Raw genomic sequence first — 72,089 nt, 5'->3', positions numbered from 1 at the left:
ATTTTTCAAGATATGTATCAGAAGCATTAACTCCTGGAGTCCTGAGCATGTTGTATCATATGGTGTCGACAGGTCGATCGTTCATCGTGCCAGATGGACGGTGTGGGGAAAGATCAGCTTTTCGAGTGCTAGTTGCCCAAGCGATTCTCGGAAACGCTCCTTTCCAGGCCAGATATTTAGGCGAATAGAATTAACTCAAATAAGAAATTACTAAATGGCCATTCATTTCCATAGTACCAACGACCATTTTTATATTCTATCCCTTTTACCGTAAAGTATGGATTATCATTGCAAGCTAAATGTTGGTTCTCGAGAATGAAACAGAATTAGATTATTAATGTTATGTGCTATGGTCAACATAGATGTAACTTATCAATAAATAATATGGTTCCTATGATATGTAAATGAATTAAAACAATTGATTATTTGCATTTGAATTCTTATTGCTAATTTCTATTATTGTTTTAAAAAAAAATTATTACTCCTGTTTTGTAGTGTTACAAGTGGTATCAGAGCCCAGGTTACAACTTTGTGACCTCGGGTTAATCATAACAGAGAAAAAAATACATAAATAACCAAATTAACAAGCAAGCAGGGGTTATTTCAATATATTGCACATCATATCTGTTGAAATGAACTAATCTCTTGATTAGGTGACAGCAGAATGAGGAGAACGATCAGTGCTCCTCATGGAAATATGAATCGACCAGACATAGTTACCTACCGTCAGGGAAATCTTGAGATATGGGTACAGCTGGGAGAGGAAGCCCGCAACTCCAATTTGACTATATTGGAGCCAATCCGGGAACTGAAGAACGAGATGGCCGTTTACGTGAGGACAACGCCAGATTAACCATGGAACAAGAAAGGATCATGAAAAGTTTATCAGATAAGCAAAACCAGCACCATCCGCATCCTAGCCCTGAGAAAACGCGAGTATCAGATGAACAGGGTTATCATACCGAACAGGAAGAAACAGAGGAAAGAGGAGAGGTTCGAGGAGAGAAATCTAATAACGCCTCTGAACATCAAACCCCAAAAAGACAGTGGATAGAACTGAAGGGGAGTTTCGGAAGATCAAGCCACCACATTTTGACGGGGAATCCGAGGAGGCCGCAGAAGCTTCGTTAATCAAGCCTCCACAGTGGGAGACGTGGCTTGGTCCATACCCAGAATAAATGCTGCCCTCGAGGATCGTCAAGATGATTACCAGCCAATGATGGTAGAATTTGAAGGTAACATTTTTTATCAAACTATTTCCATTTTAGTAGACCCAGGAGCTACATTAAGCTATGTTAGTCCCAAAGTTGTGGAAAATAGTAATTTGCAATCCATTAAGTTTAAGAATCCATGGTTAGTATAGCTTGCAACCGGGGCAAAAAGACGAGTGCTGGCTAAGGTTAGCAACTGCCCATTGAGGATAGCTGGTCAAATAGTGATGACAGAATTGAATGTACTCCCTCTCAGTTCATATGATGTGGTGATCGGGATGGATTGACTGGAAAGGCGGTGGTTTATAATAAACTGCAAGAAAAAAACAATTTCTTATCGGGACAAACTGGGAAATGAACAGGAAATTCAGGGTATCTTGAAACCAGTGCAGATCCGGCCAATTACTGCCTCACAGCTAGCTAAAAGAATCAGGAAAAAATGTCAAATATATGTAGTTCAAGTAGGTTATGCCAAATCTGAAGATAAAATTGCTGCTATGGGAAGCATACCAGTAGTGTGAGAATTTACAGATGTATTTCCTGAAGAAGTACCAGGGCTGCCGCCCAAAAGAGATTTAGATTTTACCATAGAATTGATACCCGGTGCAGCCCCAGTGTCCTGAGCACCATACGGGATGAGTGTGCCAGAATTAACAAAATTAAAAATGCAGCTGCAAGAGCTATTGGAAAAGAAGTATATCTGTCCCAGCGTATCCCCTTGGGGAGCCCATGTACTATTTGTTAGGAAAAAGGATGGAACCCTTCGTATGTGCATAGATTATAGATAGCTGAACAAATTGACAGTTAAAAATAAATATCCACTACCCTGCATCAAAGAACGGTTTGATTAGGTGAAAGGGGCGACAATATTTTCAAAGATCGATTTGAGGTCTGGTTATCATCAAATCAGAATTAAGGAGGAGGACATAGCCAAAACAACCTTTCGAACCCATTATGGGCATTATGAGTTTGTGGTACTCCCTTTCGGGTTGACCAATGCACCTGCAACATTTATGTGCCTGACGAATAGTGTATTTCATCAGTACTTGTACAATTTGTATTAATTTTTATTGATGATATACTTATATACTCCCTGAATATTCAAGAGCATGAGGAGCACCTCATACTCGTGTTACGGAAACTAGGGGAACATATCATCACCAAGGAAGGCATTTTTGTGGACGCTAAAAACATTAAAACCATAATGGAATGGCCAACACCAAAGGACGTGGCAGATATCAGATCTTTCATGGGGCTGGCTGGATATTATAGGCAGTTCGTGGAAGGCTTTTCCTGGGTTGCATACCCTATCACATCCTTGCAGAAGAAAGGAAAAATATTTAAGTGGATAGCGAACTGTCAACGGAGCTTTGAACAACTCAAATATCTGCTCACCACTGCACCTGTGCTGAGTATTGCAGACCCAGAAAAAGATTACGTAGTATGCATAGATGCAAGCAAAGAGGGTGTAGGTGGGGTGCTGATGCAAGAAGGGGAAGTGATCGCGTACGAATACAGAAAATTGAAAGAACATGAGAAGAAGTATTCTGCCTATGATCTGGAACTAACTACTGTAGTACATGCACTAAAAATGTGGCGCCATTATTTGGTGGGAAGAAAATTTTTATTGATGACAGATCACCACAGCTTAACTAGCTACTTTAGTCAACCAAATTTAAACACTAAGCAAGCTAGGTGGGTGGACTTTTTGGGCGGGCTTGATTTTGAAATCAAACACCTAAAAGGAAAAGAAAACTAGGTTGCGGATGCTGTAAGCTGAAAGGTGCATTGTCTCTATGAAATTGGCCTTAGTGAAGGATGGTATACCCTTAGCAAAGAAATTAAAAAGGTTGCTGAACAAGATCAAATCTACGAGTAAAAGAAACAACTAGTGCAGAACTTAAACATCCACATAATGCAAAAAAGTTATGAATTGGACGCAACAGGCATTTTATGCTACAAGAAAAGGATATATGTGCCCAATCAGGGCGATATTAAGGAAAAGATTCTGGATGAATATCATAAAAGTCCTTATGCGGGACACCCGGGTTATCAAAAGTTAATCACTTCGCTTCGGAGGGAATATCACTCGCCACGCATGAAAAGAGATGTAATAGAATATCTAGCACGATGCATAGAATGTCAACAGGTTAAGGCTGAACATCAACACCCTACGGGTTTGCTACAACCATTACCTATACCAGAATGGAAGTGGTAGATTATCACCATGGACTTTATTATAGGGTTACCGAAGTCCAAGAGGAATAATGACCCTATTATGGTTGTAGTGGACAAACTCAGTAAATTAGCCCACTTCATACCAGTTCAATCTACGTATCGTGCAACACAAATTGCAAATGTTTTTATGCAGAACACATTTAAGCTCCATGGGCTACTAAAAACTATAATATATGATCGCGATGTTAAATTCACATCAGCCTTTTGGAAGACCTTGTTTGAATGTCTGGGAACTCAATTGAATTTTAGAACCACATATCATCTGCAGACTGACGGACAGACTGAGTGGGTGAATCAAGTGGTGGAGGACATGCTGAGGTCATATGTGATGCAACAACCCACTCGATGGGAAGGGTATTTACATCTTATGGAGTTTGCCTAGAACAATGGATATCATGCATCCTTGTGGATGAGCCCATTCGAAGTACTTTACGACCGAAAATGTTGCACGCCATCCAGCTGGGGTGGACTAGAAGACAGACTCATGCTAGGTCCTGAAATGTTAAAAGATATGGAAGCAATGGTTAAGAGAGTGCGGGCTAATTTAAAAGTATCTCAGGACAAACAAAAATGTTTTGCAGATCGGAAAAGGACCTTCAGTGAGTACCAAGTGGGTGAACATGTATCTGTCAGAATTCGGGCAAGGAGAAGTACTCTAAAATTGAATGGTTGTCCCAAATTGGCACCCCGCTTTTGTGGGCCCTTCCAGATTTTAGCACGAGTGGGGTCGGTAGCTTATCAGCTAGCCCTACCTAGCCACATCCGAGTCCATAATGTCTTCGACGTGTTTGTTTTAAAGAAATATGTTTATGACCCTAGACACATAATAAGTTGGCAGGACATTCGGGTAATAAGATGTTGTAAGACAAACATAAACCAAAGATGGATTTTTAAGAAACTCCTAATCTGAATATTATGTTTTTCAGGTGGAACCGGAAGGAGAATTCATGGTCGAGCCAGTGAACATACTAGATCAGAGAAGGGTCGAGTTGCGGAAAAGAGTCATCACCCAGGTTAAAGTGCAATGGCAACACTTTGAGCCAGATGAGGCCACCTAGGAAGATGAGCAGAGCATGAAAGAAGCCTATCCCGAATTGTTTCTGGGTGAACAACATCGGGACGATGTTGAACTTTAGGAGGGGGAGATGTAATGCCCCTAGTAAATCGATAATGTTTTAAGTAAGGTAGTAAAATTTAACTGTTGACGAAGGATATGTTTGGTGAAATTAAAATAACTATGTTGCTACTACTGTTAATTAATTATGTTGATTAATTATTGCTACTACTGTTTAATTAATTATGTTGATTAATTGTTGTTAGTAGCTATTGAGGTGGTTGGAAAAATAATACCTAACTAACTTCATGTGAAGGTTGAGACCCCATAGGAAAAGGGGAAAAAGTTATGCTAAGTCTGGTAGAGACCAGATAGCGGAGCTAAAAGAAAAGAGAGTTGCTCTTTTGGAAAAAAATGCTATGTCTAGTAAAGATCAGATGGCATGTGTCTGGAAGGCGGAAGCTTCTTGAACCGCTACGTCTGGTAAGGACCAAATAACGTGACTCTGGTATAGCCAGCGAGCTTTTAGACAGTGAAGATCTGCAGAAGTGCTTGGGGGTGGAAGATCAAGGAGGATCTTCCCAAGGTTGGGAGGTTGATAAGCGAAATAGAGAGGTTTGCCTCTGTTCAGGTATGGATTAACTGAGAAACGTAATAGTTATCAAGGATTTATGTATATTGTGAAATTAATTAGGGTCTATGACAGGCCTAGAACTGTGTATGGCATTGGAAGAATTTCTATAATTATGCAGGCAATGGTAGAGATGGAAAATGTAAACACATTGATGACATTTAAGAACTAATTTCTGTGCGACTTACAGAAGAAAGAAAAGATTAAACTAGATTTAATTAAAGATCATAGATTTCCATACTGGAACAATTCCTGTAGCATAAGTGACAGTTAAATGGAAAACAAAATACTGTGTATATTTATTTCAGCCTACGCAGATAAATTGAAACGATATATATATATATATATATATATATATATATATATATATATATATATATATATATATATATATATATATATATATATATATATATATATATATATATATTTGCATACAAAGATTCCAAGAACGCTACTGAAGAAAATAAAGAAAACTGTAACAGGTCAAAAAATGAGTCAATGCGTGAACTCTCTAGACTAAACAACCAATCGAAGATCGCAGGATCTCCATCTTAACAATGTAGTTTAAGAATGAATAATACGGTAACGAAAAGCACTCCAGTACTTGAAAAACAAAGGAAGGTTAGCGCCCACATCATAAACATAATTTAACGATAACAGCCATTCCAAAAATCAAGGAACGAGCCTGTAAAAAAAGAAAACGACCGTAACCTGTGTGAATATGATTGGGTAGCCAGCGAGGGCTTCCCAAGTCGAAACTGGCAACCCATATTCTTCAAACACGAAATAATAACAGTAAACAAAACCATAGAGATATTTTTCTCTTAATTGAAAATTATAGGAAAATCCTCTGAAGAGATAAGCATATCAAGTGTAGACAGCAAATAATGAAAACTTCAAAATCAGGCAAGAATCTGTCCACAGTAAACAAGCAATCTTTAAAAAAAATATTGAACCGTAAAACGATTCTATGGAGAAGAACACAATTCATTATCCAGCCAAAGTTCAATTAACAGTAATAACTAAAACTTTATACAATTATTCGTCATAGGGTGTAACCCTCGGCTCTGAACCAAATTCTATAGTAATGGACATGTATTAAGCACAACCCAACTAGGGTTTCCGCCTAATTTGCTTGGCGCAGAACCCAAATAATTTACAAAGTAACAGAGCCGGGGAAGTCGTTAATTTTCCACATTGAAGGAAAACCCACGAAACAGTGATAGACTCCCATGCTCAAGCATAGCTCAGATATCTTGCCAAGAAGGACAACGGCTCAGTCCGTTACCCAGGGTATTTTCCTAAATTTTTAAACCACGGTAGTAAACGTCTCTTACCCGGAACATGGAGTGAGTAAGGAAGACAAAACAGGTCCTCCATCAAGCGCTGGCCACGGCATCGATACTCCGCAACTGAGACAAAGGGGTCATTCAAAGAAAATGGAATAAGAATCAGATATGTGAAAAAGAAAAAAAAAAAAAAAAAAAAAACAAACTGTAAAAACAGGGTGACATTCTCCAGGGTGAGGGAGCACCAGTTTACCATGACCGAGGACGGGAGGCAGAGTTCATTTTACACCATGGACCGCATGTTGGAGAGGTTTCCTATGCGAAAATGCAAAAGCGCTAGAGACCTGTGGATGACAGAAGTTACACTAACAATGAACTGCTAAGAATTTCCAAACGTATTGAAAAGCTTTCAAGTCATACCACCCACACCTGGATCAACTTCGACTGTCGATCTGGATGGTCTCATCTCCACCATCGGAATGGGCATAGAAACCTGGGAAGTAGCCATCATATGGTATTTTTCGAGATATGTATCAAAAGCATTAACTCCTGGAGTCCTGAGCACGCTGTATCACATGGTGTCGACAGGTCGATCGTTCATTGTGCCAAATGGATGGTGTGGGGAAAGACCAGCTTGTCAAGTGCCAGTGGTCCCAGTGATTCTCGACAACGCTCCTTTCTAGGCCAGATATTTAGGCGAATAGCATTAACTCAAATAAGAAATTACTAAATGGCCATTCATTTCCATAGTACCAACGACCATTTTTATAGTCTATCCATAGTACCGTAAAGTATGTATTATCATTGCAAGCTGAATGTTGGTTCTCGAGAATGAAACAGAATTAGATTATTAATGTTATGTGCTATGGTCAACATAGATGTAACTTATCAATAAATAATACGGTTCCTATGATATGTAAATGAATTAAAACAATTGATTATTTGCATTTGAATTCTTATTGCTAAGTTCTATTATTGTTTTAAAAAAAATTATTACTCCCATTCTGTAGTGTTACAAGTGGTATCAGAGCCCAGGTTACAACTCTGTGACCTCAGGTTAGTCATAACAAAGACAATAATACATAAATAACCAAATTAACAAGCAAGCAGGGGTTATTTCAATATATTGCACATCATATCTGTTGAAATGAACTAACCTCCTGATTAGGTGACAGCAGAATGAGGAGAACAATTAGCGCTCCTCATGGAAATATGAATCGGCCAGACAAAGTTACCCACCCTCAGGGAAATCCTGAGATATGGGTACAGCTAGGAGAGGAAGCCCGGAACACCAATTTGACTATATTGGAGACAGTCCAGGAACTGAAGAACGAGATGGCCTGTTTACGTGAGGACAACACCATATTAACTATGGAACAAGAAAGGATCATGAAAAGTTTATCAGATAAAGAAAACTAGCACCACCCGCATCCTAGCCCTGAGAAAACGTGAGTATCGGATGAATAGGGCTATCATACAGAACAAGAAGAAACAGAGGAAAGAGCAGAGGTTCGAGGAGAGAAATCTGATAACGCCTCTGAACATCAAACCCCAAAAAGACAACGGATAGAACTGCAAGGGGAGTTTCGGAAGATCAAGCCACCACATTTTGACGGGGAATCCGAGGAGGCCGCAGAAGCTTGGTTAATCAACATGAACAAATATTCCCAAGTCTATGAGTATGATCACCATCTTAAGGCACGACTGGCTATTTTCCAGCTACAGGCTAAGGCTACATTATGGTGGGAGGAAGTCAAGATGGTGTGGGGGGTGAGCGAGCAAGATGTAACTTGGGAAAATTTTCAAAGATACTTCAAGGAGAAATACTTGACTTAACGCTTCTACGATGAAAAAGCGTGGGAATTTCATGATCTGCGGCTTGGACAGTAGACCATGGATGAATTCATTACTAAATTTACATCTCTACTTCGCTATGTACCGTATATTTGGGAAGAAAAGGAAAAGGTGCAGCGGTTCGTTAGTAGCCTACCCCAAACAATGCGGGAAAGGATCGAATTTGATAATATGAAGACCATGGACGAAGCGATACAGAAAGCTAGAATATGTTATCAACAGAATAAACAAAAAGGAGAAAATTCTGGGAAGCGTTGGGCAGATAGAAAAGGCAGCAGAATAACTATGGGAGTTAAGGGAGCTCGCAGCAATTTCAATAAGGGATTCTCCAAAGGGGCCAACAATAGAAACCAGTCCAGAAATCAGCTCAGATTAAAGCCACCTAATGAATCTAAATATGGTGAGCAGGTGGGTAGAGTTGATAATGAGGGATCAGCTAGGCCACCAATGCAGTGTTGGGGTTGTGGCGGGCCACACTATATTAAAAATTTCCCTCACCGAAAGGAAAGTGATCAGGTGTCCCAGGTTTATGAAGCCTCCACATTGGGAGACGTGGCTCGGTCCATACCCAGAATAAATGCTGCCCTCGAGGATCGTCAAGATGATTACCAGCCAACGATGGTAGAATTTGAAGGTAAGATTTTTGATCGAACTGTTTCCATTTTAGTAGACCCATGAGCTACATTAAGCTATGTTAGTCCCAAAGTTGTGGAAAATTGTAATTTGCAATCCATTAAGTTTAAGAATCCATGGTTAGTACAGCTTGCAACCGGGGAAAAAAGACGAGTGCTGGCTAAGGTCAGCAAATACCCATTGAGGATAGCCGGTCAGACAGTGATGACAGAATTGAATGTACTCCCTCTCGGTTCGTGTGATGTGGTGATTAGGATGGATTGGCTGGAAAGGCGATGGTCTATAATAAACTGCAAGACAAAAACAATTTCTTATCGGGACGAATTGGGAAATGAACAGGAAATTCAGGGTATCCTGAAACCAGTGCAGATCCGGCCAATTACTGCCTCACAGCTAGCTAAAAGCATCAGGAAAAAATGTCAAATATATGCAGTTCAAGTAGGTTATGCCAAATCTGAAGATAAAATTGCTGCTATGGGAAGCATACTAGTAGTGCGAGAATTTACAGATGTATTTCCCGAAGAAGTACCAGGCTGCCGCCCAAAAGAGATTTAGATTTTACCATAGAATTGATACCCGATGCAGCCCCAGTGTCCCGAGCACCATATCGGATGAGTGTGCCAGAATTAATAGAATTAAAAATGTAGCTGCAAGAGCTGTTGGACAAGAAGTATATACGTCCCAACGTATCCCCTTGGGGAGCCCATGTACTATTTGTTAGGAAAAAGGATGGAACCCTTCATATGTGCATAGATTATAGACAGCTGAACAAATTGACAGTTAAAAATAAATATCCACTACCCCGCATCGATGAATTGTTTGATCAAGTGAAAGGGGCGACAATATTTTCAAAGATTGATTTGAGGTCTGGTTATCATCAAATCAGAATTAAGGAGGAGGACATAGCCAAAACAACCTTTCGAACCTGTTATGGGCATTATGAGTTTGTAGTACTACCTTTCGGGTTGACCAATGCACCTGCGACATTTATGTGCCTGATGAATAGTGTATTTCATCAGTACTTGGACAAATTCGTATTAATTTTTATTGATGATATACTTATATACTCCAAGAATATTAAAGAGCATGAGGAGCACCTCAGACTCGTGTTACAGACACTACAGGAACATCAGCTATATGGTAAATTTAGCAAATGCGAATTTTATAAAGAGTAGATCCAGTATTTGGGGCATATCATCACCAAGGAAGGAATTGTTGTGGACCCTGGAAAGATTAAAACCATAATGGAATGGCCAACACCAAAGGATGTGGCAGATATCAGATCTTTCATGGGGTTGGCTGGATATTATAGGCGGTTCGTGGAAGGCTTTTCCAGGGTTGCATACCCTATCACCTCCTTGCAAAAGAAAGGAAAAATATTTAAGTGGACAATGGCGTGTCAACGGAGCTTTGAACAGCTCAAATATCTGCTCACCACTACACCTGTGCTGAGTATTGCAGACCTGGAAAAAGATTGCATAGTTTACATAGATGCAAGCAAAGAGGGTGTAGGTGGGGTGCTGATGCAAGAAGGGAAACTGATGTCATACGAATCAAGAAAATTGAAAGAACATGAGTAGAAGTATTATGCATATGATCTAGAACTAACAGATGTAGTACATGCACTAAAAATGTGGTGCCATTATTTGGTGGGAAGAAAATTTTTATTGATGACAGATCACCATAGCTTAACTAGCTACTTTAGTCAACCAACTTTAAACGCTAGGCAAGCTAGGTGGGTGGACTTTTTGGGCGGTTTTGATTTTGAAATCAAATAGCTAAAAGGAAAAGAAAACCAGGTGGTGGATGCTCTAAGCCGAATGGTGCATTCTCTCTATGAAATTGGCCTTAGTGAAGGACGGTCTACCCTTAGCAAAGAAATTAAAAAGGCTGCTGAACAATATCAAATCTACGATCAAAAGAAACTGCTAGTGCAGAACTTAAACATCCACATAATGCAACAAGGTTATGAATTGGACCCAGCAGGCATTTTATGCTATAAGAAAAGGATATATGTGCCCAATTAGGGCGATATTAAGGAAAAGATTCTGGATGAATATCATAAAAGTCCTTATGCGGGACACCCGGGTTATCAAAAGTTAATCACTTTGCTTCGGAGGGAATATCACTAGCCAGGCATGAAAAGAGATGTAATAGAATATCTGGCATGATGTGTAGAATGTCAATAGGTTAAGGCTGAACATCAACACCCTACGGGTTTGCTACAACCATTACCTATACCAGAATGGAAGTGGGAGATTATCACCATGGACTTTATTACAGGGTTACCGAAGTCCAAGAGGAATAATGACTCTATTATGGTTGTAGTGGACAAACTCAGTAAGTCAGCCCACTTCATACCAGTTCAATCTACGTATCGTGTAGCACAAGTTGCAAATGTTTTTATGCAGAACATATTTAAGCTCAATGGGCTACCAAAAACTATAATATCTGATCGCAATGTTAAATTCACATCAGCGTTTTGGAAGACCTTGTTTGAAGGTCTGGGAACTCAATGAATTTTAGCACCGCGTATCATCCGCAGACTGACGGACAGACTGAGCAGGTGAATCAAGTGGTGGAGGACATGCTGGGGTCATATGTGATGCAACAAGCCACTCGATGGGAAGAGTATTTACATCTTGTGGAGTTTGCCTATAACAATGGATATCATGCATCCTTCCGGATGAGCCCATTCGAAGTACTTTACGGCTGAAAATGCCGCACGCCATCCAGCTGGGGTGGACCAGAAGACAGACTCATGCTGAGTCCTAAAATGTTAAAAGAGATGGAAGCAATGGTTAAGAGAGTGCGGGTTAATTTAAAAGTAGCTTAGGACAGACAAAAACGTTTTGCAGATTGGAAAAGGACCTTTAGGGAGTACCGAGTGGGTGAACATGTATATGTAAGAATTCGGGCAAGGAGAAGTACTCTACAATGGAATGGTTGTGCCAAATTGGCACCTCGCTTTTGTGCGCCCTTCCAGATTTTAGCACGAGTGGGGCCTGTAGCTTATCAGCTAGCCCTACCTAGCCACATCCGGGTCCATAATGTCTTCCACGTGTCCGTTTTAAAGAAATATGTTTATGACCCTAGACACATAATAAGTTGGCAGGACATTCAGGTAAGAAGATGTTGTAAGACAAACATAAACCAAAGATGGATTGTTAAGAAACTGCTAATCTGAATATTATGTGTTTCAGGTGGAACCAGAAGGAGAATTCCTGGTCGAGCCAGTGAACATACTAGATTGGAGAAGGGTCGAGCTGCGGAAAAGAGTCATCACCTAGGTTAAAGTGAAATGGCAGCACTTTGAGCCAGATGAGGCCACCTGGGAAGATGACCAGAGCATGAAAGAAGCCTATCCCGAATTGTTTCTGGGTGAACAACATCGGGACGATGTTGAACTTCAGGAGGGGGAGATGTAATTCCACTAGTAAATCGATAATGTTTTAAGTAAGGCAGTAAGATTTAACTGTTGACTAAGGTTATGTTTGGTGAAATTAAAATAACTATGTTGCTACTCCTGTTAATTAATTATTGCTAGTACTGTTTAATTAATTATGTTGATTAATTGTTGTTAGTAGCTATTGAGGTGGTTGGAAAAAGAAAACCTAACTACCTTCATGGGAAGGTTGAGACCCCATAGGAAAAGGGGGAAAAGTTATGCTAAGTCTGGTAGAGACCAGATAGCGGAGGAAAAAGAAAAGAGAGTTGCTCTTTTGGGAAAAAATGCTATGTGTGGTAAACATCAGATGGCATGTGTCTGGAAGGCGGAAGCTTCCTGAACTGCTACATCTGATAAGGACTAGATAGCGTGACTCTGGTATAGCCAGAGAGTTTATAGACAGTGAAGATCTGCATAAGTGCTTGGGGGTGGAAGATCGAAGAGGATCTTCCTAAGGTCGGGAGGTTGACAAGTGCAATAGAGAGGTTTGCCTCTGTTCAGGTATGGATTAACTGAGAAACTTAATAGTTATTAAGGGTTTATGTATACTGTGAAACTAATTAGGGTCTATGAGAGGCCTAGAACTGTGTATGGCATTGGAATAATTTCTATAATTATGCAGGCAATGGTAGAGATGGAAAATGTAAACACATTGATGACATTTAAGAACGAATTTCTGTGCGACTGACAGAAGAAAGAAAAGATTAAACTAGATTTAATTAAAGATAATAGATTTCCATACTGGAACAATTCCTGTAGCATAAGTGACAGTTAAATGGAAAACAAAATATTGTGTATCTTTATTTCAGAATACGCAAATAAATTGAAACGATATATATATATATATATATATATATATATATATATATATATATATATTTGCATACAAAGATTCCAAGAACGCTACTAAAGAAAATAAAGAAAACTGTAACAGGTCAAAAATGAGTCAATGTGTGAACTCTCTAGACTAAACAACCAATCGAAGATCGCGGGATCTCCATCTTAACAATGTAGTTTAAGAATGAATAATAAAGTAACGAAAAACACTCCAGTACTTGAAAAACAAAGGAAGGTTAGCGCCCACGTCATAAACATAATTTAACGATAACAGGCATTCCAAAAATCAAGGAACGAGCCTGTAAAAAATGAAAATGGCCGTAACGTATGTGAATATGATCCTGTAGCCAGCGAGGGCTTCCGAAGTCGAAACCGGAAAACCATATTCTTCAAATAGGAAATAATAACAGTAAAAAAAACCATAGAGATATTTTTCTCTTAATTGAAATTTACAAGAAAATCCTGTGAAGAGATAAGCGTATCCAATGTACACAACAAATAATGAAAACTTGAAACTCAGGCGAGAATTTGTCCATGGTAAACCAACAATCTTTAAAAAACATATTGAACTGTAAAATGATTCAATGGAGAAGCACACAATTCATTATCCAGCCAAAGTTCAATTAACAGTAATAATTGAAACTTTATACAATTATTCGCCGTAGGGTGTAACCCTCGGCTCTGAAACAAATTATACAGTAATGGACAGGTATTAAGTGCAACCCAACTAGGGTTTCCGCCTGATCTGCTTGGCGCAGAACCCAAATAATTTACAAAGTAACAGAGCCGGGGAAGCCGTTAATTTTCCACATTGAAGGAAAACCCATGGAACAGTGATAGACTCCAATGCTCAAGCATAGCTTAGATAGCCTGCCAAGAAGGACGACAACTCAGTCTGTTACCCAGTGTCTTTTCCTAAATTTTTAAACCACGGGAGTAAACGTCTCTTACCCAGAACATGGAGTGAGTAAGGAAGACAAAACAGGTCCTCCATCGAGTGTTGGCCATGACATCGAGACTCCGCACCTGAGACAAAGGGGTCATTCAAGGAAAACGGAATAAAAATCAGATCTGTGAAAAAAGAAAAAAAAAAAAAGAACTGTAAAAACAAGGTGACATTCACCAGGGTGAGGGAGCACTGGTTTACCATGACCGAGGACGGGTGGCAGAGTTCATTTTACACCATGGACTACATGTTGGAGAGGTTTCCTGTGTGAAAATACAAAAGCACCGGAGACCAGTGGAAGATAGAAGTTACACTAACAAAGAAATGCTAAGAATTTCCAAACATATTGAAAAGCTTTCAAGTCATACCACCCACACCTTGATCGACTTCGACCGTCGATCTGGATGGTCTCATCTCCACCGTAGGAATGGGCATAGAAACCCGGGAAGTAGCCATCGTATGGTATTTTTCGAGATATGTATCAGAAGCATTAACTCCTGGAGTCCTGATCACGTTGTATCACATGGTGTCGAGAGGTCGATCGTTCATCGTGCTAGATGAACGGTGTGGGGAAAGACCAGCTTTTCAAGCGCGAGTTGCCCGAGCGATTCTCGGCAATGCTCCTTTCCAGGCCAGATAGTTAGGTGAATAGCATTAACTCAAATAAGAAATTACTAAATGGCCATTCATTTCCATAGTACCAACGACCATTTTTATATTCTATCCATTGTACCGTAAAGTATGGATTATCATTGCAAGCTGAATGTTGGTTCTCCAGAACGAAACGAAATTAGATTATTAATGTTATGTGCTATGTTCAAAATAGATGTAACTTATCAATAAATAATATGGTTCCTATGATATGTAATGAATTACAAAAATCGATTATTTGCATTTGAATTCTTATTACTAAGTTCTATTATTGTTTTAAAAAAAATTATTACTCCTGTTTTGTAGTGTTAGAACAATCCTGAAAATTTGGAGCAACAGTTTGTCGATGTGCAAGAAAATCTATACCAGGATTTATTCGGCTCTGGTTCATTCTCCAAGGAAGGGGCAAAATGTTCCTTCCTTGCCCACGTTCTAAAGGGATAAGGGTTTCTACACTCGACTCCATTTATGGGTAAGGATATTTAAAAAGAAAAAGTCTTTGTTTTCCTTCTTTTGAATGTAACATGGTTTCATGCATAGATTTTGTAACTTCTATTAATTTTCCTTTCATGTGGAAAGGTGGCATGAATGGAGCCCGGGGTTTGGGGAAAAAGCTGAGTTCAGCTCCACATATTGGGCACGAAACAATAATATGGACAAATGCACCGGGTATCTGTGTGTTTCTTAGCTTAGCTCCTCAAATTGGGCACAAAACAATAATATGGAAAAATGCACCGGGTATCTGTGTTTTTCTTAGCTTAACCTCTAAAGGCTGGGATAGCCATGAGTTTTGGAAATTTCGAGGGTTTCTCTGCTACATACCTTTACTATCTCGAGTAATTTGTTTTTAAAAGTATCATCAGGTTTTTCTAAGGTGAAGTTTGTATATTGAGTTAAGGGCATGGGGATTATCTCCTTGACCCATATCGGAACTGATTATACTTTGCATTCTAAGCTATGAGACTAAGACAATCTATGGTTTTTCAATCACGTGATTTTCTTTATTCATCTTTAGTTTCCTCTCTATCTTTTGGATGGTTGATATATATAAGAGTTTTGTTGGCAAGAAAGAGAGTTTTCAAATGTTGATAACAATTCTTTGCTGCGTTTGTTTCTGAGCTTGAGTGGGCAGTTTTGTATAAAACTTGTGTGAAGTCAGGTAGGGGCTCTGGACCCATCGACCGTGACCCATAGTTTTTTATTTTCAATCCATATATATATATATTTCGTTGTTTTGAATTCTTAGGAAAAAATAGGTAGAGGCTCTTGGTACACCGAGTTTTGGTCGCTCTTATTAATCTTTTTTTGGTTAGCAAAAAATGGTGTACTAATTATAAAATTCACTGAAAGTGGTTACTTTCGTTATTATATTCGGGTTTGAATTTCTTTTAGTTATTTCTCTCTATTTCACATAATGGAAATATTTCTCTGTTTATTTAATAATCTGTTATATTGAACATTAGAGTCTAAATCTCCCACTTACTTAACTTTATGATAGCATTAGGGTCTTGAATGACAAACCAGATTATATAGTTACAATTATGAATAATATTATTTGCCTACCTATAATGAATTATATTTGGCATAAGTTCTATTAAACATTTCTTTGTTTATTTCATATACAGTCGTAGCAAAAGGCCTTCTTGCCTACACTCTATCTAACTTAATTATTTTCATTATTCAACTTAGCATTAACTCTTTCAACTAGATGTTGTAAGGGTTTACTATAGCTATTAATTAGAATACCTAAGTTTATCATTTCTCTGCTACTTACCAAAGTCGAGATGTTCTATAATTCTGAACAAGCATAGGTCATTAATTAATATTATCACATGTGCTTTTATTTAACTATCATTAGGCATAGTTAACTAGAAAATGCAAATTAGATTTCCTACTTAAATTACTGTAAGGATCTTTTACTTATTTGTAGTTCACTATTTGTGAGATTTGCTTCTGCTAGACCTTGCTATTCGATATTTTTCCTCCCAACTTTGAGACTATTGCCGCATCACATGAAGGTTTGTTTGAGCTATTAGCAGAGATTTTTCCTCCTTCCTCTCCTTTCTAAATTCCAGATCTTAGATACGCTTATCATCTTGATCTTTTTGTCCTGAGGGACAAGTAACTGTCTTTCTAACTAATTTAGTATGTTTTGCCTCCCAACCTTGAGACTATTGCCACATCACATCTATGCTGATAGGTCAAAAATCTTTTTGTCCTGAGGGACAAGTAACTGTCTTTCTAACTGTCTTTCTAACTAATTTATATGGTCATACATGTAAAAACAAGTTAAATTTATCCACATTAAACAATTTAAACTTGACATTTACTAGTAAATGTCAAGTTTAAATTGTTTAATGTGGATAAATTTAACTTGTTTTTACATGTATGACCATATAAATTAGTTAGAAAGACAGTTAGAAAGACAGTTGCTTGGAAAAATCTATGCTGATAGGTCAAAAATCTTTTTGTCCTGAGGGACAAGTAACTGTCTTTCTAACTGTCTTTCTAACTAATTTATATGGTCATACATGTAAAAACAAGTTAAATTTATCCACATTAAACAATTTAAACTTGACATTTACTAGTCATTTAATTTATATGGTCATACTAATAAAAAGGTTGATTGTTAACCTTAAAATTTATAATCCACGAAATATCGGGAAGTATTTTGGGTTTCCATGCTTTCATTCCAAGTTAAACATTAAAAAAATAAAAGAAAGTTAAAAAATTTACAACAAATTTAAATTCATGTTTGACACTTGTATGCGTCCACCGAAACAGAGTTGATGAAATACAATCCTGAGGAAAACGATTGGGTTGTTCAAAGTGTTCTTCCTACACAATTTCGTGCTATTGCGTGTACTGCAGAGTGGCGCGGCCATATTTTTGTGTCTAAACGCTCTTCCCTTTTTCTTCGTCAGGATTGTTATCTGCTGAACCCGTCCACTAACGAGCTGATCAGCGTACCCGAAAGATTTCCCTGGGTAACTGTGTCTGCTGCAACCGTGGAGATCTGAATGTCGTCTCCTAGCCTCCCTGTTAACTGTATTGAGGTTTTTTTGGATCTTTGTATTTGTCTTTTTATAAAGATGCATCGTATTCTATGAATGTCTTTTAAACTAAATATTGATGTTACAGAATCAATAACCTTAGTTCCTCTGTCTAATATTGATGTTGATAAACATATGTGAGTTTCCATGGATTTCAATGTCCATGTGGTAGCTTCCAACAGTTCCATTACTTTTCGATCGTGGTAGCTTCCAACAGTTCCATTACTTTTCTATTGTTATTAGAATATTTCCAAACAAGAAAACAGAAAAATTTATTATGATTATAGAAGATACGTCGAGACATCTAACATTTATGGTAATAACGAATTGTGCTTCAGTGCAGTTTTAACTTGGTAATAACGAGTTGTGCTTCAATGCAGTCTTGAAGTTGATCTTAATTAGCTAGCTATGAGGAGGATGTTTTCAAGATAAGACGGTGGGAGACTTCAATTATTTTGAATGGATGGTGAACTTATTTTTAGTAGGACTAATATTTTTTATTACAAATAATATTACAAGGAAAATATGTTTTCTTAATTGAATGCTTTTTTTTTCAAAAGATATTTTACAAAATATGATTTTCTTTCCAAGATAAACATGTTTCTGGATATTAATATAATAAGGAGGTTCGAGAAAATATCCACTAAATGTTCTAAAAGAGAACATTTTCAAAAAAATCATTGCATAGGTTACCAACTATGTGGCTTGACCAAATTTTTCCTAAATGATTAAGTATAAAACTAAGAATAAGGATAATATGATAATCTAGGAGAAGAATTTTATGGAAAATATTGAAATATTAATCAATAATGTTATGATGACAATAATTTAAACAACATTTATTATTATGGTAACCTTACCTTATGTACATTGGAACCCAATTGTCATTGGAAGACACGTGGTCAATATAACATAATGTTCCAACATGGTTTTTATCACTATTAATTCACTAAAATGTGTGAATGTCCCTTGAAAATTCACTAAAATACACAAGAGAATGTGTTGTTTTAACCATTTGTGTGGAATTCAAGATGACAAGGTTAGGAAATTACCATGAGTACTCCTCTCTACATTTCTATTATTGCAAGAACATAAATAACAAAAATTAAACTCGGGAGTATCAAGATGTAATTTATTTTAACGTCATTTCAAATTTATATTTGAATTTTCCATGTTTTTGAGGAAGTAAAATTTGTGTTTGAAATGTTATAGTGAAAGCAAGTAAAATAATTGATTGAAACAAAGTCCTACCAATATAGTCAATGTGAAAATCATTAAGTTGAAATGTTGTGATACAAATGATCTTGAGGTGTTATTAAGTATTGGTTTCATGGTTTTCGTTTTCATATTATCTTTTCTAATATCTTGATTGATATTTAGGTTCATACATTTCAATAAGTCTAAGGCTATTTGATCTCATGTTTTTTTAATGATTTAATTTTGTCTACTTATGATTATCATCCATGACTACTTTATAAACCAACCTAACCCATCTTAACTCTTGATGTATCAAGCACAACGGTGCTCAAATCCCTCAACTTGCAAAAGAAAATTTAATGCAAAACTTCTCTCAACGTGCAAAAGTCTTTTTTGAGTTGAAAACTTGAGGAAATGTTTGCACCTCTAGGGATTTGATCCATATCTTCCTTTGATAGACCCAAAGTTAAGATGTATCTATCTTGGTTATATGTGTGTGTATCTTTGTGTGTGTACGTGTATATGTGCCTGTGTGCACTTGTGTTTCGGTTCAAATTCCATATATATTTTAAAATTTCATAACAATGCTTCTCATTTTAATCCTAATTCATAAATTCAGGATATTAAATCTAAGTTTACAAGGTATTTGAAAAAATAGAGAATTCATGAATTTAAAACATTAAATCCAAACCTAGTTAACCCTCATGCATGCAGACATATATCATACATATCCAATTTCTAAATTTTATAATTAAATTTAAAAAAGAAATTGTTTTCAAAATAAATTTTAGAAAAAAACCTCTATATATATAAACTACTTTTAAAATAAATTTTAAAAATTTCATTTAATTCTCAATAAGAAAACTATTGGGAATATATATCCCATTGATATGTTTAAGTTAGAGAAATTCCATATAATATTTTAAAGGGAAAGATATTCAATTGCTATGTTAAAGATATATAGGTGGATTTAGATTGATTATTTTGTAATATTATATCATTCTCATAATTCTTCATACTCTGGAGGAGTTTTTCACACATATGAAGTAGATGGGAATTGTGACCATGGTTGTGTTCTATTCCACCTAAATTTGCATTTAAGTGTGGAAGATCTTTGAATTATTGGAGCTAAAAGTTTTGGTGATCAAAACAACAAATTTGGGGAAGAAAGGAGATGATTGTAATAGCCCTCTGTGTTCGTGTAAATATTCTTTATTTAGAATGAACTATTTTTAGTAATGGCTAGGAAGCCATAGAAAACTTATATTGAAAAACATCATTGTGATGTATCAAATAAAAATTGAAAAATAATTGTAAAAAAGATAATTGCTTGGCAATGAACTTGAGTTAATGAGATCCTTACTTAGAATATGTAAACTAAGTTTGAAGGATAGAACAAGGTAAACTTCCCTTAAATCACTCCTAAAAATTCCCTAGAGGTGGTTTTAATGTGATTTAAGAAGATTGGGAAAAAAATCTATGAAATCACTTAGTGTGGAGAAAACATTGGGCAATGATAAATAAAGAACCGTGGGAGAAAAGTGCGGGCTTTACCAAAAAGGAGAAGATACTTTTTTGAAAAAAAATTAGGAAAAACCTAGGCTATAGGGATGGAAAATACTAGAAAGAGGGACACTGCTAAGGAAAGCCTGCTAAGGGATTTAAGGCATAAAAATGCCTAGCCTGGAATCACAAGAGGTTGTCGATTCATAAGGTTACAATCTCAGCTTGGGGTTAACCTTTCAAGAGGGTTCAAGGTTGGGTGGTAAATTGTTCACCTCAATCAAATTGAGTAGATCTATGGTTAAAGACTTTGGAAATTTATGTTGTTAATTTACTAGATTACAACATTCTTTTCAGCTAGATATAATGAAGTAGTGTTTTTTTTTCTCAGTAAAACTATGCTATTATATTATATTATGTACAGATAAACATTACAGACAGAAAAACATGTTGCCCAAGGCCGACTGTGGCACTGTGGGTTGGCTTCTTGCAACTCCCAAATAGCCCTTACAGGGGCGACGTTTCCCTCCGGAGTTGCAACCAGTACATCAAAACACATAATAGTTTTCATTCCAGACCATGAACACCCACGCAGGGGCTTTGAAGCAAAAACTGCCCTCGCAGGGGCGACCAACTAACTGAAACAAAGCATATAGAAACCTGGACACGAACCTTAAAAACTCAGACATAAACATGTGACTTATCCCATACCCAGACACAGATAGCGAACGAGACAGAAGACTTAAACAGAACCTGAACAAAAAGATGGTCGACGCAGCCTGCCGCGGAGTGCTACTCCTCAGGCTTCTCCTCAATGATTGGAACCCATCCATAATACTCAGGGACACCTTCCCCTTCTTCCTTTGTAGTGTTCTTGGAGGACGACGCTTCCGGCTTCTGAGATTGGGCAGGAGCCTACTCCGGAGCTCCTCCCGTTCTTTCCTCATCAATTGTCGGATGTTCAGCGAATGGCGTTGCCCTGCTGCCCTCACCGTCTTCATTTTCCTTGGTATCCTTAATGAATAGGAAGGAGAGGTGAGCACTAATGCTTCCAAGAGAAAAAACAGCAGTGCCAAATGCTAGAAGGGAGGGTGGTTCTGAGTTGGGGCCGCCCGCGTCCATGAATTGGGAAGCCTGCATGTGGGTAGCCCCGGCTCTTCTGTGACAGTAGCAACAGCAGCAATGGTGGTGGGAATCCGCTGCTGGATGGCGTGAGGAGCTCCCTCGACCAGAGCCGCGTCTACATGGCATTATTTCCCTTGGCTTGACCATTTTGGCAGAGGAGTTGGCGGTGAAAAACAGAGCTTCAATCGCTGGAAGCCCCTGCTCGAGTCTCCTCCCAATGCAGCGAAGTATTCTCTCCTCAACTCTTGGCAATAACACAATGTAACCCGCAAATCTGTCACCAGGGGGGACATGCGCGAAATATTCCTTAGCAGCCACAACACCTGTAACATCCACAGCGTCTGCCAGAAGGAGGAAATTGCCCAAACCAGCCTGTGCAGCGAGCCTCTCACTCTGAGTATGGTTCGTCCCCATGCCCATCTCAAATTTAACCAACTCGACATTCTCTTGAAACTTGGGCGCCATAAATGCGCTCTGCAACCTCTACAGTTCACCTTAGGTTTCATTGAAGACTCTGAGCTAATGCATCCGTATTTAATACCTCGGCGACGTTCTGTGTGTCCTCCCTTATATCACCTCAAGGCGGCACATGTTGGCCATTTGGCCTCCTTTCCTCTGCCGTGCGAACACCCTCATCTGGGGATATAATGAAGTAGTGTTGATATTTGGTAGTTCTAGTTATTGGTTTTAAATATATATTCCTTTGTTTATTAAATAGGTGTCCTTAAATTGTATAAAATTATGAGATGTAGAAATATGTAGAGAATATGATATGTAGGAATATGTTTATATTTTGGAGAACATAATGATATTGATATTTGTTAAGTTTGAGGCAATTGCATTTTCAGTAGAAATAGTATGAAGGTGACTCAATAGAATTGTGTGTGAAAATTGTATATGCATGTGCATAAATAAAGTTGGAAATGAAAAGGAACATCGGATCTGAACATTACTGAACATGCATGACCCTAGTCAAATCAATGGATTGGTGTGGATACAATTGTTTTAATTGTATGATATGTTATATTTTTGGTAATATTTCGCAGATACTTGAAGCTAAAGTTCATGGCATCGAAATATATTTACGTATAGGTTTTGCTACGTAGTACATAAAAATAATATTATAATAATTATATACAGTAGACACCTGGGTCAGAAGGCCTTCCTCAAGGCCTGGAAGGAGCCTTCAGTCCATAAAGATCTTAATGACCGGGTCCTAGGGGTTCACCTCCCTTACATCCAAGAGACCACTGATAGGATTGCCAAGATTCTTAGGAAGCACAATGTTCCCTCGACGTTTATACCACTTAATACCATCCGTAGCTCCCTGCAATCTATTAAAGATCTTGTCAAGCCTAAAGACATGAAAGGTGTCTATGTCATTCCCTATTCCTGTGGGACCCCATACATTGGTGAGATTGGTCATTGTATTAGTCAGTGGATTAGTGAGCACACGACAGACTTAAAGCATGGGAGGGCTAAGTCCTCTGCCCTTACAGAGCATGCCGAGAAGACTAAGCATCATATCTGTTTCGAAGAGGCTTATGTTATTGTGAAAGTTGCGTAGTTTCACCATCGAAAATTTAGGGAAGCCCATGAAATCGAGAAAAGGCCAAATAATCTCAATAGAGGTGATGGGTGGAAGATTAGTAGTTGCTGGATCCCAACCCTTTCTTCCTAGCGTCTTCATCTTGTTCATCTTTTTTCCTTTCCTTGGCCTTTTGGTCCCTTTAGCTTTATCTTATATCTTCCGTGGATCAGGTTTTAATTATATTTATTTACTCTTTATTAAAATATTTTTATAATTAGTAATAAACGAATTTTTTACCCTAGACTATTATTAATGATAGTAATAATATTTATTTAGTTAAGAATGATAATATTAACATCTATATAGAACAATGGTCTCTTTAAATATTGGATTTACCCTAATATTAAAAAAAAAATATTAGAATATTATTCTTAATATAATTATTCCGTAATATTGATACTAATTATAAGAATAATAATATTAATTTAAATTAATAATATAGATTACTTCAATGTTTATTTAAAATATTTTTTAATAACCTTGACCCCTTCCACCTGCACCCTGGTCAATTCTAGCCGTTAGAAGTCTTTTTTTATCTGTTTCTAAGTCAAATATAGTTGTTGGAAGGACCTACATTCCCTATTTAACTTATCGCTTAGATTTGATCTTCATCTTGTCCTGACGATGAACCACACTGGTTGGTTCGAAATGTGTCGACAAATGATTTTCTATGTGATTTTGCCGAAATCATTCTCACAAACATATATAAAGATAGTCATGTAAGATTTGAAGTTATATGTTGATTATTGGTATAGGGAACCACTAATTCTGTTTGGACATTACTAATTTAAAGTTGGGTAAAGGGTCTTTCTTATTCATAATTTTTAAATATCAATTTACATATTTCGAAATGACGAAAAAGAAAATAGTCATCCTTTAGAGTTCTGGTAGTTTGGAAAAACACAGAAATAAGTATATATAATATTTTTTCTAGTTAAATAAAATAATTACTTGCAACACTCAATCAGAGTGCCAAAGCCATCTACTCGAAAATAGGTGGAAAAGAATTATATGGAATAGTCTAAATTATATATAAATATTATCATTCACTATATGCTACCCTATACCAAAATAGTGGAAATGAGATTGGATCATTAGGGGAATTTTGAGGTCTAAAATGGGTCTCCTAAGAAAAATGTATAACCAAAATAAAAGTTATAAGAACCAATAAGATTTAAGATGACGATGTCAACCACAGGGGATGATTCACCATTTTTGGAATAAAAAATAAAAAAGATTTAAAAATAATAAAATAATAAAACTACCTTTTCAACTCTCATTTCTTTATTTATCTCCCTAAGGTTTTACTCAAAATTCTTATGGGAGTACTCGCTAGCAACCTTTGATTTGATTAAACGAGCAATATTTTTTTTTTTCTAAAGCAAGAGTCATACCTTCATTAACATTGAAATACAAAATAAATTACATAGAATACAACCATCCCTGTGGATCCATGGACCGGGAAAAAACTACCTCCCAACAACTGAGGGAAACAAGTTAAGGGTGAAAACCCTGAACTCTCTCGATCAAAACAGCAAAAACCCTCAAGTGCCCGATTGTGCCAAGGCCAGCCATTCAACACACCACTAATCGAAAGGGGGACTAAGACTCAAACCAAAGAAATACGTAAATGAAAATGGAAATCTTCATTAAAGCATTTAATCGCCATCATCAAAACATCATGCCTGATCCAACAGTGGAGGAAGAAATCAAAGTGCCAAGGAGCCTGACGGTTAACCGCATGGACCCACTAACATGCATGAAGGATCCTGACCGTGGATCCCCCAAGCTTGATCCAACGGCAGAGGAGGATATCGTATTGCCAAAAATCTCACCGCCTAACCACATGGCCCCACTGACTTGCACGATGAATCCTAGCTGTCGATCCTTCATGCTTGATCTGACAGCCCAGGATCATATCGCACGGGCCTAAAGCACTGTAGGTCAGAGTGCGATGAGGGTGGTATTCATACCCGCCCCTCTGCCATGTGTAGGAACTTGAGTGAGATCGCTCCAAAAACTTAAAAACCTCTTTCTGCTTGAAAGGCGCTCGATGATCAGAAAACCACTTTGCGGGAAGAATTACATCCCCGTGAAGAGAAACAAGGAAATCTCGACCACCACGAACGCCCAGAATTAAAATTCTCACTCCAACCCCTCCACACCAGTTGATGAACCCCTGTAAATTACTGTCCCCACCCTCCGACCAACTGCCCCGGCAGCAGAATCTACCGAGCAACCAAAGAAGGGTAAAAATGACAAATAAGCAGCAACTCATATCAAAACCAAACTATCTGGTCATAGCCTCCATGGGTTTGTTGCAATACAACATCATATATTCATCGGCTTGGCAGCCACAGTCTTCCTTTAGTATGTTCTAAGATAACCCCTACCAACCCATCACGACTCTGCTACTGGTACAATTCACTCCTTGGTTAGACAATCAATATGCCAGCTTGTTAGCTTTCCTTTGAACCTGGGTAAAAGTTACCGTGTGTAGGCACAAGACACAGAGCTGGATCCGTTGAAAGACCTAGATCAACCTCCAATGTTTTGAAACCTTCTCTGGTCCCATGCCCGTGGAGCTGGATCTGTTTAAATACTTGGATCAACCTCCAATGTTTGGAAACCTTCTTTGGTCCCGTGCCTCGGCTGATGATTAAACAAGAAATCTTAAATGCTCCCTCACTATAAACCCAAAATTTTTCTAATCATTTCATTTTATATATCTTTTCTTTTGAGAAATCATATGCAACTATATTAACATAGGTCAATGATGACAAAGCAGAAGCACCAATTTCTTTCTTTAGCTCCAATATGTTGGGGCTGAATTAAACTATTAAGATGTTAAAAAAAAAGCTTTCGTTGTTTTCAAATAAATAAAGCATTTCAGACCCTTTCTCCTCAAAGCCCACATCAAGATAGTAGTTTTGTTCTTAGTAGTGAGAAATCTATTAATATAAAGAGATGTAGGTGAGAAAAGGGAAAATTAGGTAACAAAACTGCAAGAATATGACATTGAGATCAGACCAGCCAAAATTATAGAAGGTCAAGGTTTTTGCAGAATGTTAGTAGGGGAATCCAAATTACCGGCACTACAAGATTCAGGTGATGATATACAAGTATATGAGGTAAGAATCAACGACACTAAATCCAAATATGATGATATCATCTTTTATTTGAAAAATGGATGTGCCCTAGCGCAACTAGGTTACAAAATAAAAAGGGAATTGAGGTTAAAAGCTAGACAATACCAAATCATCAGTAATGTGTTATTTAGAATAAATTATGATTCTGTTTTACCTAGATGTCCTAAAAAATATGAGGCAGAAAAGGTTTTGCAGGTACTCCATGATGGACTAGCTGGTGTACATTTTGGAGGGGACACAATGACACATAAAATCTTGCACGCTGGCTATTATTGGCCAATCTTATTTAAAGATGCACATAATTACGTAAGTAAATGTAAAGTTTGTCAAATAGCTATTGGGAGATAGAGGAAGCCCGCATTACCATTACAACCAATCAACATTGAACAACCATTTGAACAATGGGGACTGGACATAATAGGTGAGATCATTCCTCACTCTCCAAAGAAGCATACATATATCCTTACAACCACTGATTACTTCACAAAGTGGGTGGAAGAAATTCCACTTAAGGTAGCCAATTCTAAAAACATCATTGGATTTATTGATCAGTATATTATTACCAGATTTCGTTTGCCATCTGCCATCATGTTTGATAATGCGTATTATTTTACATGCATTTCTATGACAATTTTCTCTTAAAAGAGGTTTTAAAATTAATTGTGCAATGAATTTAATTTTTTAATCCACGTTAACGGTACGATGACTTTATGTTTTAACTCAACATTTTCACAGCTAAAAGTAACAAGTTGTGATTCAAAAGATGGATTGATCAAGTGACTTTTGTTTTATACCATATTTTATCCTCATTTTTTTTAATGAAGTATTAATTCCATTATCTAACTCATATGTTAATATCAAATTTTTGTTAGTGATGATTTTTAGTTTTGAGCTTTCGTTTAATTTCTTTTATGTCATGTCAAAGTGAACAACATGTTGCATAGATAAAAGAGGCTAGCACTCTGACTTCGACAACAGGAGGAGATCATTCCTAATCTTCTAGATGATATAGCTCGAAACTGTCTACTTAGAGTGCCGTACAAATGGCACTCTTAGCTCAAACTTGTGTGCAGAAAATGGAGAGAGATAGTTCTACAAGGACCGAATAACCACTAGAAAAACGGAGCAGTTGATATGTATGATTAAGCTTTTTAGAAATCTAGTTCCATTTAGCAGCAGAATAGTAGTTTTAGACCCTGTCACGCGCACCTGGGAAATGCTACAGCAGAATCCCAATTTCCCTAGGGGAATTATTCCATTTTCCTGTACCTATGTTTGCACTAATGGGAAACTAGTTTTCATCAGTGGAAATTATCCAGAAATATAAAAAAGCATGACAGAGGTTTATATTTTTGACTTTCGCATCTGCCAAATGAGCTAGAGGCACCGACATGCCCACCAAAAGGCACAACTTCTCCTGCTCTGTATCTTCCACTGTCAGGGTTATCTACGTTGCTGGAGGGTTATCTACGTATGGCGAGACTATGTTATTTGCAGCAAAGGTTTACAATGTGGAAGAAGATAGATGGAAAATTCTTCCTCCAATGACCCAACAAGGAGGTGTGTGTTATGGAGTTTTTCAAGCAGATAAATTCTTTTTACTACGGGATCTTGGAATGAATGTAGAAATTTATGATCCAAAGACGAGCCTATGGAGAGGGGTGGATAATATGTGTAGTTTCCAATTATCGGACAATTTTCCCTGCATAGTTGCTTCTGGGTACTTATATGCGTCCACCGAAACAGAGTTGATGAAATACAATGCTAAGGAAAATGATTGGCTTGTTCAAAGTCTTCTTCCTACAGAATTTCATGGTATTGGGCGTACTGTACAGTGGCACGACCATAATTTTGTGTGTTCTCATCGTCAATTTTGTTATCTGCTGAACCCGTCCACTAACGAGCTGATCAGTGTACCCGAAAGCTTTCGCAGAAGAGGCTTACAATGTGGAAGAAAACAAATGGAAAATTCTTCCTACAATGACCCAACAAGGAGGCGTGTGTCATGGAGTTTTTATAGCAGATAAATTCTTTGTATTCCGGGATCGTGAAATTGTTATCAAGAAATCTAGTCTCCACTCGGAGCTGCTAGTCCCACTAAGACTGGTAGCTATCTTAGAAACAAACAATCCAAAACTACTTTCGTTTTCCTTTATGAGAAGTAGATAAGAGAGGAATGAAGGAAACCAACCTCAGTCTTGCACTTGGTTCCTTGCTCGTTTCCTCTCCCTTCTGACAGATCCTTGCCACTTTCTCCTTCGTCTACCCAGCTTCAAAGAGCACGTGTGGAATCAAAGCAGCATAATACTATCAAAGAACAGAGATCTACAATCATAAACAATATAGGACCAAATATATATTAACCACATACATGCATATATCATCAAGCATACAAGAATGTGGAGGAAAACTTGAATAGCTTTATTAATATCAAGAATAAGCAAAGAGGATTACAACCAATTGTTCTGACCCAACCTCATTGTTGTAGGGAAAAGTATCCGACTCGGATGACCCTAACCCACTCTAAGGGTGACAGTTCCTTAGCAACAACTGTAAAGCAAACTACTGAAGATTTTCTTCTTTATGAAAGCAAAAGAGAATGGAGAAAGCACTAACCGTTGCCTTGCGCTTAATGTCGAATCCAAACTCTCCTCTTTGGCCGCTTGCTCCTAGCTCTTTGTCCTTCTGCTCGCCCAGCTACAATGAGATCCTGCAAAACAACAAAGAAGGAAACTACAAGAGGCATGCAATCATAACTGGTTCATGGATTAGTGTAAACCAAATATGCAATCATCGCAATATACAATTGAAACAAGAGCACATAGAAGAACCTCAATAGCTTTTATTAATGAAGAAATAAAGGTTCTGAGAGGATTACAACCATTGCAGGCTCCAACCCAGCAACACCTCCCAGCAGAAAGAATTGCTCTTCTTCACCTCTCTCAAACAATCACCCAATAACTCAAGAATGAAACCAACAGCATATCATTACTTTGCACAAAATTCCAGCCTCTTCAGCTCATAGGAGAGAGCTCAATATATAGATGAATTGAGAAAGGATGAGTCAGCTTGCAACTGATGTGTAGCTGCCTTGTGTCCTCTCTCTCTTCAGTTAATCTTTAGTTGATCTTCAGTTCTTGAATCCACTTGGTGAACCTTGCTTCCACTTGGAGAAACAAAGCCTCTGACTCATCACAAGGCGAAATACCTGATCCAAGTGTCATTTTTGGAAGATTCCAAAGCAATGACACACTGTGCCACATGTCCAAACTCGCCCAACGCAGGTGGGCTTTGTTCTACCTGCTTCGCAACGCAGGTACACCATGGAGCAGTTGTGTTTCAGCGCAGAAACCCAGTGGAGCACCTGCTTTGATTTCAGGATTGCTTGTTTTTGAGTGTTTTCAGGTGGAGAACTGATCTGAGAGCTGTTGGTTTGCTGACCTTGTTCCTCTAGGGGTAGGAACATCATGTTTAGGGAACTTTGGATCCCTTGGATTATAGACAATTCATGCTTGTTGCTGTAAGGCACAAAATCGTCTATAACAGATGCCCCCTAAAGTATGAGGTCGTTTATCGAGTGAAATGCTTTATTGAGAGGATCCGAAGTTCATTCGATCTGCTGAGAAGTGTCCTGTAATAAGATACAATACAATACATTATTTTTCATACATTTTTCATGATCTAGCTGAGGCGGGCATTCCCATGCCCAGCTTTATAAATACATTTTGGTACATAGAACAGACGATCGTCTGATGCTAGACTGATAATTCTCTACCGAATTTACCATCCTTCGAAAAGGATGATCATCTGTTGCAATGATGTACATATCAAATGTCTTTATGTCCTGAATATATATCGCAGCCCGGATGGATGAAACTAGATCCGGGGTCTTCAATCTCTTCCGATCTTCACTCGATGTACAAGTCGATCCATGTGAGAATTTCTTGAAGTCGAACATGGAAAGACATCGCTTGATTACCCGTCAATAATGTAAACCGTTAACAAGCGCGAGAGGAATCACCGATAAGGATGATGACCCTCAAGGTACGGCAGTACAATCTACATGGTGGGAATAAAGGACTTGGCGTCGACCACCATGCAAAATCTTCTGGTCGAAGGTCATTGATGTATACCTGTCGCCGGAAGTGAGAAACTTGCCATTGAGGCATGCAAGCTTCAAAGTACTGAGGGGGGTGTTCCTAGATCAACTCCTTGGATAATGAGCTGATGTCGACAAGGAGCGATCCCTCAAAGGAGGGCCTTAATGAATCCCACATCAGTGACATGGAACGGAGCTAGTGATTATGATGAGGTGAAAACAAACTGTGATGTATGATTCAGGGTGGCGGTCACGAAGTGGATGAAGGATAATGTATGGCAGTGGGTGGAACAGGGTTGACTCTTTACAGAACCACATCTCTTGAACATATAACGACACTGATGTGATGGATTGGTAGCATTACCCCAATTGTGGATGGTGTGGCAAGGACCATGATTCTGCGACCGGTGAATGAAACAACCCAACCCGATGCGGATGGAGGACAAAGTGTCATGTTCAAGAGCGACTTGCTACCATTAATGCTGTGAGGTTCTCCCAATTTTTCCTCAGTCATTGCTGACCAGTACCTCTTTATTTTTGTCAAGCTTGAGGAGGATAACATATGCTTGTTCTATAACCTGCCCTTCGGGCAAGCCCATCGCTATGTTTTAACGAGCCTAGCGATAGGGAAACTCGTTCTCGTCTAAAGACAAGTTTGTCGCTATTTAATCATTTTAACGAGTCTAACGACAAGGAAAACTCGGTCCTTTTCATTTTTAGAGAGTCTGAAAAGGTACAAAAAGTTAACTCCAAAATTCCTTTTTCGTCGTCTAATCCCTTAAGTCCGAAAAAGTATAAAACAATACAGAAGGGATGAATTTTTCGGTTGCTTTAACGAGCCGAACAAAACAAGCGCTCGATCTTTTTGTGCAATAATCCCTTAGGTCCAAAAAGATTAAAATCTAGAGGAGGGATAGCTTTCCGGTCGCTTTAACGAGCTGGAAGGCCAAAACTCAGCAAACTTTTCATATTTTACGAGTCAGTGAAAAGAGCTCAAAGGAGACTCGTCTTTTGAGGAACGAGTGATGAACAGGGATAGCAACAGATTCCAGGTACAGGTTGGAATTCTCCAATCACGGCAGTGTCACAAGGATGGCTAAGTGAAATCACTCTTCGCAGCTGTTCCTCAAAATGGGTAAACAAACATATGGAGGTGAACGATTGGCCAAATGAACAGATGGAGGTGATGGCATATAAACACGACCAAGGGCTTTTAATATGGCTTTCAAAGGTTACATTTCTCGAGGTTGTTTACCGGTTCATTTTTTCTGAATGAGCTTGAACTGCTAGGGAACGATTGCTCACAATTTACGTTTATTTTTTAACGAGCATGAACTTCTGCACAAAAACTGCTCGAGTCTTGCATTTATTTTTTAATGAGCATGAACATTGCTAAAACTGCTCGAATCTTGCGTTTATTTTTTAACGAGCATGAACATTGCTAAAACTGCTCGATTTTACCAGTCTTAATACAACGAATGCTTTAGGTGAGGTAATCTTATTTAAGGAGCGATACCTCACTAATTACTCCAAATTGGCAGGTTTTAACTTTTGCCCTTCATCCTTTCTTTATGCAAGCTAGAAACGGCTAATCCTACGAGTTTAACGGGTTAGACCTACAGGTTTAAAGGGAGGACCTAAAAATTTAAAAAAAATAAATAGTCGTCCCGTGCTTGCACTCCAAAAGGTTTGCATGCCCCCAGGTATAAAGTATAATTTCGAGATTCTGCCATCTCTTACTTATTATCCGAAAAATGGTTTTGTTTGCTGCCGCAAACTAAACTCTCTTTTCGGCGATGTCTATCATTAGGTTGCTAAGGATGGTGACCACTTGTTGTAGCAATTTCATCTCTTTCTTTGAAGACTACCCCTACTTATCCTTCAAAACAGCTTGTTTTAATGGGTGAGGCTTGACATTCAAAGATGGTGGCTTCTTGCTGCCACAAATAGACCCCCTCCTTAGGAGAGCCCACTTCTTTAGACAAAGGGAACGACCGCTTCGCTCACATAACTTTGACAAAAGAATTTTATCCTAGAACAACCCTCCCTTCCACTGCCGGACGGGGTATGGACTAGTCCATTCCTCTGCGGAAATTAACTTTATACCCAAGGTTTTCTCTGCCCAAGGCAGGCCAGGGTGCATGCCCCCTGGGTCCCAGTTCTTTCTTTCCGAATTACTCGCATTCATCGGGAAGTAGAACCGGAGGCGGTGGCATTCCTTGAGTGAATAAACCGTTAAGGGATGGTATTTGACTATTTGCAATGCGTGATCCTGGAAATGAAAGTTGTTCTACGAGCTGGACCATTCTTCCTTCGTGCGGAAAACACATGACTCTAAAGAGCGAGGACACTATTGCCTCCATGCAATATATATAGTCTCGTCCAAGGAGTAAGTTATATGCCAAGGGTCCCTGGACGACCATGATGTTCATGCGAACTGACTTCCCTTTCAATGTAAGCGGAACATTGGGGAGAATCCCTAACGGGTGACTGGTTCCTTTATCAAAACCTGATAGATTTCTCATCTCAGGTAAAAGCGCAGGGCAACCCAGTGCTTTCCAAGGAACAGAGGAAAGGATACTCACAGATGCCCCTTCATCAATGATAGTTCCAGCCATCACCATTCTGTAGATTTGGACTATGATTCTGAATGGGATACTGGCTGGTAACCGGGGTCTGCCTAGTTGATTCCAATCAAAGGATACAACTAGGTTGCTTGGTGGTGGGACCAAATATACGGCCGGATACGACCCTGACGATGTTCCTTCCTGCGATAAAGGAATGGGCGCATTGCCCTGATGCTCATCAGAGTCTGTGTTGATGAAAAGAATATGGACGGTGTCATCCTTATCCTCTTCAGTGAGGGTGTCATTCGAAGATGGGTCTTCAATGACGGAGTCATTGGTCGATGAAACCTCTGAAGGAAGAACCGGGTCAACTGCCGTTTCGACCTTTAGACTTTCGTCTGGTCTAGATTCAGCAGGTTCATTCTCAATGACCGACACTTCAGCTGACCACTTGGGCGGGTCAGCTGGATTTTCAACTATTGAGGGATTAGGCGCGAGTTTTTGGTATCCAGGAGGAAGTCGTAACGGCGAAACCGGACGATCTTCCAAAACTCTCTTTGCCTCATCTAAGAATGGACATTTGTGGATGGCATGCTCGCCTTCACACAATGTGCAGGGTGATCTTGGTCTCCCTCTTCGTCCTTCACTCTCGCTAGTTGACGGACTGCAATCAACATGACTACCAGAGGTTGATGCTACCAGATTGTGCAATCTTGGGGACCCGTCCCTTAGTATCCGGGGAATACAAGGACAATCACGATGGAAGTGGGCCCCTTCGCAAATGACACATGGCAATTTAGGCCCGGTCGGTGCAGTGTGTGGGTTTTTGTCAGCTGTCTTTTGCTTTCCCCCAGTCGCCTTCGCCATAGGCTCCTTCTGCTTATTTTCTCTCTTCTTCTTTTCCTTCTTCTCCTTGGGAGGCTGACTTCTGCCGGCTCTACCTTGTGAAGATGAAGGATCAGAGGAAGAATTGTAAGAAGTGGAAGGCTGGTGGGTAGCTCTAGACTGGTCTGACTGTTGATTCGACTGCTCAGGATTAGTGGCGATCTGGACTACATTAGTTGAAAAGAGCCATACAGGTAGGCCAATTGTCAATCCTGGAAGTGACAATGTTGCCATATGAGGCGCCCCAACATCTCCCCAAGAGGAGAAGGGATTTGGACTTCCACCAAGGTTGCCTCCTTGGTTGGTGGGCTCCATACTTTTCAACTGAAAGATCAACGTGGGAATAACAGGTGATTATGTTCCGCTTAAAATAAATTTTATTAACGACGCTTTTAGACACAAACTTGCTTTTTCATGTTTTAAGAGTCGAGAAAAAGCTAAAGATGGCTCTAGTCGCCTTCGATGTTTTAACGAGCCCGAAGTGACAAATGCTCGGATGGACTTTTCAGTTATAGAGTTTGAAAAAGGCCAAAAGAAACTGCTCTGGAGTTCTAGGCAGAGGGTGTGCCAAACTTTTCGCGAAACCACAGAATACGTTTTACGGTACGGGTGGTCGATCTTCGTGAATGCTGTGTTCACTGCATCGCGATCAGTAGGGCGGTCGACACAGCTTCCTATGGATAAAGAATAATTGCCTATAGGGGTCTCCCAATATATACTCGACGGTACGTGGGAGCACAAGTCCGTATTAGTGCCACCGACTCTCAGGAGGAATCACCCACCTTCGTAGAGATCGACAGTCACTATGTTTAACGACGCTGGAACACGTCTCTACCTAGACCTCTAGATGTTTGCGTTATGTTACAAAGCGTTGTTATGTAAATTGGATTTATTTTAATGTTGATCTTGCTTATCAGTTTGCCTTTAAGGATCACCACGAGATGTATATAACAAATTCCTGAATGCAGTCTAAGATGAGAAGCAAACTTTTCAATCTTTCAACTTTGAAAACCTTAACTACTGAGGGAAAAGAAAGGCAAATCTTTTCACGCAGATCATAGAGCACACACTAAAATGCAAATTTTTCCTAAATCGTCAAGCACACAGTCAAATGCAAAATGCACAATGCATGTATTTTCTTTTCCCTTTCTTAATGTGGATGGATACAAAAAGAAAGTGGTTATATAACTTTGATTTCGATTTAAAGCGAAAGTAAACAAGCTTGTCCAAAATCAAAAGACACCTTAAGATTCACTTGCTTAATCACTGGAAATACATGAAATCAAACCATAGTAATGAAAGTAAAATGACTAATCAGCTATGGACAGCAAACAAGCTAACTCTTTAGACCAGCAAAACGCCTAACACAGGTTCAGATCTAAGAGGCCAAAAGCATGACTAGTTTACTTTTCGTTATGGGAAATTGTAAATGAATAAGAAATACAAAGAACAAGTACAATTTCGTTATATAACAGAGGCTGAATGATGGCAAGTAATATTGGTTTCAAAACAGGTACAAGACTGACACCTAGCAGCAAAACTAAGTGAAAACAGGCAAGAGAAAGGAGGAAACCCCAAATGCACTAAGCAAATTTGGGTCAACGCAGGCTCTGCACAGTCAAACTTGCTCTCAGCGCAGGTAGCTAGTTCGGGACCTGCGTTGCAAAGCAGGTAGCCTGTGTACTACCTGCTTTGGAAAACGAGAGTTGCGTTTTCACAGTTTCCGGGTCATAATTTTCTCAAAAATGCACGGTTTTTGCTCAAATCAGAAGCATTCAGTCAAGCAAACTCAAAGGGATGATTTAGAAGGTGCAAAGCTATCACTAAGAGCTTACAATGATCTTTGTAGATCAGCTCTTCAAATCATGAATCTGCTCAGAAAATGAGCAAGAGTAGCAGCCCCTCTACTTCGCTTTTGATATAGTCAAAAGCTTTTCGATTTGGTACTCTTTTGTTCAGGAAATGAATAGCAAAATACTACAAACACAATCAAACGGATACGATCCCCAGCGGAGTCGCCAATTTGTTGTAGGGAAAAGTATCCGACTCGGATGACCCTAACCCACTCTAAGGGTGACAGTTCCTTAGCAACAACTGTAAAGGAAACTACTGAAGATTTTCTTCTTTATGAAAGCAAAAGAGAATGGAGAAAGCACTAACCGTTGCCTTGCGCTTAATGTCGAATCCAAACTCTCCTCTTTGGCCGCTTGCTCCTAGCTCTTTGTCCTTCTGCTCGCCCAGCTACAATGAGATCCTGCAAAACAACAAAGAAGGAAACTACAAGAGGCATGCAATCATAACTGGTTCATGGATTAGTGTAAACCAAATATGCAATCATCGCAATATACAATTGAAACAAGAGCACATAGAAGAACCTCAATAGCTTTTATTAATGAAGAAATAAAGGTTCTGAGAGGATTACAACCATTGCAGGCTCCAACCCAGCAACACCTCCCAGCAGAAAGAATTGCTCTTCTTCACCTCTCTCAAACAATCACCCAATAACTCAAGAATGAAACCAACAGCATATCATTACTTTGCACAAAATTCCAGCCTCTTCAGCTCATAGGAGAGAGCTCAATATATAGATGAATTGAGAAAGGATGAGTCAGCTTGCAACTGATGTGTAGCTGCCTTGTGTCCTCTCTCTCTTCAGTTAATCTTTAGTTGATCTTCAGTTCTTGAGTCCACTTGGTGAACCTTGCTTCCACTTGGAGAAACAAAGCCTCTGACTCATCACAAGGCGAAATACCTGATCCAAGTGTCATTTTTGGAAGATTCCAAAGCAATGACACACTGTGCCACATGTCCAAACTCGCCCAACGTAGGTGGGCTTTGTTCTACCTGCTTTGCAACGCAGGTACACCATGGAGCAGTTGTGTTTCAGCGCAGAAACCCAGTGGAGCACCTGCTTTGATTTTAGGATTGCTTGTTTTTGAGTGTTTTCAGGTGGAGAACTGATCTGAGAGCTGTTGGTTTGCTGACCTTGTTCCTCTAGGGGTAGGAACATCATGTTTAGGGAACTTTGGATCCCTTGGATTATAGACAATTCATGCTTGTTGCTGTAAGGCACAAAATCATCTATAACACTCATCCTCCAGCATGAAAGCCCTTCTTTCACCTCATGAAAAGCTTAGATCACCCAACACTATGATATTTCAACAAGAAACCAACAAGACTTCCTTACAAGATACAAAATTCCAGCCTCTAGATCTCTTGGATGAGGGATCCATATATAGATGATTGCACGGGGGTGAGTCAGCTTATGGTATTTTGATTAGTGTCCTCTCTCTTATAGTTCTTGGTTCCACTTGGAGATTGATGATCTCTTACTAATCCCTGGGCGAATTCAGAGGGGCAAGTGTCATAGGAGAAGTTTCTGGAAGATTCTATGGTCATCCACCTCGCAAATTGTCTCTGCCATTTGTCCACTCTCGCCCATTGCACCATATAGAAGGGCTTTTCGGTATGCATCACACCTTTTACACTGGGCAGGTGGGATGCATCACACCCTTAGCATTGAGCAACCTGTGTGGTCTAGTTTTGACCAGTTCTGAGCAGTTTCCTGTGGAGAACTTCTGGGAGATGATGTAATTAGTTGACCTTGTTCCTTTAGGGTATGAAACAACACTTTAAGGGACTTAGGAGACCTTGGTTTATGGACATGTTTGATTGGGGTTATAGTGCCCAAAAATGTCTATAACAATTGTCCCCTAAATAATGCGGTCGTTAATCTTTTGATGTCAGGTGAAATTCTTTATCATGAGGATCCGAAGTTCTTTTGAGCTGGAAGGTGACCTGTAATAAGATACAATATAATAGATTATCTTCATAATATTTTTCATGATCTGAGGCGGGCATTCCCATGCTCAGCTTTATAAATTCATTGATCCAGGTGGATGTTGGTGGCCACCCACCTATCGCACTTCGACCCCCACAACTGCCTCTTTCATTTTTTCAGTTTCCTTAATTATAGCGCAATTTACTATTTTTAGCACTCTTTCGAGTCCTAAACTTCCAGAGCCATTTTGAGGCCCTAAACGACGTTTTTTGGGAAATCTAGCACCAACGGTTTTTTTGATAAAAAACATCTTTTTCATCGTAGTCCTCGGAGAGATCTTTCCAATGGGCTATCATGTGCATCAAATGGAGATAATACGACCAATTCGTGCCCCCAGGAAGTTGGCTGTCCAACTCAACCCAAAACGGGGCCCACAATTTGACGTTACATCTTCTAGGGTTAGGTTTTGGAATGTGAAGGGTTTTCCATTGTTTCTAAATAATAAATAGTCCTTCGAGCCTCATTGTAAAGACAGTTCGAAACAGTTCAAAGGCATGTAGCCAACACATCTCTTCTCAGAGATAAGCTACCATCGCCCTAGCTGGGTTATTTCTATTTCTATTTGTAAGCATATTTCAGTATTTTCCATTAATGAAATGAAGTATAATTTCCGCTACATATCTATCTTTATGGTTATCTCTATATTTTATTGCGTTCCTATTTAAATCTGGATCAGTGGTATAAGAGCGGTCTGCTTTTTCTCTCTTTTTATTTGCATGTCCCCAACGAGGTCGGGATATAAGGAGTTAGGGCTTGAATTGGTCAAACCTTTGCAAGACCAGCCTCGTAAATCTCGACGACCTCCCATGGCGGATGAGAAGAAAGACGAGGGGGTAGGAGATCCTATCAGAATCTTGCTCGAAGAAGCCCTCGAGCGGTAAAGGAACACGATGATGGATAGCTTTGCGCAGATCCTTCAACGGCTACCCTGAGGTGACGCATCGACTTCCAACAGCTACTTTGGAAACGCCACACCTTTTAAGGTACAAGTTAATTTTGAAATCCCCATCTTCGAGGGTCAAATAGACGGAGATGTCGTAGATAAATGGTTAAATCTACTAGATGGGTATTTTTCTGTTCATGAATTTTCAAGTTGGGAAAATATTGTTTTCGCTCTTCTCAAAGCAACCCCCCACATCAAGGACTGGTGGGAAACATACTGCGAGCAGAAGGATGAAAGTACATTCTCATTGTTTTCGGCCACCCCCACTTGGAATGACTTCCGAGATGCCATCAAGGAGCAGTACTACCCCGTCAAAAGCTATGAGGACAAATACATCAAATGGACCACACTGCGGCAGGGACGAGACCAAGATGTGCTAGAGTTCACAAATATTTTTCATACCTTCGCACACAGTTTGGTATCAAAGATTCTGAGTTGCATCTGGTACTCAAATACCACGGCTGCCTGCACAAATACATCCAAGAAGAGATGGAGTTCTTGAACATCTCCTCACTCAGCACAGCATATCGATACGTTGTCAAAATCGAGCAAAAGTTCAAACAAAAGAAGCGAGGCTTTGGATCTGCAAATCCGAAGCCCAAAGGACAAATCCAAGGTGGGGTGACCCAAGACAACCCCTCGAAGCTGCAAGAAAATAACAACACCATGAAGTCGAAGAAGGAGACAGGAAAGTGGTGTGAGTTCCACAAGAGTCCCACTCATAACACAAGTGAGTGTCAGACCAAGCAGTCGCTGGTGGCCGAGTTGAAGGCTTCCAAATCAAATGCATGTTCCGAATTTGAGTCAAATCCCGACAAGGGGGACATCAAAGGGAAGAAAATCATTGATGCGGATCCTAGTGCCGCTGTGGCATGCCACTGCCAAGATCTAGAAGAATGAGCCCGAAGATCCAGATGAGGGGGAACGTCTTTTCCACTCACAGATGTGGGTGAAGGGCTCGCCGCTGCAATTCATTGTCGACAGTGGCAGCCAAAAGAACCTCATTTCAGCAGAGGTCGTGAAGCGGTTGGGCCTACCAACTACACCACACCCACAGTCGTACAGTATCGGTTGGCTTCACAAAGGATGAGATCTCAAAGTTCGCCAACAGTGCCGCCTTCCCTATAGCATCAAGCCCTTCATAAACGAGGTATTGTGTGATGTTACACCTCTGGATGTTTGTGATGTACTATTAGGCCAGCCATACTTGTGGAGGCGACATGCTGTGTATGAGTCAAGGCCTCGCGCTGTCATTATTTATTTGGATAATTCATTATACAAGATGCCAGAGGTAGCTCCACCTACCGCCACCTCTTTGATCACTGCTAAGAAAGGCAGCAAGCTCATCTAACAGGCTAGGAAATTCATTTTCTATCTTGTTCGCTCTCGATGTAAGGGGAAGATCGTTACTACATCCATGACCCCCGCAAAGGGTTCCTCCACGCAGCAACAACAACATAGGGATACGGTCATGACAGAACATAGGAACAGCTTCACCTTACCCAAAGGGGTACCACACAAATTTTAGGTGGGCGACAAAGTTTGGTTACATCTGCAGAGAGAATGCCTTACTAGAACCCATCAGAAACACAGACCACTTCGACATGGTCCTTACACCAGTAATAAGGTTGTGGGAAACAATGCTTTGAAGCATAGCATTCCTCCATTCATTCGCCTGCACCAATTGTTCAATGTGGACCATCGTCGACCACGCTTCCCACCATTTCTAGACACATCAGAGATTGCAAAACAGCTCACCAGAGACCCAGCTCAGCAGAAGCTTCCTCATCTCAAGGAGGAACTCAACGCAATGGGGACCATTGCTTCCAAAGGGGGGAGGAATAATCCAGGTGGATTTTGGTGGCCACCCACCTATCCCACTTGGACCCCCACAATTGTCTCTCTCAGTTTCCTTAATTATAGCGCAGTTTACTATTTTTAGCAGTTTTTCGGGTCCTAAACTTCTCGAGCCGTTTTTAGGCCCTAAAAGACGTTTTTTGGGAAATCTACAGCCAGTGATTTTTTTGATAAAAACTGTATTTTTCGTCGTAGTCCTCAGAGAGATATTTCCAATGGGCTATCATGCACATCAAATGGAGATAATACGACCAATTCGCAACCTTGGGAAGTTGGCTATCCAACTCAACCCAAAACGGGGCCCACAATTTGGTGTTTCATCTTCTAGGGTTAGGTTTTGGAATGTGAAGGGTTTTCCATTTTTTCTCAATAATAAATAGGCCTTCGAGCCTGATTGTAAGGACAGTTCAGAATAGTTCAGAGGCATGTAGCCGACACATCTCTTCTCAGAGATAAGCTACCATTGCCCTAGCTAGGTTATTTCTATTTCTATTTGTAAGCATATTTCAATATTTTCCATTAATGAAATGAAGTATTATTTCCGCTACATATCTATATTTATGGTTACCTCTATATTTTATTGCGTTCCTATTTAAATCCGGATCATTCATTTTCATTTACATAAGATAGACAACCGTCTATACGGGAGACTCATGATTCTGATAGGGTCATCATCCTTTGATTCGGATGATCATCTGTGTAGCAACGATGTACATTTGATGTCTTTATTTTCCTAAATATATTGCAGCCCATATGGATGAAACTAGATCCGAGGTCTTAAAACTCGTCCAATCTTCACTCGAAGTATAATTCGATCCATGTGAAAGATGTTCTGGGGTCGAACATGGAAAGACATCGCCTGATTACCAGCCAATGATGTAAGCTGTTAACAGGTGCAAGAGGAATCCCCGATAATGATGATGACCCTCAAGGTACTACAGTACAATTCGCGTGGTGTGAAAAGGGACTTGGTATCGAACATCATGCAAAATATTTCGGTCGAAGGCCAATGATGTAAACCTATCACTGGAAGTGAGAAACTTGCCATTGAGGCATGCAAGCTTCAAAGTACTGAAAGGGTTGTTCCTAAGTCGACTTCTTGGATAATGAGCTGATTTTGACAATAAGCGACCCATCGTAGGAGGGCCTTAATGAATCCCATATCTATGACACGAAATGGAGTAAATGATTTTGGAGGTGAAAACAATCTGATGATACAGGGTTCAGGGTGGCGTTCATGAAAGAATGGAGTGTGAATGTATTGCAGCAGATGAGACACAGGTGAATTTTCTGAGCGACTTCTCTTGAACGTACCAGCGACACTAACATGGATTGGTAGCATTAACCCCAAATATGGATGGTGCGGTAGATCAATGGTGATATGACTGGTGAACGGAACAACCCAACCCGATTTGGATGTGGAGTGAAAGTGTCATGTTCAAGAGCGACTTGCTACTAATAAAGTTTCTTCAAGTTTTCTTCCCAATTTTTCCCCAGTCATTACTGACCAGTACCTCTTTGTTTTTGTCAAGCTTGAGGAGGATAACATATGCTTGTTATATAATTTTCCCTTCGAGCAAACCCGTCGCTATATTTTAATGAGCTTAGCGACAGTGAAACTCATTCTTGTCTGTATGGACAAGTTTGTCACTATTCGGTTTTAATGACTTTAACGACAAAGATAACTTCGTCCTTTTCAATTTTAGAGAGTCTAAAAGGGATGTAAAGGAAGCTCCAATAATCCTTTTTCGTCATGTAATCCCTTATATCTGAAAAAGTATAAAATAATACAAAAGGGATGAATTTTCAGTAATTTTAACAAGCCAAACAAAACAAGCACTCGATCTTTTTGTGTAATAATCCCTTAGGTCCAAAAAGATTAAAATCTAGAGGAGGGATAGCACTTTCGGTCACTTTAACGAGGTGGCAAGGCCAATCGCTCGGCAATATTTTCATGTTTTACGAGTCAGGTGAAAACAGCTTAAAGGAGACTCGTTTTTGAGGAATGAGTGATAATTTCGGGTAGCAGCTGATTCCAGGTAATATTTGGAATTTTCCAATCACGGCAGTGTCACAAGGATGGTTAACAAGATCACTCTTCACAGTTGTTACTCAAAAGGAGTAAAAAATCAAATGGAGGTGAATGATCGGCCAAAACAGAGTGGAGGTGATGATGAGAACACGACCAGGGCTCAAAATCTTATGATAATGCATTCACAATGGTTATTTACTGGAAATTGGTTCATATTTTAATGAGCTTAAACTCTGGGGGAAACATTTTCTCATTGCTTAGGTTTAATTTTTAACGAGCTTGAACTCCACATAAAAACTACTCGTGCCAGTTGTATGATAAGGATATCTCATCTAATATGCCATTTTTTATGGAGCTTGCACCTTTCAAAGCATTTCCCTGGATCCTTTCTTTATTCCAGTTAGCAATGACCAATCCTACAAGTTTAAAGGGTTGAGAAACTACAAACTAAGAAAATAAATGGTCGCTCTTCGCTTGTATGCAAAAAGGTTTGCATGCTCCCAAGTATAACGAAACATTTCCAGGCAACCATATGAAAGCTCTCCATCCGCATTGCAGACAAAATGATTCCTTGGCAATGTCTACCGAAATAGAAAAATGTGAGTGGCGCGGTCACCTCCACTCACATAACTTTGACATGGGAATCTTATTCCAGTCTAATCCCATTTTCCTAAATGGACGGGTGTGTTAGACTAGTCATATTTTCTTCGCGGAAACCTACCCTATACCCAAGGTTTTCCTGCCAAAACAGACCAGGGTGCATGCCCCTGGGTTTCATTCATGTCCTCCTGAATCACTCGCACTCTTCAGGTGGACGGAATGGAGATTGATGAGACATTCCTTGCATGAAAAGACCATTTAGGGATGGAATTTGACTATTAGCTATTTGTGAGCCGGGGAACAAAAGCTACTCTACGAGCTTGACCACTTGGCCTTCATGTGGAAAACACATTACTCTAAAGAGTGAGGAGACAATGGCTCCCATGCTATAAATATAGTCACGTCCAAGGAGTAGATTATAATCTAGAGGTCCTCGAACTACCATTACATTCATGTAAACGGTTTTCCTTCTCAATGTTATGGGCACACTGGGAAGGATTCCTAATGGTCGACTGGTTCCTTTGTCGAAGCCTCTTAGATTTCTCATCTCGGGCAGAAGCGATGGCGAGCCAAGTGCTTCCCAAGCAGTTGAGGAAATGATACTCACAGAAGCCCCTTCATCTATGATGGTATCGACCATGATCTTTTGTAAGCTTGTAAAATGATTCGGAATGGTACATTAGCTGGTACATGAGATCTGCCTAATAGATTCCAATCAAAGGAAATGACTAGGTTCCTTGGAGGTGGGACCGAATAGATGACTGGATATGACTCTGATGAACTTCATTCCTGTGGTAAAGGAACGGGTAGACTACCCCCATTTTCATCAGAGTCTGTGTTTACGAAAAGAATTTGAACGATGTCGTTCTCATTCTCTTCAGTGATTGTGTCATCTGAGGATGGACCTTTCAAAGCCAAGACCGGGTTGACTGTCACCTATACCTTTCGACTTTCATCTGGCATCAATTCAGCGGGTTTATCTTCAATGACAGGTGCTTCAACTGACCACAAAGGCATGTCAGTCGGTTTTTCAACTAGTGATAGACTCGGCAAGAGTTTCTTATATCTAGGAGGAAGTCATAGTGGCGAAGCCAGATGGTCATCCAAAACTCTTTTAGCTTCGTCTAGGAAGGGACAACGGTGGACGGCGTGATCTCCTTCACACAGTTTACAAGGAAATTTACATTTCCTTTTTTATCCAAATGCTTCGCTTTCACTAGTTGATGGTGTACTTTCGATATGGTCTTCAGAGGTTGATGACACCGGGTTATGCAAGCGAGGAGACTGGTCCCTTAAGATCCAAAGAATGCAAGGATAATCTCGATGATAGTGGTCCCCTTTGCAAATGACACATGGAGTTTTAGGCTTAGATCGTGCAGTGTGTGGATTTTCACTAGATGATGCCTAGTTACCCCTTTTCGCCTTTGGCTCCTTCTTCCTCTTCTCTTTCTTCTCCTTCCCCTTCTTCTCCTTTTTAGTTACTTTATTTTTGGCTTTATCGGATTTATCAACCGAAGAGGAAGGAGGAGAGGGAGAATTCGATCAGAAGTAGAAGGTTGGGGAGTAACTTTAGAATCATCCAGTTGTTGACTTGATTGTTCAGGAATCGCGGTGTTCAAAATGGCTGATCCAGGTGGATATTGGTGGCCACCCACCTATCCCATTTGGACCCCCACAACTGTCTCTTTCAGTCTTTCAATTTCCTTAATTATAGCATAGTTTACTATTTTTAGCAGTTTTTCGGGTCCTAAACTTCCGGAGCCGTTTTGAGGCCCTAAACAATGTTTTTTGGGAAATCCACCGCCAACAATTTTTTTGATAAAAATCGTCTTTTGTGTCATAGTCCTCGGAGAGATCTTTCCAATGGGCTATCATGCGCGTCAAACGGAGATAGTACGACCAATTTGCGACCCCAGGAAGTTGATGTACCAACTTACCCAAAAACGGGATCCACAATTTCGCATTTCATCTTCTACAGTTAGGTTTTGGAATGTGAAGGGTTTTCCATTATTTCCCAACAATAAATAGGCCCTTGAGCCTCCTTGTAACACAGTTGGAAACAGTTCAGAGGCATGTAGCCGACACATCTCTTCTCAGAGATAAGCTACCATCGCCCTAGCTGGGTTATTTCTATTTGTAAGCATATTTAAATATTCTCCATTAATGAAATGAAGTATTATTTCCACTGCATCTTTGTTTTTATGGTTATCACATCTCTGTACTTATGGTTATCTCTGTAATCTATTGTGTTCCTGCTTAAATCTGGATCAGTGGTATCAGAGCGGTCTGCTTTTTCTCTGTTTTTATTTGCATGTCCCCAACGAGGTCGGGATATAAGGAGTTAGGGCTTGAATTGGTCGAACCTTTGCAAGACTAGCCTCGCAAATCTTGGCGACCTCCCATGGTGGATGAGAAGAAAGACGAGGGGGCAGGAGATCCTATAAGAATCTTGCTCGAAGAAGCCCTCGAGCGGCAAAGGAATGCGATGATGGACAACTTTTCCCAAATCCCTCAGCGGCTACCTAGAGGCGACGCATCGGCTTCCAACAGTTACTCTGGAAATGCCACACCGTTTAAGGTACAAGTAAATTTTGAAATCCCCATCTTCGAGGGTCAAATAGACGCAGATGTTGTAGATAAATGGTTAAATCTGCTCGATGGGCATTTTTATGTTCATGAATTTTCAAGTTGGGAAAATATTGTTTTCGCTCTTCTCAAAGCAGCCCCCCATGTCAAGGACTGGTGGGAAACCTACTACGAACAGAAGGATGAAAGTACACGCTCACTGTTTTCAGCCACACCCACTTGGAATGACTTCTGGGATGCCATCAAGGAGCAGTACTACCCTGTCAAAAGCAATGAAGACAAATACATCAAATGGACCACACTACAACAGGGACGAGACCAAGATGTGCCGGACTTCACAAACATTTTTTATACCCTTCACACACAATTGGGTATCAAAGATTCTGAGCTACATCTGGTACTCAAATACCACGGCTGCCTACACAGATACATCTAGGAAGAGATGGAGTTCTTGAACATCTCCTCACTCGGCACAACATACCGATACGATGTCAAAATCAAGCAAAAGTTCAAACAGAAGAAGTGAGACTTTGGATCTGCAAATCCAAAGCCCAAAGGAAAAAGCCAAGGTGGGTGACCCAAGACAACCCGTCGAAGCTGCAAGAAAAAAACAACACCACGAAGCCAAAGAAGGACACGGGAAAGTGGTGTGAGTTCCACAGGAGTCCCACTCATAACACAAGTGAGTGTCGGACGAAGCAGTCGCTGGTGGCCAAGTTGAAGGCTTCCTAATCAGATGCATCCCGACTCTGAGTCAGAACCCGACAAGGGGATTGACAAAGGGAAGCAGGTCATTGATGCGGATCCCAGCGCCACTGTTGCTACTGCCAGAAAAATGAGCCCGAAGATCCAGAGGAGGGGGAACGTCTTTTCCACTCACAGATGTGGGTGAAGGGTTCGCCACTGTAATTCATTGTCAACAGTGGAAGCTAAAAGAACCTCATTTCAGCAGAGGTCGTGAAGCGGTTGGGCCTACCAACTACACCACACCCACAGTCGTACAGTATCGGTTGGCTTCACGAAGGACGAGATCTCAAAGTTCGCCAGCAGTGACGCCTTCCCTATAGCATCAAGCCCTTCACAGACAAGGTATTGTGTGATGTTACACCTCTGGATGTTTGTGATGTACTATTAGGCCAGCCATACTTGTGGAGGCGACATGCTGTGTATGAGTCAAGGCCTCGCGCTGTCATCATTTCTTTGGATAAGTCATTATACAGGATACCAGAGGTAGCCCCACCTATCGCCACCTCTTTGATCACTACTAAGAAAGGCAGCAAGCTCATCTCACAGACTAGGAAATTTATTTTCCGTCTGGTTCGCTCCCAAAGTAAGGGGAAGATCATTGCTACATCCATGACCCCCACGAAGGGTTACTCCACACAGTAGCAGCAACAGAAGGATACAGTCGTGACAGAACAGAAGAACAACTTCTCCTTACCCAGAGGGGTACCACACAAGTTTCAGGTGGATGACAAAGTTTGGTTACATTTGCAGAGGGAGCGCCTTACCAGAACCCATTAGAAACTCAGACCACTTCGACATGGTCCTTACACCAGTAATAAGGCTACGGGAAACAATTATTTGAAGCACAACATTCCTCCATTCCTTTGCTTGCACTGAGTGTTCAATGTGGACCGTCGCTGACTATACTCCCCACCATTTCTGGACACATCAGAGATTGCAAAACAGCTCACCAGAGACCCAGCTCAGCAGAAGCTTCCTCATCTCAGGGAGGAACTCAACGCAATGGGGACCATTGCTTCCTAAAGGGGGAGGAATGATCCAGGTGGATGTTGGTGGCCACCCACCTATTCCATTTGGACCCCCACAACTGTCTCTTTCAGTTTTTCAGTTTCCTTAGTTATAACATAGTTTACTATTTTTAGTAGTTTTTCGGGTCCTAAACTTCTAGAGCCGTTTTGAGGCCCTAAACGACGTTTTTTAGGAAATCCACTGCCAGCAAATTTTCTGATAAAAATTGTCTTTTCCATCATAGTCCTCGGAGAGATCTTTCCAACGGGCTATCATGCGTGTCAAACGGAGATAGTACGACCAATTCGCGACCCCGGGAAGTTGATGTACCAACTTACCCAAAAACGGGATCCACAATTTGGCGTTTCATCTTCTAGGGTTAGGTTTTGGAATGTGAAGGGTTTTCCATTGTTTCTCAACAATAAATAGGCCCTCGAGCCTCATTGTAAAAAATTGGAAACACTTCAGAGGCATGTAGCCGACACATCTCTTCTCAGAGATAAGCTACCATCACCCTAGCTGGGTTATTGCTATTTGTAAGCATATTTCAATATTCTCCATTAATGAAATGAAGTATTATTTCCGCTGCATCTCTATTTTTATGGTTATCGCATCTCTGTATTTATGGTTATCCCTGTAATCTATTGCGTTCCTTCTTAAATCCGGATCAACGACGGAGGTCGAGAAGAGCCATATTGCCAAGACAATAGTCAATCCTGGAAGTGACAATGTGGCCATATGAGGTGCACGAACATCTCCCCAAGAGGAGAAAGGACTAGGATTCCCTCCAAGGTAAACTCCTTGGTTGGTGGACTCCATTTTTCTCAACATAATACCAATGCAGGAATGGTGATATTATCCAGATTAAAATAAATTTTAGATGCTTTGACACAACTTGTTTATTCAATTTTTAAGAGTCGAGAAAAAACAAAATATGACTCTAGTCGCATTCGATTTTTAATGAGCCTGAAGTGACAAGTGCTCAGATGGACCTTTTCCTTCAAGGAGTCTGAAAAGGAACGAAAGAGACTACTCTGGAAATCTAGATAGATGGATTACCAAACCAATCACAAAAATGTAGAATATTTTTTACAGTACGGCAGTCAATCTTCCCGAATGCTATGTTCAGTGCATTGTGATCGATAGGGCGGCATACATGGCTTGCTATGGATAAAGGATATATCCTATTGTGGTCTCCCAATATATACTGGACGGTACGTAGGAGCACAAGTCTGTACTGGCACTTGTTGTCTCAAAGAGGAGGAATCACCCAACCAACAGTGAAAGCGACAATTACCAGGCTTTACGACGCTGGAATATGTCTCTAGCTTAGACTTCTAGATGTTGTGTGTTATGTTCCAAAGCATTTTTAGGTTCATTAAATTTATTTTACAGTTGATATTTCTTAAGAAATTTTCCTTTTAGGTTCACTGCATGATGTATATATAATTCCTAAAATGCAATCTAAGATGATAAACAATCGTTTAATCTTCTTTTTGCAATGAAAATCCTAGCTACTAAAGAGAGAGAGAGGGTATTATTTCAACATAGAGCAGAGAGCAAGCACTAGATGCACTATCCTAAATCAAACCAACAAGGAATCTAAATGCAAATGCACATGCATGTATTTTTTTTCAGCTTTCTTAATGTGTGAATGACAAGAAGAATGCTAAGTACAAATCTGAACTATCCTTTCAAAGCGATAGTACTAACAAATTTCTCTTCAAAAACGAAAGGAAGATAATGGCGACACTTTGCTATTTTGAATTGAAAACTGCTTTGACAGTTGAAAAACTACTAATTCAAATCGAATAAAAGAGTAACTATATAATCGACCATCAAGAACAATAGAATTCTTTTCTTTGACTGAAAACGACACTTGCGACACTTTCAAATCAGAAGATGACAGTTTGATTATGCTACTTATTTGTAAAAGAGAACTGAAAATGGCACACAATACATAAAAACATTCACAGTTCTTTGCACAATGGAGGCTGAATGATGGAAAGGAAGGGGGTTTCCACAGTGGTATACTGATCACATACAACAAAACTCCTGAATATAGCTAAAGAGAGTGAACACAAAAACCAAAAGCTGAGAGCAGAAGAGGTCTTGTCTGACCAACACACCTATAACACAGGGAAAGTGTGATGCAATGCACCTACTACACAAGGGAAGTGGGATGCATCCAGATTCCCAAGAGTAGAAGGTGTGACGGTCCAGGGACGAGACTTCAACTGGGTTCCGGGTCACAATTTGCAGCTCTATTCAGGGATTTAGGCCAAGCAAGTGATGTACAGTAAATAGAAATCACAGGGGCTAATCTAATGAGGTTACTGTAGAGCCTCTAACTTGCACCTAATTATCTATCATTACCTACAGCTTTTCCTCACTTATCCTCTCTTTTGCCCTATTTTCCTCATAAACCTATCCAGATCATTACATTTGATGTCTTTAAGCATGATTGGTTAACTTTGCTAATGTTTGACTATTTGTCTAGATTTTTGACATATGCACAGAGATTCCGCAACTGTCTGCCAATTCCGCAACCATTCAGCAATTCCGCAGCTATCTAGTCATTCCGCAGCCTTTTCATTGATCTCTATGTTCCACGTGTCATTTTGAAAAACGAATCACATGGGCACGTGGGAATGAAGGTGTTAAAGGTTCCTATGCTATTGGTTCGGCCAGCAACGCCACGCACACCTCTGGTCAACGTGGATCAAACTTCGGTCAACAAAGCCAGCTCAAACGGTGCTGCGTGAGCTGATAGGTCACGTCACCTCAGATGGCGATTCCTCCACTCTATGCAGGTTATGGGAGACAGGATCCAACCTTGGATTCAACCTCCATGACGACCGTACCCTCCAGATAACACACAGACCTGTTTACGTGTTGCTGTACCATTTAATTAGCATGACTATCAGTTAATTTCTAGTTTCATGTTTTACGCAGTAGGCAGTTGTTCATACGCCTATAAAATCCAGCATCTGTGCACGCTTAAGGATTAGTTTTTAGTTGCTTTTTTTATGTAATTGCTACAATTTTAGTGTGTACAAAAACTCTGTTTTGAAGCTGCTGTTTCAGCACTTTTTCCTGTAATTTCTGCATATGAGTTAATAGAAGACTTTGTTGTTTTGACTCCTTCAAGTAGCTGATCTTTCCTTGGGTTTTGTGGATGGAGGGCCCCCATTCATAACAGCCTTTGTACAGTAAATTTACCTTTATGTTCTTGCCATTTCCTTCTTTTGAATTCAGCAATTTTCCTTTTCTTTAATACATGTACAGTTTTGATTTACTTTCATTGTCATCTCATTTCCAGCATTTACTTTAACTGATCAGGATTGTTTTCTGCAGGTGTTAGCCCGGGATTGTGTGTCTTTGTTGTATTTGCTTTATCTATAATGGTATTTTCAGTTGTCATATTCATAGTTGCTGCCTTTATTCTGTTTTTCTAGCTTGATTTCTAGTTTAGTTTCTCAAGTTGTATGCTAACATATTGATGGTCTCCTTATCATAAGTTGTTCATCTTTAAGAGATCAGAATACTAATAAATCACAGCTTGCTTTGAGTAGTTTTTGACTTATATCACTAACTCTTTCTTCACTTGTTACACATTACAATGTATGTTGGAAGCAGAATGTTGGAGAGAGGCACATTGGTGTTATAATTTGTCATCTTAGAGCTTGATTACTTTTTAGACTTATATCTAACTACTTCTTAATCGTGTTTCACATAGTACTATATGTTGGAAGCAGAGTGTTAGGAAGAGATGAACATTATAATTGGTCTTTAAAGTGGTTTTTCTTACCTTTTTATTGCAGCAGCATGAGTAGTGACTAGTGCCATTAGAAAGTGGTTTTTATGCTTTGCTTTTAGTTTCATTTCAAGTTATTTCTTTCAAGCTCTTTCTTTGCAAGTTTAGAAGGTAGTTAGAAACCACCAGTTACACACACTCACTCATTTAGAAACCACCATACACACACAAATCACTCATTTGTTTATAAAATCATCACTCCATCTTAGGAAGTTAAATTGACCACAACGCCCCCAAACGACAAAAAGATCTAAGAGGTTACTTAATTATATACTGTACACCTTCACTTCATCAACTTACGAGCCCCGGGTTGACAATTTATGATAGCAATTTAGACAACGCTAAATTGACTAAACATTTTGGCGCCGTTGCCGGGGAAGTGAAATTAAGTAGCCATATTCTTAGAAAAAAAAGCATAAAATTTCAAGAAAAGAAGTTGATAACCTATCAAAGTATGCTCTCCTCTTGCACTTCAAAGTGATCTGGAGGATCAGAAAAGAGAAAGTTATTGATTTAGTAGTTTCTTGAGTATGCTCTCTTCTTGCACCTAGAGTGACCTAGAAGATCAGAAAAAGAACTATTAACTTGACTTGAAGAAAAATAATAAAAAAATGACATGCATAGAGCTAGAGATTCTAGGGGAAGGTTTTTAGCTAGAGCTCGAAGTTCAATTTTTACAAGTCCATCTGCTTCAAGGAATAGACAAGAGACACCTCCCTCATCTCCAACCGACACTCCTAGCCCTAGAATTCCTGGAATTCAAGAGCCAAGAATTGACTCTCCCACACCTTCTATTGAATTTGAACCAGGAAGAGACCCTTCTCTTTCTCCTACAGAAAGACCAATTGTAATTGAGGAAGTAGAATCATCTGAAGAAGAAGGAGAAATCTCTTCTCATTCACCCTTTGTAGAAGCCCAGAAGCACAGAATGGAGCAGTTAAATGAACTAGATGAGATAAGACAAGATGTCATTTTAGGGACCGATCTAGTTCAGCATCAAAGAACAAAATGGCATGATAGATACATCAAGGAGAAGAAGTTTCAAAAAGGAGATTGGGCACTATTGTTTGATTCCAAGTTTAAGGACTTCAAAGGAAAATTTCAAACCCATTGGCTTGGGCCATATGAGATTGATGAAGTCTTTAGCAATGGAGCAGTTCGAGTAAAGACTATTGATGAATTTCATACTCCTCTTATTGTGAATGGCCATCGCTTGAAGGTCTACCAAAAGCCACTCTCAAAAGAGGAATCTGTCAAGTTGTTCAAAGAAGATTCTGCAATAAGGTTGGTGGAGAAGGATTCTTCTCCTCCATCAGCTTGATCTTTGGTTTTGAAAAAAATAAAAAATTGAAAAAAATAAAAAAATAAAAATAAATGTATAAGCCTGAAAACCAATCTCTTATTGGCAGTCTTATGCAGAAAATCTGAGGTGAAAATCAGGGTCACTTGACACCTCATATTTTCCAAAGAAAAAATCTCTCTCTTCTCCTTATTCCATCTCATTTCGCCATTTCATCCACTTCATTCGCCATCTCATTCATTCCATCATTCTCATTCCACCTTATTTCTTTTTCCTCCATCCATCCATTCCATCTCATCTCACTAATAAAGTCATTTCCAGGACTATTTCATACAGCCAAAGTTGTTTGTGTGTAGACAGAAGGTATTACTGCATTTTCCGCAGTTGAAGAACAATTCCGCAGCCAATATCACAATTCCGTAGCCGATACACTCTGTGCCTGCACATAAAAAATACACTCTGTTTCAAGAAGAAATCTGCAGTCAGAAAAAAATCACCAGCATTATTAGAAGGCAAGGTCATGTAGCAGCAATAAACAATTAAAGGTTAGCATCATATGAGCAAAATGAATCAAGATGCGGATACACAAGGTATGTTCTAATTTCTGACCAACAGTTATATCATTATGCATGGTTTTCGGATTATGTTTTGAGGCACCTAATGTAATGATTGCAAAATCCTTCCACTCCTCGATCGAAAATCCACATAACCCTCATCCATAACGGTCCCTACTCATTACAGTTTCAAACCCAAACACGGCTGCTCTTTCATTAAAACTCTCGTACCAGAGTGACGTATACAACTGTACTACGGCACTCTGAGTTATAATTCCGTAGCCAGATGTACACCAATGACCGACGTCTATGGATTTAACCGTTTTCACCCATTACTCGTAACCCTCCTACGCATACATAATTCCATTCCCGATGTTGACTCACTCCCTCATTTCCATTGTTCTTCACTGCTCTGCCTTATTCACTATTCTGTCCACCGTAAGCACTCTCTGTTTTATTTTCTTCTCATTTCTCCACTAAAACCTTGACCATTGTTGTAAGTGCATCACGCCTATTTTGCTGTAGCCGTAAACCCATTGTCTAAACAGTTTTCTCCCGTATAACTCTTTCACCAAGTGTTAAAACAGTGCTGTTAAGGCAGCCAGAGAGCTGATGGGTAAGCTATTGAGGGCAGAGCTTGAGGGCTCTAAATTTTTAGAAGGCTATCCCCAAACTAAAGGCGCTTTGCAAAAGGCCAAATGGCTCCAGTTCATTCAAAAATTCAAGGGATACCATAAGGAAGTCACAAAGGCTTTTGCTCGTTCTTTCAAAGACAACAAAGTGGAGATTGGAGATCTGAAATTTACAGTTATAGAAGGCAGTTTAGCACAAGCAACTTCATTACCTCAAACTGGGGAAAGGTGGTTCAAGAATCGATCAGTGGAAGACTAGGAATGGAAGCAAATATTGAAAAATCCAGGTATGGACACTAGTATTTTTAAAAAGGGAATCCCTGTTAGTCTTGTCAAAGAAGAATGGATAGCTTTGCTTCTGTTAGTACAAAAATTCTTTACATGTGAAGGAAGATTTGGAATTTTGTATGTTTACCATGCTAAAATTATGATGCATTTCATGGGTGAGCATGGCATTAATCTTCCTTATTTTCTACTATCTAGCCTTAGAAAAATGTGCTCAACAGTCCAAAGAAACATAAATAATATTGAGCCACATTTATACCATCACGGACTTGTCAAAATGCTAATTGAAGAACAGTTAAAGGCCAAAAGGGATACATGGGAAAGATTTCTTGTGAGGAACCACTTCCAAGAGGCAGGAGAAGCCACTGGTAGTTCACCTAAAGTGCCCAGAAAGAGTATAAGAAGAATAAGAGAAGAGGTTACCCCAGAAATTGCTGTCCAAGTAGAAACTATCCCTGAAATTGTTGTCCAAGAAGAAACTGTCCAAGACCTTGTTGAAGAAGAAATTGCTGCCCATAACTCTGAGGAAGAAATTGACCCTGAGCTTGCTGTAGATATTGACCAAATAGCCCAAGAAATCATTACAGAAACCCTGCAAGAAATTGTCCAAGAGGCTGCTCAAAAGAAAAAGGAGAGTAGGAAGAGACAAAAGAAGGATAAGGGAAAAGCTATAGCCCAAGAAACCTACCTTACTCCTGAAAATTCCAGTGAAGAGGACACTCAGCCATTTGCACATAGATTGGCCCAATTTCATGAGGCTGCCCTTTCCAAGAAGATGCAAAAACAAAAGCAAAAGCAACAAAAGGAAAAACAGAGCATCACCACTGTGAGGAGGAGCAGCAGGCTACAAAGCAAAGTGGGGGCCACAAAGATCAAAGAGTCACTCTTTATTAAATCGAGCACACCTGAAAAGGTTGCTACAAGACTTGACTTTGAGGCAAGCCCACCACATGTTGAGGTTACTCCTCCACGAGAGGAAAGCCCTTTTCAACAGGAGCATAAAATCGAATTTGAGCGTGAGCCTAGTCCAAAGAGGTCACCAGAGATTGACCCAGATCAGCAGAGAGTATATAACTACTTGGAGACATTAGAACAAGCTGCTGCTGGTCCAAGCATTGTTCTACCTCTTGAACAGCAAGTTCACTCACTTAAACAAGAAATTTTTTGAGCTTGAAGTTTTAAACCGCCACATCACACAAGAGAATGAAGCATTAAAGGAACAAGGTAAAGTGGACAAAATGGTCCACAATAATACCATGCTTCATCTGGGCCTTTGGCAAAGGAAAAACAGAAAGCTAAGGAAAAAATGCAGGAAGCTAAGCAGAGCTTTGGTCAATTTAAAATTCGGATGCTTGGTGAGGAAACCAAGAGTCAATGTGGCTACACAGAGGAAGAGGAGAAGACTAGATGTCCTAGCAGAGGCATCTCAGCAGTTGGATTAAACAATGTTTTCGTTGCATGAGGACATGCAACACCCCCGTAGTGGGGGTATGTAGAGCCTCTAACTTGCACCTAATTATCTATCATTACCTACAGCTTTTCATCACTTATCCCTCTCTTTTGCCCTATTTTCCTCATAAACCTATCCAGATCATTACATTTGATGTCTTTAAGCATGATTGGTTAACTTTGCTAATGTTTGACTGTTTGTCTAGATTTTTGACATATGCACAGAAATTCCGCAGCTGTCTGGCAATTCCACAGCCATTCAACAATTCTGCAGCTATCTAGTCATTCCGCAGCCTTTTCATTGATCTCTATGTTCCACGTGTCATTTTGAAAAATGAATCACATGGGCACATGGGAATGAAGGTGTTAAAGGTTCCTATGCTATTGGTTCCGTCAGCAACGCCACGCACACCTCCGGTCAACGTGGATCAAACTTCGGTCAACAAAGCCAGCTCAAACGGTGTTGCGTGAGCTGATAGGTCACGTCACCCCAGATGGCGATTCCTCCACGCTATGCAGGTTATGGGAGACAGGATCCAACCTTGGATTCAACCTCCATGGCGACCGTACCCTCTAGATAACACACGGACCTGTTTACGTGTTGATGTACCATTTAATTAGCATGACTGTCAGTTAATTTCTAGTTTCATGTTTTACGCAGTAGGCAGTTGTTCATACACCTATAAAATCCAGCATCTGCGCACGCTTAAGGATTAGTTTTTAGTTGCTTTGTTTATGTAATTGCTACAATTTTAGTGTGTACAGAAACTCTGTTTTGAAGCTGCTGTTTAAACACTTTTTACTATAATTTCTGCATATGAGTTAATAGAATACTGTGTTGTTTTGACTCCTTCAAGTAGCTGATATTTCCTTGGGTTTTGTGGATGGAGGGCCCCCATTCATAACAGCCTTTGTACAGTAAATTTACCTTTATGTTCTTGCCATTTCCTTCTTTTGAATTCAGCAATTTTCCTTTTCTTTAATACATGTACAGTTTTGATTTACTTTCATTGTCATCTCATTTCCAGCATTTACTTTAACTGATCAGGATTTTTTTCTGCAGGTGTTAGCCCGGGATTGTGTGTCTTTGTTGTATTTGCTTTATCTCTAATGGTATTTTCAGTTGTCATATTCATAGTTGCTGCCTTTATTCTATTTTTCTAGCTTGATTTCTAGTTTAGTTTCTCAAGTTGTATGCTAACATATTGATGGTCTCCTTATCATATGTTGTTCATCTTTAAGAGATCAGAATACTAATAAATCACAGCTTGCTTTGAGTAGTTTTTGACATATATCACTAACTCTTTCTTCACTTGTTACACATTACAATGTATGTTGGAAGCAGAATGTTGGAGAGAGGCACAGTGGTGTTATAATTTGTCATCTTAGAGCTTGATTACTTTTTAGACTTATATCTAACTACTTCTTAATCGTGTTTCACATAGTACTATGTGTTGGAAGCAGAGTGTTAGGAAGAGATGAACATTATAATTGGTCTTTAAAGTGGGTTTTCTTACCTTTTTATTGCAGCAGCATGAGTAGTGACTAGTGCCATTAGAAAGTGGTTTTTATGCTTTGCTTTTAGTTTCATTTCAAGTTATTTCTTTCAAGCTCTTTCTTTGCAAGTTTAGAAGGTAGTTAGAAACCACCAGTTACACACACTCACTCATTTAGAAACCACCATACACACACAAATCACTCATTTGTTTATAAAATCATCACTCCATCTTAGGAAGTTAAATTGACCACAACACCCCCAAACGACAAAAAGATCTAAGAGGTTACTTAAGTATATACTGTACACCTTCACTTCATCAGCTTACGAGCCCCGGGTTGACAATTTATAATAGCAATTTAGACAACACTAAATTGACTAAACATTTACTAGAGCCACCACTAGGGAAATTAGAAGGTTTGAAAATCGATTGTTTAGTTTATAAACAAAACCCAGAGATAGACTGAAGAAACATTGATCTAATTTGCACTTGGATAGAAAATGCAGTTCGAAGGCTAGCTGGCTTGACTTCAGGCTCCATATGTAAGTTTATAAAACAAAAAAATATAGACAAGAAAACAATCTATTCGCTCCCCAGTGGAGTATCCATTTTGTTATTGGGAAATCTAGTGTCCACTCGGAGCTGCTAGTCCCACTGGGACTGGTAGCTATCTTAGAAACACAAAAACTAAAACTACTTTCATTTTCCTTTATGAGAAGTAGATAAGAGAGGAATGAAGGACACCAACCTCAGTCTTGTGCTTGGTTCCTTACTCGGTTCCTCTCCCTTGTCATAGATCCTTGCCACTTTCTCCTTCGTCTACCCAGCTTCAAAGAGCACCTTTGGAATCAAAGCAGCATAACACTATCAAATAACAGATATCTACAATCATAAAAAATATAGGACCAGATATATATTGGCCACACAAATGCATATATCATCAAACATACAAGAATGTGGAGGAAAACGTGAATAGCTTTATTAATATCAAGAATAAGAAAAGAGGATTACTGATCCGAATAGAAAATGGCATCAACCCATGGTACTCATCCGCCCATATTATTCATCGACCCATGAAATTTACCCATGGTATTGTAAATGGCATCCACCCATGGTATTATAAGTTACATCCACCCATGGTATTCATTCACCCATAGTATTGTGACATCCACCCATGGTATTCATTCACCCATGGAATTGGCCCGTGGTATTGTGAAATCCACCAATGGTATTCATTCACCCATGGTATTGTGACATCCACCCATGGTACTCATCCGTATGGGAAATGGCATCAACCCATGGTACTCATCCACCCATATTATTCATCGACCCATGGAATTTACCCATGGTATTGTAAATGGCATCCACACATGGTATTGTAAGTGACATCCACCCATGGTATTCATTCACCCATGGTATTGTGACATCCACCCATGTTATTCATTCACCCATGGAATTGGACCGTGGTATTGTGAAATCCGCCCATGGTATTCATTCACCCATGGAATTGACCCATGGTATTGTAACTGAAAAATACTATAAGTAACAAGTCACATTTTGTAAAAGGACAGTTTGTCCGCCACAATGTAGCTCTTAAAATTATTCTCTGTTTTAATAAAAATATTCTTTGTGGTTTGTTTATTGGGAATTCTCATATTTTTCTTCTCGCAATTCAAGTTTTCAGATCTTGGGGGTCTCTCCTCCCAAGATCCATTTCAATCTCTTAGATCTTGGGGGCCTCCCCCAAGATCTGGATCAGTGGTATCAGAGCAGGTTATAATTCCATGGGAATGAGGGTTTGATGCATATTTCAGTTTCAAATTTTGTAGCAATATTCAACAAACTTTAGGCATGTGCTAAAACCTCCACCGAGCACTTTCTTGGGTCAAGCAGGAAGAAGTTTTTTCTCATTTTTTTGCAGGAATTTTTTTTTTGGGCGGCGACTTTGAAAATCAAATCTGAAACATTTGGTACAAAATTTACAAAAACAAATACCAGATCTGGAGAAAAGTCACTCAATTTCAAAAAAAAATGGGTCGAATCAGAGTTCGGCTGTGGCAAATATCGCTGATTTAAAATCAGCTATTTTATCAGAATTTTTGTGACGACGGAACTGTTGCAGCGCGAATCTGAGATCTCAGAGTGTCCAGATAAGGATTTCCATCATATGGGAAGAGGAAAAATGGTCCTTCTGCTTCCAAAAACAAGTTATAATAAATATTCTAAGTTATATTGACCGAGTTATGTCCATTTTAATTCTGGAGCATCATTCGGAGTGGGTTCCCTTTGGAAACATGCCCTCCCACCTTAGGCTATGTAGGCACCTACTACTTTATTAGCAACCAACATCACGGTTATGGGTCATCCACAAACATCAAAGTCCATTTGCTAGGCCGGACACTGTCAGTATCACAGTTGGTCCAATAAACAAAACCACAAAGAAACTTTTATTTAAAATAGTAATGGAAATAAACCAGCTAGGGCGATGATAGCTTATCCCTGAGAAGAGATGTGGTCGCTACATGCCTCTGAACTATAAAGGCTACATTATGGAAGACAATCTGCCCTTTTACAAAATGTTACTTGTTACTTATAGCATTTTTTAGTTACAATACCATGGGTCAATTCCATGGGTGAATGAATACCATGGGTGGATTTTACAATACCACGGGCAGATGCCATTAACAATACCATGGGTAAATTCCATGGGCAAATGAATACCATGGGTGGATTTTACAATACCATGGGTACATGCCATTTACAATACCATGGGTAATTCCATGGGTCAATGAATAATATGGGTGGATGAGTGCCGTGGGTTGATGCCATTTTCCATTTGGATCATTCCTCACTCCTTAAGAAGCAATGGTCCCCATTGCGTAAAGTTCTCTCGTGCGAAGCCTTTGTTGAATATGAAGAGCCATTGAAGATAAGGGTTTGATGTGGTTAACCCAAAACCCTGATAAATAAAGATACGAGGATAGAGATACCCTGTAATGCTTGTGACTAACTGTGATTCTGACAGTGTGCGGCCTAGCAAATGGACTTCGATGAAAAGGATTTTATGCGGCTGACCCATAACCATGATGTTGGTTGCTGATGAAGTAGCAGGGGTCTACATAACCTAGGGTGGGAAGGAACGTCTCCAAATAACCCAAGCCGAATGCTTCTATATTGAAACTGATGAATGTGAAGCAGGTGCCTACTAAAGTGGGGTGGGAGGGCACGTCTCCAATGGAAACCCACTCTGAATGGTGCTCCAGAATTAAAATGGACATAACTCGGCCAATATAACTCAGAATATTTATTATAACCTGCTTTTAGAAGCAGAAGGATCATTTTGCATCTTCCCATGAGTTGTAAATCCTTATCTAGACACTCTAAGATCTCAGATTCGCGCTGCAACAATTTCGTCGTCACAAAATTTCTGATAAAATAGCTGATTTTAAATCTGCGATATCTCCCACATCCGAACTCCAATTCGACCCATTTTTTTTGAAATTGGGTGATTTTTCGAGGGGAATTCAGATCTAGTATTTGTTTTTGTAAATTTTGTACCAAATGTTTCAGATCTGATCTACAAAGTCACCGCCCAAAAAAAATTCCTGCAAAAAAATGAAAAAAGAAAAATTCTTCCTACATAACCCAAGAAAGTGCTCTGTGGAGGTTGTATCACATGCCTGAAGTTTGTTGAATATTGCTGCAAAATTTGAAACTAAAATATGCATCAAACCCTCATTCCCATGGAATCATAACCTGCTCTGATACCACTGATCCGGATCTTGGGGGGAGGCCCGCAAGATCTAAAAGATTGAAATGGATCTTGGGGGGAGAGACCCCCAAGATCTGAAAGATTGAAATGTATCTTGGGGAAGAGACCCCCATATACATAAAGATGCAGTGGAAATAATACTTTATTTCATTAATGGAAAATATTGAAATGTGCTTACAACCAGAAATAGAAAGAAAACCAGCTAGGGCGATGGTAGCTTATCTCTGAGAAGAGATGTGTGGCTACATGCCTCTGAACTGTAAAGGCTACATTGTGGCAGACAATCTGTCCTTTTACAAAATGTGACTTGTTACTTATAGTATTTTTCAGTTACAATACCACGAGTCAATTCCATGGGTGGATTTCACAATACCACCGGCCAATTCCATGGGTGAATGAATACCATGGGTGGATGTCACAATACCAATGGTGGATTTCGCAATAACACGGGCCAATTCCATAGGTGAATGAATACCATGGGTGGATGTCACAATACCATGGGTGAATGAATACCATGGGTGGATGTCACTTACAATACCATGGGTGGATGAAATTTACAATACAATGGGTAAATTTCATGGGTCGATGAATAATATGGGTGGATGAGTACCATGGGTTGATGCCATTTTCCATTCGGATCATTCCTCCCTCCTTAAGAAGCAATGGTCCCCATTGCGTAAAGTTCCCTCTTGCGAAGCCTTTGTTGAATATGAAGAGCCACTGAAGATAAGGGTTTTATGTGGTTAACCCAATACCCTAATAAACGAAGATCCTAGGATAGAGATACCCTATAATGCTTGTGACCAACTATGATTCTGACAGTGTGTAGCCTAGCAAATGGACTTCGATGACAAAGATTTTATGCGGTTGACCCATAACCATGATGTTGGTTGTTGATGAAGTAGCAGGTGCCTACATAGCCTGGGGTGGGAGGGAACGTCTCCAAATAACCCAAGTTGAATGCTGATATGTTGAAACTGATGAATGTGAAGCAGGTGCCTACTAAAGTGGGGTGGGAGGGCATGTCTCCGATGGGATCCCACTCTGAATGCTGCTCCAGAATTAAAATGGATATAACTCGGCCAATATAACTCAGAATATTTATTATAACCTGTTTTTAGAAGAAGAAGGATCATTTTTCATCTTCCCATGAGCTGGGAATACTTATCTGGACACTATGAGATCTCAGATTCGCGGTACAACAGTTCCCCGTCACAAAATTTTTGATAAAATAACTGATTTTAAATCAGCAATATCTCCCACATCCGAACTTCGATTCGACCCATTTTTTTTTGAAATTGGGTGATTTTTCGAGAGGAATCCAGATATGGTATTTGTCTTTGTAAATTTTGTACCAAATGTTTCATATCTGATCTGCAATGTCGTCGCCCAAAAAAAATTCCTGCAAAAAAATTGAGACTGAAATATGCATGCAACCCTCATTCCCATCGAATCATAACATGCTCTGATACCACTGATCCTGATCTTGGGGGGAGGCCCCCAAGATCTGAGGGATTGAAATGGATCTTGGGAGGAGGGACCCCCAAGATTTGAAAACTTCAATTGCCATAAGAAAAATAGGAGAATGCCCAATAAACAAAACCACAAAGAAACTTTTATTTAAAATAGTAATGAAAATAAACCAACTAGGGCAATGGTAGCTTATCCTGAGAAGAGATGTGTGGCTACATGCCTCTGAACTGTAAAGGCTACATTGTTACGGACAATCTGTCCTTTTACAAAATGTGACTTGTTACTTATAGTATTTTTCAGTTACAATACCACGAGTCAATTCCATGGGTGGATTTCACAATACCACGGGCCAACTCCATGGGTGAATGAATACCATGGGTGGATGTCACAATACCATGGGTGAATGAACACCATTGGTGGATTTCACAATACCATGGGCCAACTCCATGGGTGAAGGAATACCATGGGTGGATGTCACAATACCATGGGTGGATGTCACAATACCATGGGTGAATGAATACCATGGGTGGATGTCACTTACAATACCATGGGTGGATGCCATTTACAATACCATGGGTAAATTTCATGGGTCGATGAATAATATGGGTGGATGAGTCCCATGGGTTGATGCCATTTTCCATTTGGATCAATTAAAACCAATTTCTCTAACCCAACGTCATCCTCCAGCATGAAAGCCCTTCTTTCACCTCATGAAAAGATTAGATCACCCAACAATATGATATTCCAACAAGAAACCAACAACACTTCCTTACAAGATACAAAATTCCAGCCTCTAGATCTCTTGGATGAGGGATCCATATATAGATGATTGCAGGGGGGTGAGTCAGCTTCTGGGATTTTGATTAGTGTCCTCTCTGATAGTTCTTGGTTCCACTTGGAGATTGATGATCTCTTACTCATCCCTGGGCGAATTCAGAGGGGCAAGTGTCATAGGAGAAGTTTCTGGAAGATTCTATGATCATCCACCTCAAAAACTGTCTCTACCATTTGTCCACTGTTGCCCATCACACCCTACAAAAGGGATTTTCAGTATGCATCACACCTTTTACACTGGGCAGGTGGGATGCATCACACCCTTAGCACTGAGCAACCTGTATGGTCCAGTTCTGAGCAGTTTCCTGTGGAGAACTTCTGGGAGATGATGTAATCAGTTGACCTTGTTCCATTATGGTATGAAACAACACTTTTAGGGACTTAGGAGCCCTTGGTTTATGGACATATTTGATTCCACTTGGAGATTGATGATCTCTTACTTTTCCTTGGGCGAATTCAGAGAGACAAGTGTCCTAGGGAAGTTTATGGAAGATTCCAAGATCATCCACTTAGCGAACTGCCTCCGCCATTTATCTACTCTCATCCATCACACCCTATAGAAGGAATTTTTAGTATGCATCGTACCCCCCGTGTGTAATAGGTGCGATGCATCTCACCCTCAGCACTAAGCAATCAGTATGGTCCAGTTTTGAACAGTTCTGAGCAGTTTCCTGTGGAGAACTTCTGGGAGATGATGTAATCAGTTGACCTAGTTCCTTTAGGGTATGAAACAACACTTTTAGGGACATAGGAGCACTTGGTTTATGGACATGTTTGATTGGGGTTTCAGTGCCCAACAATGTCTATAACAGAAATGATTGCATAAATTTTTTATGCAAAGACGGACCTCTAGAGAGGGGTGGTTAATATGTGGAGTTTCTAGCGATCGGACAAGTTTCCACGCATAGTTGCTTCTGGGCACTTGTATGCGTCCACTGAAACATAGTTTATGAAATACAATCCTGAGTAAAATGATTGGGTTGTTCAAAGTGTTCTTCCTACACAATTTCGTGGTATTGGGTGTACTGCAGAGTGGTGTGGCCATATTTTTGTGTGTAAACACACTATCCACTCTCGTCGTCAAGTTTTTTATTTTCTGAACCCGTCCACTAACGATTTGATCAACGTACCCAAAAGCTTTCCTAGGGTAACTATGTCTGCTACAACCATGGAGATCTAAATGTAATCTCCCACTGAAAAGGTTTTCTTTGTATTTTTCCTTTCATTTAATTCGTTTTTATAAAGATTCATCCTATTCTATGAATGTTAGTATGGCAGAAATTCATCCCCTTCTATGTAAACTCTTTAGTTTTGATCACGGGTAGCTCCATTTTGCTCGCCTTCCATACGAGCAACGACAGGCCCGAAGGAGTAACGAAGAGGCAGTACGTGCTGGGGTTTGTCTTGACACTAGGCGCAACTACCCTATATGGTTTCATTATTCCGTTGATTGAGCTGAGCTACAAAATAACAAAGCCCAAAATAATGTATGTGCTTGTTATGGAGATGCAATTCATAATGTCTTTTTCGGCTACTATTTTCTGTACGGTGGGAATGTTCATTAATGGAGACTTCCAACCTCTTCACAAGGAGGCCAAGGAATTTGGTGTGGGGAAGATCGATTACTCCATGGCTCTCTTATGGAGTGCAGTAGCATGGCAGCTATTTTACATTGGGATCTTCAGCGTTACATCCCTGGCGAGCTCTTTGTTGAGTGGATTCATCATTGCTGCTATGATTCCCGTGACAGAGGTACTGGCGGTGGTTTTGTACCATGAGGAATTCAGTGCAGAGATGGGCATGGCACTTGTGCTAGCTTTGTGGGAATTCACGGGGAATACTATGGCTATTTGAAACAACAACCTCCTATCTGCATCCCTAGGCAACAAAAAATGCCAGAAGGCCGCTTAGAAAATGCACATGCAGATTAGTCCATTAATGATTTATGAAGAATGTTGAAGAATTATCTAACATTGATGGTAATAACGAATTGTGCTTCAATGCAGTCTTGAGGTTGATCTTAACCTGGTAATAATGAATTGTAATAATGAATTATGCTTCAATTCAGTATTGAAGTTGATCTTAATTAGCTATGTGGAGGATGCTTTCATGATAAGATGGTGAGAAACTTCAATTAATTTGAATGGATAGTGAACTTATTTTTCATAGGAGTAATATTTTTTATTAGAAATAATATTATAAAGAAAAGAAAAATTGGATAGAATGGTTTCTTATTTTTCAAAATACATTTTGTAAATATGATTTTGTTTCAAAGATAAACACATTTATAGATATTAACATAATAACGAGGTTGGAGAAAATATCCACTAAATGTTCTAAAAGAGAACATTTTCAAAAAGTATCAATGCATAGGTTACAAACAATGTCTCTTGACCAATTTTTGTCTAAATGATTAGGTATAAAACTAAGAATAAGGATAATATGATAACCTAGGAGGAGAATTTGATGGAAAACATTGAAATATTGATCAATAACGTTATGATGACAATAATTTAAACAACATTTATTGTTATGGTAACCTAACCTTGTGTAAATTGGAACCCAATTATCATTGGAGGATGAGACACACCCTTTCAATATAACATAATGTTCCAACTTGGTTTTTATCACTATTAATTCACTAAAATGTATCAATGTTCCTTAAAAATTCACTAAAATATACACGAGAATGTGTTATTTTTACCGTATTTGTGTGGAATTCAAGATTACAAGCTTAGGAGATGATCATGTGCATCGGGGAATGCTTTTAGAGTACTCCTCTATATATTTCTATTATTACAAGGACATAAATAACAACAAATTAAACTTATCAGTATCAAGATGTAACTTATTTTAATTGATTTGGGAGTACTCCTCTCTACATTTCTATTATTGTAAGAACATAAATAACAACAAATTAAACTCGGGAGTATCAAGATGTAATTTAATTTAATGTCATTTCAAATTTATATTTGAATTTTCCATGTTTTTGATAGAGTAAAATTTGTGTTTGAAATGTTATAGTGAAAGCAAGTAAAATAATTGGTTGAAATAAAGTGCTACACAATATAGTCAATGTGAAAATCATTGAGTTGAAATGTTGTGCTACAAATGATCTTGAAGTGTTATTAAGTATTGGTTTCATGGTTTTCCTTTTCATATTATCTTTTCTAATATCTTGGTTGATGCTTAGCTTCATAAATTTCAATAAGTCTAAGGCTATTTTGTGGCATGTTTTCTCAATGATTTGATTTTGACTACTTATGATTATCATCCATGAATACTTTATGAACTAGCCTAACCCATCTTAACTCTTGATGTATCAAGCATCGAGCGGGATCAAATATCTCATCATGCAAAAGAGTTTTCTCAGTGAAAAACTTGAGGAAATATCTGCACCTTTAGAGATTTGATCCATATGGGCCTTTGATAGACCCAAGGTTAAGATTTATATATCCTAGTTATATGCATGTGTATACATGCGTGCACATGTGTTTCGGTTCAAATTGAATATATATTTTAAAATTTCATAACAATGCATATTATTTTAATAGTGATTCATAAATTCAAGATATTAAATTTAAGTTGAGAGGGCATTTGAAAAAATATAGAATTTCTGAATTTAAAACCTTAAATCAAAATCTAGTTATCTCTCATGCATACATAAATACATCATACATATCCAATTTCTAAATTTTATAATTAAATTTAAAAATAAATTGCTTTTAAAATAAATTCTAGAAAAGTCTTTTAATTCTCGATATCAAAACTTATATGGAAAAAATATTCAATCAATATATTAGAGATGTAAAGATAAATATATGTTGGTTAGGGTAGATATTTCAATTCATAAATTTAAAATATTAAATTTAAACCTGGAAAATTGTATATATGTAGGAATTTACATCGTAAGTTCGTCAGATAGAACACCAAAGGACACCCCTCACAAACAGATCACAGATTAATACACCATTATTCTTGACGTGGTTAAAACCCTCAAAGAGAGAAACAATCCATGGCCTAAGCCAATGCGGCCACTTTAGGCAATTTATTAATAAGAGAATGAAAATTTAAATAAGCTTCTCTCATGAACGATCCCCTTACAAATGACTCTCCATTCTCTTTAAATAGAGGTCATGGACCAATCGAGTGTTAAGCCACAGATCAAGTGTTCGTAATACCGATGAGACAATGAACCGTCGGATCACTTAATTTATAGAACATATCATGACTGTTGGATTGTAAGTTACAAAAGTACATACTAAAGAAACACACTTTACCTAACTCTATACTAGACCAAGTTATACTTAAGTATTTCCTGTGTGTCAGAATTTCCTAACAATATATATATCTGCACACACAATATATATATATATATACACGCACACACACACACAATAACTACTTTGCTAAAGTATCTCCTTTTAAAATGAATTTCAAAAATTTCATTTAATTCTCAATATGGAAACTACTAGGGATAACTATCGAACTAATATGCTTAAGTTTTAGAAATTCCATATAATATTTTCTAGGGGAAAAATATCAATTGATATGTTAAAGATATATAGGTAGATTTAGGTTTATTATTTTGGAATATTATATCTTTCTCATAATTCTTATTACTCTGAAGGAGATTTTCATTAATATGAAGTAGACAGGATGCATGACTATGATTGTGTGCTATTCAATAAGAACTCTAAGGAGGATTAGAATTTAGTTTAGATAGTGTATAAAAGAAACTGTCAAAATTGGGGTTGAAGTGAGGAAGATGTTTGAAATGAATTGGAGATAAAAGCTTTTGTGATTAAAACAACAAATTTGGGGAAGAAAGGAGATGACCCACATTGGCAGAGAAGAGGGAATTGCAACAAGAGGTCTTAGAATCATGTGAGACTCTTTTCAAACCTTCGTAGATGGATGCCTCAGTCTTTGAAGCTTACTCATGATGACAATATTCAGCATTGGTTAAGCAAGAGAAAATATATGAAACTATTTCGACCGAAATCTTGGTTATGCTTTAACAAAAAAAATAAAAGTTACTCAAGTCAACTCGAGGTTGTAGTGCTACTTTCACCTTCCAAATTAAAACCATAAACTTGTCCTTATTGAAATATTTAATAAAAGGAACTTGTTATTTCGGTACAAAATGTAATATAAAAAGCCAACAGAATTCAGAGAAAGCAAACAATAATTATTTTTTCTTAATAACATGTTAATATGACCCTCAAATGGTAATTTTATTCAAACTTTACTTTAGATTCTAAAACTATTCAAAAATGTCAAATAAAAGAAAATGCTAACATAACTTTAATTTTTTTTATTTCTAGGCAAATGCATGTTGGGATATAAAGAATCCATTCACATAGACCCTTTCCCTCTTTTATTAGGCTATATTCCATAGGAATGTCATGGGTCAATAACATGAGTTCTCATAATCATGGAGCTCAAAAAATACAGATTAAAAAATAAAACAAAAATTAAATTCGAAAAATACATAAAGCTATTAAAATTGTTGGGATATCAAGGAAACATTTACTTAGAGTTTTCCCCTTTTAAACAAGCTATATTCTACATGAATACCATGGGCTAGTTCAATGGGTTGTCATAAACCTAGAGCTCAAAAACGGTTCGTAACTTAAACGATTCAAGTTTACCCGAACTCCCCAATGAAAAATAATATGAATTCGGATAAATTCTAAACTGTATTAATATAAATTCATATAAATTCAAGAGCGATATAAAATTAAAAATAAGAAAATGGGGATAATATAGACTTCACAAAAATCAAGCTAATTATTATTTTTAAGTTTTAGTTTTATTATAAATAAATTTTACTGAGTTAACTTAACATTACATTACATTACATAACTCATTATATTGCATAATTTTTTACAAAAATGTTGACATACTTAATTACACCTACACATCTTCTCTACACTAGTTTGTAGTGTGTATCTCGGTGAAAATAAAATGATGAACATCTAGAAAGATATGAGAGGTGATAAGTGTCCTTATATTGATACATTATAATGTCATCCAAATACCATATGATTCATAAAAATGTGTAAATCTAGACCAAAAAGTACAAAACGCTATGTGCAAGAATCATACAAGAAGGTTCATATGTACAAGAATTATACAAGAAGAGTTGTCTATGAGAATGTTCTTTGTAAGTCTTCTGTATGGCTACATGATGCTCAAAAGAAGAAATTTGACATGTTTTGGAATGGATAAATATCGAGACTCTCTCACAAGATTGCATGGCATAAATGAAACAATATTGATCAACATCAACTATAGTATCTGGAAGAAAGAAAGGGAGTTAATAATGAAAAACGAGGAAATATATAGTAGCTTGGAAACCAAGTTTGATCCATGGGAACGTCGATTAAAAGTGGATGCATGGAGAAGGATTCTTGGATCATGCAGAAGGATGTCAATATCGAAACACTCGAGTAAGTAATCACTTTCATGAAAGGTTCATCATGATAACTTAAGTGTAATGTTAATATTTTATTTTTTTCGTATCTAGTTAACATATTATTTTTCTACTTTGGAGGATGTTGGAGAAATACATAATGACAATTGAGTAAAGTTCAGATGTTGATGTTAAAACATGATTTAAAGAAAATATGGATTGAGAGATTGTTTTTTATAATCCTTAAAGGACTGTGAACTAGATATGTCTATATCATCATCTTCGAATTGAAAGGTAGAAGTGTAAGAAGAGAACCTGATGTTCATGTCCCTACATCAACAAATATCACTTTCATGTTTAAGAGGGAGATATGACTAGCTTGAAATTTGAAAAGGATCACTATAATGACTTCATTGATGATGACTAGAGGAAAGTGATATACATGACTGATGCCCTGAATCATGTCACAAGAATGAAGGGAAAATTTGGCTCTACAACGTCGAGGCGGAAAGAGAGCTCAATATAATGAGATACACAGGAAAGAAGGAGCTATGCATACACTTATGGAAACAATATAGAGAGATTGTGGTTATGACTTGCCAATTGAAGGGAAGTGAAATAATCTCCTCTATTATTTAGAGGGAGTATGAAGTCTCCTTAATATTTGTGAATGGGCAAGGATATATTCCATTAAATAAGTGAGAATGTGGATCTCCTCTTTGATTGAGAGGGGATGATGATGACATCACGTTTTTATTCTCTTCTTTATGTGTCATGCACTAGGACGAGAATAACAATCGTACATATAAGTGAAGACCATGGAGAGAGAATGGCGAATGGAGGATTGGATAAGCAACTACAATTTCCTTAAGGATAGAAAATCCAAGATAGGAAGTGGAGCCACACTCTGTGAGGATTGATCCAAGTTGATTTAGGTGGCCACTCACCTATTTCGCTTGGAACCCCACCATTGTGTCTTTCAATTTTTCAGTTTCCTTAATTTTAACACAATTTACTATTTTTGGTAGTTTTTCACGTCTTGAACTTTTGGAGCCGTTTTGAGTCCCTAAACTATGTTTTTTGGGAAAAACTAGTCCTACAATGAGCTTAGACCATGTTGGTTGGTTAGAAGTTGTATTCCTCAGATAGATATTTCTAACAAGGTATTGAGCACGTAAAACAGAGATCATATGCCAAAGTTGTGACCCCGGGATGTTGATGTACCAATTTACCTAAATGGGGCCCATTGTTTTGGCACTTCATCTCCTATGATTAATTTTTTGGATGTTTAGGGTTCTCCATTGTTTCTCAATAATAAACAGGACTCTGAGGCTCATTATAAGATAGTTCAGAGGCATGTAGCCGCCACATCTCTTCTAAGATATAAGCTACCATCACTCGAGCTAGTCTTATTTCCATTCTATTTTCAAGCATATTTCAATATTTGATATTAATTAAATGAAGTGTTATTTATGTTGCATCTTTGTATTTATGGTTATACGTGTAATTTGTGTGCTCCTATTTAAATTTGGATAAGTTGGATTAGAGCGATATGCTCTTTCTTTGTTTTTCTTTGCATGTCCCCAATGAGGCTTAGATATAAGGAGTTAGGGCTTGAACTGGTCGAACCTTTGTAAGACCAACCTCAAAAATCCCGATGGCCTCCCAAGGGGGGATAAAATAAAGATTAGGATGCATCTACACAAGAGTGACACATCTACTTCCAAAAACCACTCTAGAAGTGCCACACCCTTTGAGGTACAAGTTAACTTTGACATTCCTATATTTGAGGGTAAGATAGATGCATACACCATAGATAAATGGTTAAATCAGCTATAAGGATATTTTTATGTTCTTAAATTTTCTAGCCAGGAAAATATTAATTTTTCTCTTCTCAAAACCTCCCCCCACATCAAGGGCTACTAGGAAACCTACTGTGACCAGAAGTATGAAAGTACAACCTCACTATTTTCAGTGACACCCACTTGGGATTCGTTCGGGGATGCCATCAAGGAGTAGTACTACCTTGTTAGGAGCTATAAGGATAAATACATAAACTAGACCACATTGCGACGCGGAAGGGAACAAGACCTGCCAGAGTTTACCAATGACTTTCATACCCTTCATACGAATTTGGGTATCAAGGATTTTGAGAAAAAATTGGTGCTAAAAAACAATCAGGCTATGTACAAAAGTATATTCAAGATGATATGGAGTTCTCAGACATCTCCTCTCTTAACACGACATATCGATACATTTTCAAGATCGAGTAGAAGCTTAAACAAAAAAGGAAAGACTTTGGATCTACGAATATGAAGCAAAGGAAAGGCGCCCCCAAACCGCAAAGCAAAGGGAAAAGCCAGGGCGAGGTGACCCTGGTGATGAGTGCTAGTATTTCAGAAATGATGCTACAATTCTTGGGCTACCAACTTTACTTATCAACCTGGGGTTCGTAGAACTTAGAGGTGAGAGTGCTATATG

The 72,089-nt window shown here is 38.9% G+C and overlaps 1 pseudogene; it reads left to right on the top strand.

Moving 5' to 3' along the window:
- The first annotated feature begins 27,804 nt into the window (after positions 1–27,804).
- Positions 27,805–65,139, top strand: LOC149187872 (purine permease 3-like; annotated as a pseudogene).
- Positions 65,140–72,089: the final 6,950 nt, after the last annotated feature.

Source organism: Pinus tabuliformis, chromosome 3_1 (assembly GCF_031772625.1).
Source record: "Pinus tabuliformis cultivar Carrire ecotype Pingquan chromosome 3_1, CPIR1, whole genome shotgun sequence".
Lineage (NCBI taxonomy): Eukaryota > Viridiplantae > Streptophyta > Pinopsida > Pinales > Pinaceae > Pinus > Pinus tabuliformis.
The sequence above is the reverse complement of the archived record's forward strand: the minus strand, read 5'-3'. Positions and strand labels throughout refer to the sequence as shown.